Raw genomic sequence first — 70,742 nt, forward strand, 5'->3', positions numbered from 1 at the left:
CTAGATTTCCTCTTGTAGAGGCAATGTAGCAGCCATGCACATTAGGAAAACAAGAGAACATGGGGTTCTAGGAAAAAAAAGCAATCATGAGGAAAACAGTGATTGATGTCTTGGAGTTTGGATTCTCTATTAACACAACTCACTTCTTTTCCCCCTTTTAAAAAATGGATTTAGTGCTTGGGAAAGATGCCAGACTGACAGGTCTCGATACCAAAATGCTCTAGTCAGCCACAGAAAAGAGGGCAGCACAGGCATTGCCTTGTTACCTCACCAACACGCCTGAGCCCTGACCTGGAAGGTGAGAGAATGACTTTTCTCAGTGCCCATTCAATCTTTGGCTTTTGAATGGAGACAGCAGACAGATAGACAGAAAGACAGAAACCAGTCAATGCTAACTGACTGAGACAACCAATTTTCCCCCCACAAAGGTTTCTGAACAACCAGCACATGGTAAAAAGTGTTCAGTGTAGGGAACTGAGTTGGAAGCCAGGGACTCGAGTTCAGTTTTCAACTACGCCTTGCTCCATAGTCCCCAGGAAGTTCCTTAATATCTCTAGGGAAGATTTTCAAACGCATAAAAGGGCAACTAGGTATCTAACTCCCTTTGAAAATCCCAACTTCTATACCACCATTTTCCTGATCTACAAAACTGTTAAATTCTGTGTTGCTCTTTAAAAATATTAAGACTATGAGGAAACCACAGAAACACAGTTGGGCTCCAAATAACCATTTTTACTAACTTTATATACACATCCAAAGCCTAGCTACATATATACACTGCTGCTGTCCTGGGATTCTAGTGGCTTCTGAAATAGAAGACCCAGAGACCCAATAGAAGGCTGGCAAACTATTTAAAGGGTTACTATCCTATTCCTATACTCTAGAATTAATATTACAATAGCAGCTAAAGAACCAAACTGAGATCAGGCGCCCTGTTAGGATTGCCAGGCGTCCAGTTTTCTACTAGAATGCCTGGTTGAAAAGGGACTCTGGCAGCTCTGGTCGGTACCACCGACCGGGCTATTAAAAGTCCAGTCAGCAGCACAGCAGAGGCCCCGAGCTAAGGCAGGCTCCCTGCCTGCCCTAGCTCCACACAGCTCCCGGAAGCAGCCACCATGTCCTTGCAACCCCTAGGTGCACAGGCAGCCAGAGAGGCTCTGCGCGCTGTCCCCACCCCTAATACCGGCTCCGCAACTCCCATTGGCTGGGAACCGTGCCCAATGGGGGTTGTGTGAAGCACATGTTTAAGCATTTGCGGGATTGGGAGCCATTAAGATATTTAGCTATGAGCGTAAAATGTCTCCTTTCATGACTATTCAATACATTTTGCATTCATTTCAAAGATCTGGGATAGGAAAATATTTCATCTTTTAAACTGGGCCTAGTTATCAGTGGTTCACAGTCAAGCTGGAAGGGCATATCAAGTGGGCTTCCCCAGGGATCAGTTCTGCATCTGATTCTGTTCAATAGCTTCATCAATTATTTAGATATTGGCATAGAGGTACACTTATAAAGTTTGTGGATGATACCAACCAGGGAGAGGTTGCAAGTGTTTTGGAGAATTGAGTTAAAATTCAAAATTATTTGGACAAACTGGAGAAATGGTCTGAAGCAAATAGGATGAAATTCAACAAATACAAATGCAAAGTACTCCACTTAGTAAGGAACAATCGGTTGCACACATACAAGATGGGAAGCCTAGGAAGGATTGTTGCAGAAAGCAATCTGGGGGCCATAGTGGATCACAAGCCAAATATGAGTTTTGAATCAACAGTATAACACTGTTGCAAAAAAAGCAAACAACTTTCTGGCATGTATTAGTAGGAGTGTTGTAAGCAAGACACAAGAAGTAATTCTTCCACTCTACTCTGTGCTGATACAGCCTCAACTGGAGTATTGTGTCCAGTTCTGGACACCACATTTCAGGAAAGATGTGGACAAATTGGAGAAAGTCCAGAGAAGAGCAACAAAAATGATTAAAGGTCTAGAAAACATGATCTCTGAGGGAAGATAGAAAAAGAATGGGTTTGCTTAGTCTAGGAAGAGGGAGAAAAATTGTTCTCCCTAGCCTCTGAGGTTAGGAGAAGAAGCAATGGCTTAAACTGCAGCAAGGGCAGATTAGGTTGGATTAGGAAAAACTTCCTAACTGTTAAGCACTAGAATTAATTCCCTGGGGAGGTTGTGGAATCTCCATAATTGGAGATTTTTAAGAGCAAGTTAGACAAACACCTATCAGGGGATTGGACTAGATGACCTTTCGAGGTCCCCTCCAGTCCTACGATTCTATAATAAATATTGTCTGGGAGTTCCCTCGGGGATCCTGCAAGGTGCTGAGTACCTTACATTCCTCTTGATTTCAGTGGAAGTTAGAGGTGTCCAACCCCTTTCAGGAGGCAAAAAGCACCTCAAAGGATCTTAAAATGCAGGCTCTAGCCCCTTCTCCATTTGCAAATGATTTAATACAGTCAGCCACTCTGATATCTGTGTATCTATCTTCAATTGGTCATTATATGGTCATTATATGCTTTCTGCAAAGCCACTGCATGTGATAATCAGATACTACAGCTGGATTCATACTATATGCTGATTTTCATTTTTAAAAAATTAATCTTTATTAAGGGCAGTGTTTCCTGTATGTGTGCTTGTCATTGTAAGAAGACTAGACTGCTTTTTGCTGACACAAACTCTTTAGATAAAATGTAGAGAGACAAAGTTTAGATCCAAACTTCCAGGAACACTAAAAAAACCCAAAGTTTTCTTTGGAAAAGGTGAAGACACATTAAAAGACTGTATTTGCACACACAATTTATGACTGTCATAAATATAAAGGGAAGGGTAAACACCTTTAAAATCCCTCCTGGCCAGAGGAAAAACCCTTTCACCTGTAAAGGGTTAAGAAGCTAGGATAACCTCACTGGCACCTGACCAAAATGACCAATGAGGAGACAAGATATTTTCAAAGCTGGAGGGTGGGAGAAACAAAGGCTCTCTCTGTCTGTGTGATGCTTTTGCCGGGAACAGAAAAGGAATGGAGTCTTAGAACTTAGTAAGTAATCTAGCTAGATATGTGTTAGATTCTGTTTTGTTTAAATGGCTGATAAAATAGCTGTGCTGAATGGAATGTATATTCCTGTTTTTTGTGTCTTTTTGTAACTTAAGGTTTTGCCTAGAGGGATTCTCTATGTTTTGAATCTGATTACCCGGTAAGGTATTTACCATCCTGATTTTACAGAAGTGATTCTTTTACTTTTTTTTCTTCAATTAAAATTCTTCTTTTAAGAACCTGATTGCTTTTTCATTGTTCTTAAGATCCAAGGGTTTGGGTCTGTGTTCACCTATGCAAATTGGTGAGGATTTTTATCAAGCCTTCCCCAGAAAAGGGGGTGTAGGGTTTGGGGAGGATTTTTGGGGGAAAGATATTTCCAAGCGGGCTCTTTCCCTGTTATATATCTGTTAGATGCTTGGTGGTGGCAGCAATAAAGTCCGAGGGCAAAAGGTAAAATAGTTTGTACCTTGGGGAAGTTTTAACCTAAGCTGGTAAAAATAAGCTTAGGGGGTTTTCGTGCAGGTCCCCACATCTGTACCCTAGAGTTCAGAGTGGGGAAGGAACCTTGACAATGACTAACACTTCCTAATGCACATTTTAGTTCCTTTGTAGTGAAGGAAAACAATTTATCAGTTTATGATCCACTATGACTCCCAGATCCTTTTCTGCAGTATTCCTTCTTAAGCAGTCATTTCACATTTTGTATATGTGCAATTGATTATTCCTTCCTAAATTAGTACTTTATATTTGTCCTTATTGAATTTCATCCTGTTTATTTCAGACCATTTCTCCAGTTTGTCAAGATAATTTTGAATTCTAATCCTCTCCTCCAAAGCGCTTTCAACCCCTCCCATCTTGGTATCATCCACAAACTTTATACATGTATGTTCTATGCCATTATCCAAATCATTTATGAAGCATATTTATTAGCATAACGCATATTGGGCCAATTCTGCAGCTCTCAATTGTATAAAATTTCTGTTGAAGTCAATAGGAGTTTTACACAATTAGGAACTTCAAAATTTGGTCCATAGTTTGTAAAATAATTTGGGGGTCCTTCAATATGATAGGCCCATAGTGGAACAGTGCCATAAATGTACATGAGTCTAAGAATTATATCTAGGGGAATAGAGGGACTGCAGGAGCCATACAGACAGCTCACTGGACAAAAAGAAGGTGAGGATTAGGAGAAGGATGTGGTCTAATACAGACTTTTAAATAGAACAACATCACAGATGGGGCATGGATACCTATCAAAAATTATATGATTAGAAGAATTGTTACAACTGCCCTGTATAAATGAAAAATATTGTTATTAGTGAAAGGAAGTCATAAGTAACATAAACTGGAATCAACTTGGTTTCTGTTCCAATGTTGTTACTGTTAGTAATAATAAATAATAATAATTTGCACTTATAGTGTTTGTTACCAAAAGATATCAAAATACTTCTCAACAAATTAATCAATCTAAATAACAGATAAATATTATTAAACCACTAAGAAACATTGTACACAAAAGTAATGTTTGCCAAATATAAAAGAACAATCTGTAGGAAGAGACATTTTGTTTTCTAGGGCAGTTTTACAAACAATGGACATTAAAGCAAATACACTACAAAAATATCGCTGCCAGTTTTCTTTTGAAGGAGAAGGTCAGCAGGGGATTGTTTGTCATTTGTTTATATTGCATGTGAGTTGGTTTGTCTGCTGTGTGTCTAACAGCAAGTTGTACTCACTTTTTAAATATTCTGAAAGGCAGTGTGTAAACACTGGTTAACAAATGAAATACATGGAATAAATCCTGAAGGTTATAACTTCACTATGGAACCTCTTTTCATGGTAGATCAATCTGTTTGCCAAACAGCTTTAACTGTGTCTTAGGGCAGAGTTGGGACATAAAAATTTCTGTCATTATAAATACTTGCTTTCAAAATGATATTGCACTATATGTACTTTGCAGTTTACAAGTCCATAATTTGCAACTGTAATGACCTAGTGTGGTAAGAACTTTCAGTGACAGCTGCTTGAATGACAGTTAAATAATTATCTAAAATTAAGTGTTGTAATATATGTAAGCAGAGTCAGGATGAGCTCCACCCTGACATCTGGTGGTGAGGTGTGGCAAGTTGTGGAAAAGAAATTCAGGGGCTGATCTCATTTGCATAAGCACATCCACCCCGCCTAGAATGAGGCCATAACTGCCCAAATGGTCACTTTGGCTGTTGTGGGATCCCCAGTGTCTCTGTATTGGGGCAGGAAGAATAAATTGTTATTACCCTGATTATGAGGACTGTGCTTCGAACTGTACTTGGCCTTTAGTTATGATGGAGAGACTCACCATCAACTAAGTAGCACTCGCTAGGCAAGGGACATGGGTTCCAAAACTCTGTGAATGGAGAGAGGCTTGAGACAGGTATTAGTACCAGGTAGTGTGGGCCCCTTTGTGAGGGCCTGAAACACCAATTGCACCTCTGTCTCTCTACACTATGGAATGTCAGAGCTAATTTTGGGTCTATTAAGAGTCTTGATACAGGTACTGTGCTGAATTCACTTTGGCCTTATAGTGCACCAGCACTAAGGCTCCTACTACTATGAGCTGAAATCACTGAGCACTGTGTCAAGTAGTAGGGAGCCAGAAGATCTAGAGTGCAGTGGTGCTGTTCATGGATAGGCTGGCAGAGTGTTCATGAGATGGCGAGGTGAGCTGTGCAGAGCGGAGCCGTTTGTGAGACAGAGGAGCGTTCATGAGACGGCGAGCAGAGCAGAGCAGAGCTGTTCGTGAGACGGCGGAGTGGAGCGTTCGTGAGACGGCGAGCTGTGCAGAGCGGAGCCAGTCGTGGTGGAGCGGAGTGGAGCAGAGTCCTGTGGGGCAGTCAGCTTCAGGACACGTAAGGTGCCCCTTACCTCTTTCCCCCCCCCACAGGCACATTTTAGCCAGACTGGGGAGTAACACTATGCAGATGAACTTTTGAACTCTGGGGCTGGACTTTTTGGACTTTGGGTGATTTGTGGATTGCTGGACTCAAGAGACGTTTAGGTTCTGGGACTCAAGAACCCGAAGGAAAGGATGTGGCCCAATTTGCTGGGGTGGGTCTTTGCTCATGGTTTGATTAATGAACACTAGTTGTGGTGTTTCCCCAATTTAATGCTGATGTCTGTTAGGATATAGATATTCAGGCCTGTCTGTAAAGGCCTGTACTTTAAGAATTTAGGGGTATTCTTATCACTTGGCTAGTTCTAGAGGTATAAAAGAAAGAATCAAAATCACTGTCTGCTGGTGTAAGGGCCTTCTCTTACTGTGACAGTTTGAGGCCCTGTTCTTAGGCTAAGGCCTTTGGCTAAACAGCAGAGGCAGCCATAAGCCAGGAAGCGAACAGTCACATCCTCACATTCCAAACTAGTCACATTGAAAGAAGGTGCTATTGGGCTGTTAGGAATACAATCCTGTCCTGATAATTCCTATCACCTCCAGAGAAAGGGAAGTGCCTAGAAAATGTAAAAGGAAACTTAGTTTGATAGCATCCTGTCTGGCAAGAACTCACTTATCAATAGCTGGGATGTGAAATCCTCACTTCTGTATTGTTTTGTCATTAGAGTTCCCACTTTGCTATTGTTTGTCTGTATAATCTCTGTCTGGTTCTGTGATTGTTTCTGTCTGCTGTATAATTAATTTTGCTGGGTGTAATCTAATTAAGGTGGTGGGATATAATTGGTTAGCTAATCATGTTACAATATGTTAGGATTGGTTAGTTAAATTTCAGTAGAATGATTGGTTAAGGTATAGCTAAGAATATTACTATATAAATTAGGGGCAAACAGGAAGTAAGTTGGGATTCGAAAATAAGGAAAAGGAACTTGTATTTAAGCTTGCTGGAAGTTCACCCCAATAAATATCGAATTGTTTGCACCTTCGGACTTCGGGTATTGTTGCTCTCTGTTCATGCGAGAAGGACCAGGGAAGTGGGAGAGTGAAGGAATAAGCTCTCTAACAATGTCGTTTACCTCATGTTATTAAAGATTCTCTGCTACACCGAGACTCTGTGCTTGCGAGAGGGGAAGTATTGCCGCTTTGAGGTGCCCAGGGGGTGTGTAAGATTTTCCCAGGTCACTGGGTGGGGGCTCGAGCCAGTTTTGCATTTGCTTTGATGAGAGGGAACCCCTGTGTACTGAACCCGGCCCTTGCTGCTATCAACTTGGCCTGGCAGAAGGGTTACATATAAATAACATTTGGCCCTGGGGTGAATAGGTTTCTGAATTCACTCTATTTCAGCTGTCACTTATAAACCTGTTCACAGGGGGTTGTACTTGTATACTCTTCAGTATAACTGGTAAGGAAAGATCACTGAATGAATTAACAGATATCTTTGTGACCTTTTTTTCCTCGTGCAGGTAACTTTAAAAGGGTTCAGCAGTGAAACTTCAAATGAGAAACGTGTTTGTTTATTCCTGCAAAGTTTTCCAACAAAGGAAATTTCAGTGGTGCTACTTGTTCTCCAGCACATGTAGATAGTCTCATTGAACAGGTGTGAGCCTTAGGGACTATGCAACCCACCTGTGGGATAGACCAGTGTTTCCCAAACTTGGGACACCACTTGTTCAGGAAAAGCCCCTGGCGGGCCAGGCCGGTTTGTTTACCTGCCGTGTCCACAGGTTCGGCTGATCGCGGCTCCCACTGGCCGCGGTTCACCGCTCCAGGCCAATGGGGGCTGCGGGAAGCAGTGGCCGATACGTCCCTTGGCCCGCCCCTCTTCCCGCAGCCCCCATTGGCCTGCAGCGGCGAACAAGCGGTGTCCCAAGTTTGGGAAACACTGACCTAGGCTATTGCTAAATTAAACGTATACCTAAAACCTTTGTTAAAATGAAATATAAATCATTTCTTACCTATGTGAAAAAACCTGAATACAGTAAATAATAGAGCTGGTGGGATCTAATAAATACAGTTGGGAACATATGGTTGCAGCATTCAGTTTTAAGATATTGTTATGGATAAAAGTGTTAATAATTATATCAATGCTTATAATGTTTTGTAAAATATAGTTTATATTAAAAGTCTGGCAAAAAAGGCAGGAAAGAAACACGCCACCATACTCCACCATGTAAAGTAAGTGACACCTTCAAAAATATTGTATTTCCAAGAGTGTCAAAGGAAGGAGTGCTAGGGAATAATGAAACACCAAGGCCCTAAACTGAATAAACACCTCAAAATTCAATAGGCAAAATTGCTGACAGAGCTTTTTATGATTTACAAGCATGGTGTGAAAGCTTGAGCAAAACTAACTTGAAAATCCATGTTTGGAAAAGATAAGAATGCACAGGCATTAGGACATGTTGTTCTGCATAACTTTGCTACTCAAATAAGAAAAATAAAAGTTATGTTAATGAATAATTTAGGAAGATACACATGCACTGAACTATTATATTAAAATATTACAAAAATTACTGACTGGTTAGTTTAATGTTAAGACTTTATGACAAGGTGTGTTGAATGGTAAAAGGATAGCTGATGTAAAGTTAACGTTAATACAGTAATTAATAATAACAGAACGGAGAATGAAAAACCAGTTATGAAAGTCTGAGTAAATAAATAACTGGGTATGTGTAATGTTAGATGGCATAGAAGGACAAAATAATGTATAAAAAAACAAGTGAACACAGGCCAAAGTTAGAGAACAGTGGTCCAGAGACTGAGACTACCATCATGAAGTGGAGATCTTCCTGGTACCTCAGAATTTGATAACTTGGTCCCGTACCAGTTCTGTCTTATCTGTCTATTATATGTATATGATCAAAAACTATACATCAGCGGTGGCCAACCTGTGGCTCCGGAGCCACATGCGGCTCTTAGAAGTTAATATGCGGCTCCTGGTATAGGCACTGACTCCGGGGATAGAGCTACAAGCACCAACTTTCCAATGTGCCAGGGGTGCTCACTGCTCAACCCCTGGCTCTGCTACAGGCCCTGCCCCCAGTCCACCCTTCCCACCCTCTCCCCTGAGCCTGTCGTGCCTTCGCTCCTCTCCCCTTCCCCCACAGAGCCTCCTGCACCCCATGAAACAGCTAATCAGAAGGTACAGGGGGGGAGGTGCTGATCAGTGGGGCTGCCAGTGGGTGGGAGGTACTGGGAGTGGGGGCGGGGAGCTGATGCGGGGTTGCTGACACATTACTGTTGCTCTTTGACAATGTACGTTGGTAAATTCTGGCTCCTTTGCAGGCTCAGATGGGCCACCCCGCTATACATGATTGCCAATGACTCTGTCTGAAAAATGGATTAATCCTAAATTGGGTGGATTTGTGCCTAAGTGTCTGACTTTACATATAAGTAAGGCCTCCTAGCATAAATAATGGTTATAGGATTGAACCCTTGGCATGCTCGTTTCTCAGAATGTTAAAAGGCAAAAGCTTGGTTTTATTTCCTCTTAGCCTGGACCTTTCTACCCTGTGCCTAGGCCTCCAATTTTTCCTCCCCAGCCTTACTTCTTTTTTGATCCACAATTGTTGGATCAAAAATGTGATTCAACTTTCAGCTCTTGGGCCTTTTATCCCAGAATGACCTGTGGCTCCCAGAGCTCAGGAAAATGGCCATATATGCCTAGAGCAGTGGTTCTCAACTCTGGTCCACTGCTTGTTCAGGGAAAGCCCCTGGCGCGCTGGGTTGGTTTGTTTACCTGCCACGTCTGCAGGTTCAGCCGATCGCGGCTCCCACTGGCCCCGGTTCGCTGCTCCAGGCCAATGGGGGCTGCAGGAAGGGTGGCCAACTCCCTCGGCCCGCGCCGCTTTCTGCAGCCCCCATTGGCCTGGAGCGGCGAACCGTGGCCAGTGGGAGCTGCGATCGGCCGAACCTGCGGACGCGTCAGGTAAACAAACCAACCCAGGGTGCCTGGGGCTTTCTCTGAACAAGCAGTGGACCGGAGTTGAGAACCACTGGCCTAGAGAGTGAATCCCCACTCCCTAAGTCACTTTCAGATCTCCTGGCTGGAGACTGTATCCTCAGGCATTTAAGCCTGCTGCAATTTGATTTGTAAGAGTTTTTGAGGTCAATTCCCTTCTCCTTTGTCCTTGATGATACTCCAGGAAGGACACGAATGGTAAACTGGTGGCAAGCAGGCACCAACTGCATCCTTGTGGCTCAGTTTAGATAAAGGCCTGCTCTCTGCTGTCCCTTTATTGTTCCTCATGCTCCGACTACACTCACTGTTTGTGCCCCTTGGATGTTGGGGAACCAAACCTGGAGGTGGTGATTGGGCTCCTGCCCCAGACTGGGTCTGGGGACAGAGAGACTGGATAGGTCCAGTTAACCCTTTGACCCTTTTTCTAGTTGCATATTCTGTTTGTATGTTCCTGGGGTCTAGCTTGGTGCAAGTGCAAACCCACTGCTTTTCTCATTACATGCAGTAAAGTCCATATGTAAGGGCAGGTGCATATGTCTATGTGCAAAGACAGGCATGCACTTTTTTTTTTAATTAGGTCTTTGCTGTATCATTTTTTACAGTCCCTGAAAGTATATAATGGATTTAAAGTTTTTCACGATTACGAAATACTCTTTTTCTACAAGCAACATCTCCGATAAAGAGGCTGTCAACCACCACCTTCCATCTTTTGCAGTCTCGACTGTGTTGTAAAACTTCCATTCTTCTTTGGATACCAGCCCATCTGGTGATATTTCTGACATAGCTGGCTTTCTTTCTTCCCCTTCCTGGTTTGCCTGCAATCTTGGCTGATATAGTCTGAGTACTGGAATTGAGTCACTCTGTGATCAGCAAGCAATGTGTCCGCAGAAAGATGTTGTTCTCTTACCAAGGGTCTCATGTAATTGTGATCTTTTTAAACTTACCCTTCTCATCACCTCATTGTTCATAGTTTTGGTTATCCAGCAAATTTTTAATTTTCTTCCATAACACCAAAATTCCACTTCCTGGAGTCATCTCTCGGTGTCTTTTTTAAGTGCCCAGCTCTCATATCCATACAAGAGTGTTGATCATTTGTTGCACTTCAGCAATCTAGTGCAGATGTGTAGTTTTCACTTTTGACAACACAGAAGTCCTTGAAAATTGTTGAATGTATCTTTTGCAAGCTGTATCCTTCCGATTTTTTTGTTCTATCCTCCATCTGATGTTATTAGACACCCTAAAAGGGGAAACTACTCACCACTTGACCATCAAGATAAAGGTGTTACCTACCTTGTCCATTGCTAAATTTACTTATTTTTATCCTTTCTGTCCTCCTGACATTAATTGTCATTCCATATTTCTTGCAGTCAGCAAACCCCTCTACCTCCCAACCGTCAAGTTACTTTTATATTTCAAAAGAGGGATAAAATGCACCATCGTGTAGGTGTATGCTGATGTGTATCAAGATGTGAAATTGTTAACAGCCTTTGGGGTAGGGTTCAGCATTTCTTCTAAAGCTCTGATCATTTATTTTTAGCCTCTATTAGGCCTTTTATAAACACATGGGTAGATCTAGCAAAGGTCTGCCATCTTTTTCATCTTTGACCTTCTGGAACATCTATCCTGGTTGTGACTCAATTTATCAAAAAAGGTATTACATGATGATGCTTTCTTAGCCCTAAAAATATTTAGATACCAAGAAAATTGATAAGGCTGGACCAAAGCACCTTGTGGTGATAGTGGCTCTTAATCACAGTTGGAGCAGGTCACCTAATACCACAGTGATAGGTAAGTGAACATTATAGACTAGTGGTGGTACAACAATTGAACAAAGTTGAGTTTTGATGTGATGGCACTTTGATACTACCAGGCCAAGTCACCTGATGAAGAGGTGGCATTTGGATATGGTTGGACGAGGTTGCCTCTTGGATGGTGGTGCTTTAGAATGACTAAGTGAGGTTGTCTCCTAACACGATAGCATTTGGACAAAGTCAGCCCAGGTTGCCTCAGTACTCTCAGTCCCAAGCATTCAACAAGCATGAGTTAGGCCCTCAAAAGTCATAAAATTGGTTTAAAATTCATGAGATTTAATAAATAAATGTAGGGTCCTTTTATCAGACTTCTGTATTTTGACCCTTTGGGGTACACACAAACATTGCTTTGCAAACCTGGGGGTTATAAACTTGTTTTTTGTTTTTGTGACAACTGAGATTTTCAAACATTCACATTATTCTAGGAACTAGGGCTTTAAAAATACAGCCAAATAGCATGAGACTTGTGGTAAAACTGTGAGAGTAAGCGATACTATATGCCTCCAGTCATGAAAGTGGTAGGACATGGCTGGGTGATGCACCTTGTAACATAGTGCTATTTGGACATAGCCTGGCCAAGCTGCTTCATAGCTAGGCTTGGAAGAATTAGATCTTTGTTGATAAATGTTGGTAAACATTGATTGTACCATATGCACACAAACCAATGAAAAAAATTTCCATTGATAATAACAGAAATGTACAGATAGATAAAGTAAGAAAAATGCAGCTTGAGAATTTATAAGAGTCAAAATCAAGTGATTTAGACTTTCAGATTAGGCTTGTTACCAATGAACTCGCAAATAAATAGTAAAAATAGGTATGATTTGTTGATTTAACGATATTTACTTTGTATATTTTGATATTGACAATTTGTGTTTTAATGGTCTATAAAGCTTTAACTTTTGAATCTCAGTGTCTGTCATTAAATAACTGTCTGATCCCTCCCATAATTTTCCATAACTGTGAAAATTTAAATAGATAAAAATAGAAAACAATGCTTAAAACACCCATGATTTTGCACAAATATGAAAATTTAAATAGATAAAAATCTAAAAAAGTTTTAAAATAAATCAGCATTATCCTTTTAAATTATTTTTTAAAATGTATTCTGCCAAGCCTACTCATAATACAATATTGCTTAGATGTAGCCAGGCGAGCTTGCTGTGTTGCCCACATTCGTGATTTCAGCCTGAATCTCTCATTATTTGATGTTTTTTTCCTAAAGTCCCAGCTCCCAGAGCTATATAATTAGGTGAGAAACTCAGCTTTCATTAAAAGATAAAGCTTCAACTCAGATGTTATTTCTACCTTGACATACAGATGTGCAAGCTGGAAATCCACCAAAGTTATAGACAGATGTCTAAATGCCTTCAAAAGCAAATACCTGAGGAAAATAAATTTAAAACAAAATAGTGTGAGTTCAACAATTTAACTCTGAAGTTTTCTAGAAGAGAAGCGGGAAACATCAGGACCCTACAAGATGAATGAAGCCAGAGCATCAGCTGTTGGGTAGCTGGAGAAACATGTAAAAGGTGCCAGCCGAAAGAATCCCTCTGTCAAATGGTATCCAGATTGGGGAAAGCTTATGGGACTTAAAAACACACAAAGAGGAGCCAGCAGACTTATTTGGTGGTGCTGGAAAGATTCAGATTCTAGCCCTCCAGGGCTCATGATGGCTTGTGGGCCATTTGACCCATGGCACAGGCCGAGCAGAAAAGCGCCCAGAAGCCAGGGACTTTGGGTGGGAGGGAAGCAAGGTGCCCTTGGCGACTTCCATCAGCTGCTTCCAGGCATCAGTCTGACATTTCCATGGTGCTAGGAGCTGCCTCTGCCCCCTACAGACCAAGCCAGGCGGCGCTAAGGATCATTGACTCCTCCCCTACCCGACCTCCGAGGCTTCTTCAGAGGCCGGTAAACTCCAGCCTCGCCCGTCCTCTCAGTCAGCGTTTTGATTGGCCGACTGGCTGGTGGATCAGCCCCTGAAGCAGCCAACCGGAGGCGAGTAGGGGCGGGACTCGTCCTCCCCTCCTTACATAAGGGCTGGGGCCGGAGGGTGGTAGGGGCAGGCGCCGCCGCAGTGGGGTCTCGGGCCGGCTCTGTGTGGCGTCGCGCGATTATTTATTTTTAACCACTCTGGGGTTTTAAGTAACGTTTTATAAGTAGTTATCCGTGAGGTGCCCGCCCCCATCACACGGTAAGGGGTCGGCGGGGGAATATCGGGTGCGGGTTTGGCTGCGGGGATCGATCGTTTCCGGGTGTGGGCTGGGGGAGGTGGGAGGATCCAGTCTTGGGCAGGTCGCGTGGGGGTTTGGGGGACCAGGGGCTCCAGGCTGGGCGGTCGGTTCTCTGCCCCATGACCCAGCCGGTCTGTGGTGGTACAGCTTGGGGCTACAATTGCTGGGAGGGGGAGGACTTGAAGCCCCGCCCGCACTCAGATCACGTCTCGGGGTCTATAAGCCCGAGTCCCCTTTCTCCCCAGCGGGGCGGACAAGCCCAGGCATGTCCCTGTGGAGGGGGAGGTGCCGAGTGACTGGAGGGGCTCGCGCAGCTGACGTGTGTGCAGTGTGTCTGTGCTCTTCAGTCAGCGCTCCAGCTCAGCTGTCTGCAAAGTGCTGACATCTCTCTCTCGGCGGAATGCTTCTGAACTTGAGTTTGGGTTCCTTGCATACATAAAATGCCAGCCCAGATTCCTGTATAATGTGGGCGTTTCAGGGTGTAACCTAAAGGGGAAGGCTGCTTGCTGGCCATCACACAAGGCCACCCAAATCCAGAAATAATAAAATCTTCTGTAAAATGTGTACTGTTAAAATCAAAAGTCTACGTTCAGAAATATAACGTATTTCTGAAAATGTCAGTCCAGAACAATGGAGAGAGTCTCTATAAAGCTAAGTAGAGATAGCTAACGTTGAAGAGCTTTTGTGTAATTGAAAGAGCATCTTTGCCACTGATTGATGTTGGGGCAAATCTGTAACTCCCCAGCATACCATAAAGACATTTTGGGACTTTTCTTAGTAGCGTCTTGCATTGAGTATTTTTCTCTCATTACAGATGATTGAAATGCTTGTAACAACTGAAGCTCAGGAATTGCTATACCAGCTCAATACTCTGTTGGAACAAGAGTTAAGATATCAGCCAAAGGCTTCTGGCCTGAGACTAATTGAAACTGCTCATGACAATGGCCTCCGAATGACTGCAAGGTTGCGAGACTTTGAAGTAAAAGATCTCCTCAGCTTAACTCAATTCTTTGGCTTCAATACAGAAACATTTTCTTTAGCTGTGAATTTCTTAGACCGGTTTCTGTCAAAAATGAAGGTATGCTTTGGAAACATAAGCTCTAATGCACTAACTTTCTATGGCCTTGCCTTCACTTAAGGAAAAAAAATGTTAGCTAGGCTTCATAGCCTTTAAAGTAACCACCTATGTGAAAACTACATAGTCTTGTCTTCAATAAGATTTTTAACTCTGGTTAAGAACACCTTTATTCCAAGTGAAGACACAGCCTGTGGGCTTGTCTACATCAGGGTTTGGTCAGTTTAACTATGGTGTTTTTTGGTGGGGGGGGGGGGGGATTTTTCACACCCCTTAGTGATGTAGTTAAGCCTACTTAATTTTCGGGTGTAGATGAGGCCTATGTCTCAATTTGTGCAGTTTCACATCTCTGGTTAGTCTTAAACAATAAACTACTCTTGCTCTTTTGTACACAGGCTTTCTTACTCCTTTCAATATAAGATGTACATTCCTGTAAGCTATTTTTTATCTTACTACTCTAGATCTGTAAGGTTCTTGTCCAAAATGCCAGGTGCTCAACAGACTTCAGATGTAGGTTGGCACTGAGTGTTTCAATAGTTTTGGGGACTGAAGAGTACTCCTATAATTGCAGACTGACCAGAGGATCTCATTATGCCATTGAGTATGCTATCAGCAATAGAAGTATTCAAAGATACTTGTATAATAATCAAAAGTAAGCGATTTAAAATGTTCCAACTCAGTCTTAAGGCAATTTAAGCATACCACAGTCGGAGATCATGCATATTCCAACCCCATCAGATTAAAAAAGGACTAAGCACACTCGCTTCTGAGCACATGCCAGTTTCTTTCAGTGTTTTGAAAGAAATGTGCACTAAAGTTAGATTATTCATTAATTCTCTTCCAAGGCAGAGTGATAAGTAATTTTGGGCATCTGATATCATGGTGTGTGGATGCGGATTGCTACCTGCAGAAGTTGTCTTAAAAAGAGCCTAACATCTAATTTAGCTGAATACATGTTTGTTTTTTCTGACTTACTATAAAATGCTTTCATTATAATAAGAAACTTGACCTCTCTTCTAGGTGCAGCCTAAACACTTAGGCTGTGTTGGACTAAGCTGCTTCTACCTGGCTGTGAAAGCAACAGAAGAAGAAGAAAGAAACATTCCCTTAGCCACTGACTTAATTCGAATAAGCCAGTATAGGTTCACTGTATCTGATATGATGAGAATGGAGAAAATTGTGTTAGAGAAGCTATACTGGAGAATCAAAGCTACAACTGCCTGTCAGTTTCTACAACTCTATCACTTGCTCATCCATGAGAATTTACCTTGTGAAAGGTAAAACAACTATTTCACCATGACTTTGAAGCTTCACTGGCCACTGGATAGGGCTGGTGGGGAAAATCGCTCAAGTAATCTATTTTCATGTATACAATTTAAATCAAAAGTGAGAATGCAAACAGTTACGAACAGGTAAAAAGTGGCTGATATGAATTCCTGTGGATTGATACTGTGCTCTGATGAACAGAGCTTTTTCCAACTTCAGTGACAACGTTGTTTACAGCTAGAATAAAAATGACCCGGAGCATAGTTTTAGATCAGGGAAACAGCCTTGCTGAACAGGTGCAGGTTAATGCATTGCTGATCAAGCAGCAGTAGTGTCTGGCCGATAGTCTTTCAAAACGTCTTCTCTGAAAAGAGAACTGGTTCATGAATGTCCTTAGTTACTTCAAGATCAAAACTTGCTTGGTCAACAAATATTGTAAGCACATCAAACCTGTAATACCCCTTAGCTGGGTCAAAACTGCTTTAACTTTACCATGTTGCCAGTCTTGCAAATGTATATAGAAAAATATCTATGCATAAAACAAAGAAATAGCACATTAAGCTGTAACACTTAATTTTATAGTACAAAAACTGAGTCCTAGGGCAGTCTACACTGGGAACTTACATTGGCATACCTACATCTCTCAGGTGTGAAAACTCTACACCCTGAATGTAGCTATGCCAACCTAACCCCTGGTGTAGACAGTATAGGTTGACAGCAGAAGGAGGGAGGTGGATCACCTACGCTGACAGGAGAACCCCTGCGACTGGCATAGGTTACTGTATACACTGAATTGCAGCAGCAGCACTGCTGTAGTGGTTTAAGTGTAGACATACCTAACACCACTGAATTTAAAAGAAGCCTGTCATTCTTCTTTCACAAACACTTCTGGAACTGATGGAGCCTTTTAAACTGTATCCAAGAGAATGTCTGAGTAATTTTGTATTTAAACACTCAGCAAATTTCTAAGGCTGTTGCAGTCTTGATCTGACTTTATATACCGAAAAAGAAAATTACATGCTCTCTACAACTATCTAAACTCTTAATACCATTCTCTTACAGGAGAAAGCATCTTAATTTTGAGAGACTTGAAGCCCAGCTTAAGGCATGTCACTGCAGAATCATGTTCTCTAAAGCCAAAGTAAGTGGTTTCTAATACCATAAGTGCACTGAGTTTACTGAAGCTTAACAGGCTTGGCTGTCAGTATTAACATTTACTTTCTGTTCCCCTTAGCCTTCTGTTTTGGCATTATCTATATTGGCACTAGAGATCGAAGAAAAGAAACTGCTAGAATTGAAGGAGGCAATAGAATGCCTTCAAATACATTCCAAGGTAGGTCGTGGGGAGGAAATGACCCTAACAACAACTAAGTGTAGAGCCTCTGAACGAGTTTAACATTAGGTTGTTGAACATAATTCTGCTTGTCTTGAAGGCTCCTCCAAAGAAAGGATTCTGGTTTGCTACTGTTAAAAATGGAGTAATTCTTTACTTGAACTGATAAATTGGAGTTGACTTTTTTTTTTCCCCCTGATGGAGAGTTTTGAAAAACTTGCTTGTAACTTTTATGCAGCATTCATCCCCTATGAGCCAGTCACATGAAAGGGCACAACAGTCACCGTATCCATAATGTAAATAAACAGTGAAGGAAGACTGACAAATCAGGTTTCTGCTCAACTTGACTATTACTGTAATCCACAACTTATATGGTGTCATTCTGTGGAACTATTGTGAAACTTTTTCACAAGGGGAAAAACTAGTCCTTTCTGTTGGAGGTGCACAGTAAATCACAAAAGTAATGTGAAGTATTTTGTCCAAGCTCGTGTAGTTTTTTTTATTTATTTATTTATTTATTTTTATATTTTTTTTAAAAAGAGCAATGTTTCAACTTAAACAGTTGCAGAGGCTGCAATAGCATAGGAAATGGAGGCTGGTTCTGGTTGACCCTTGATTGAGGATAAAAAAAAAAAACCTCATATGTGCTGGGGTACACTGATACTAGTCTCCAGGTCAGGGGTAGTGTGGGGGGAGCAGCAAGGCTCCTTCAGTGGAAGTCGGGGGAACCTTTTAAGAAGTAAGGGCCTTTGGGAGTCCATTGGTGCCCACGCTTGTCCCCTTCATACCTCCCCCAATTGGCATGTGGTACAAGGCCTTTCTTAATTTAGCACGCTTGTAGGTGGTGAGGGTGGATTACAACTGGGAAATGGGTGCCTAATTCTAGCTTCAACCTTTCTTCATTCAGACAAATAGCAGAGACCTAACTTTCTGGAAGGAGCTGGTATTAAAGTGCCTTGCAGAATACTCGTCAAGCAAGTGTTCAAAACCAAACGTTCAGAAGCTGAAGTGGATTGTGTCAGGACGTACAGCACGGCAGCTGAAGCATAGCTACTACAGAATCTCACACCTCCCCACAATCCCAGAGACTGGCTCGTAACAGGTAACTTTCTTTCGCTGCTTTCAACTTAGATTTGTGCACAAACAGGAATCCTTAAACCACTAAAACTTTCTTCATGCTTACTAGACTGGAGGAGGTTTCTTCAGCCCCCTAGGCACAGCCTAGATATTCAACTTAGTTCTCAAACAAAGCAACTCTTCAAGAATTGACAGGCCACTTGGAATGTTTTGATTAAATTGGACACATTCTGCTGACCTTTAGGTGCATCAACACTAATGCCTGAGTCTGAAAATACAAACTGGCAACCCTCCTAATGTCTCCTGTAAGCAGAGTACCAGTTCTTTCCCATACTGTGGTGTCTGCCACTTGAATCTCACTCACTGAAGTCTGGAGCACAGCTAGGTGAGTAGAGCAAGTGGTGGGATGTGACACAGATGCCAGGTTGTTAATCTGCTTCACATTCTGATGCTTAAAAGGAAAAAAGGAAAGGAAGAAGAATGTCTATACTTGAGCAGCAGGTCCAATGTATCAATCAGTGCACCAAAAATTAAAGTGAAGGTTGGTTAGCTCGTCCTCCAGACACCAAGTTACTGAAATTGGCTTGCCTGTAACAAGTTTCTGGTTGTCCTGAAGTCCTAGGACAATGTTCCTAACATGCATACAGGCCATGCAATACAGATTCTGAGATACTCGTCATAGAAGTCTACAAAGCTGATGTCAAACAATGATTTTTCCAACAAAAATACATACTACTTCAGTTGATCGGGTATTTGATGTGTTAAGACATTGGTTCCCCTCACACTTCCAAAGGCTCTACAGTAGAAATTCAGTTACAAACACCAGAGTTACAAACTGACCGGTCAACCCCACACTTCATTTGGACCTGAAAATATGCAGTCAGGCAGCAGAGATTGGGGGGAAAAAATCAAATATTGTACAGTACAGAATTGTGTTAAATGTAAACTGCTAAAAATAAATCAAGGCAGTGTATTAAAAAAACAGATTTGACTAGGTAAGGAAACTGTTTCTGTGCTTGTTTCACTTAATTTAAGATAGTTAAAAGCAGCATTTTTCTTCTGCATAAAGTTTCAAAGCTGTAAGTTAATGTTCAGTCGTGAACTTTTGAAAGGACAACCATAACGTTTTGTTCAGAGTTACAAACGCTTCAGAGTTATGAACAGCCTCCATTCCTGAGGTCATAACTCTGAGGTTCTACTGTATCTACATTAAGCTTAACCATGTTTAAACTATCTGGCAAAACTAGCCTCTAACTTTGTCCTGTGCATTGATTTAAACAAGCTGTTTTAAAACATTTTATTGGAACACTGCCTGTATCTAACCAATGTATGGTAAATTAGTCTTGCTGAAACAAACTTTAAAGGCCTGAAATTTCTGGGGTGGGGAGTCTAAGCAGGACACTAATTATTGTTTTCGCCTATTACCCAACTAACTTTCATTACTGAGTTGCTGTGTCTCTTTTTTTTTTTTTTTTTTTTGGGGGGGGGGGGGGGGGTGAGCCATTAACTGTCTCTTCCCCAGAATATCCTTTTTTCCCCCCTACCCCATCCTCTTTCTACTTTCAGGGGCAGAAATTGTCTTACTGTACTATATTTGTACAGCACGTAGCCATTTGTAGTAACAGCTGTTTAGTTAACTTAATGTCTCTTATACTGTCTGCACAGGAATCTTAAAATGGAAAAGTGATTGTCCTGAAGGCTGGTTTACAGAATTCGGCTGTGGAATTGAAAACTGAAGCCTAAAACATAGCAGCTGTTCTAGCATCTGAAGTTCAACTCTTGGAAAACTGAAACATCCAGAAGGTTTCTTTAATAGACCTTTCCAGCAAATGCAGTTGTATTGGTGCTGACTACAGGAGTAATAAGTAGTAAACAATTCCTGAAGGATGAATGAAATATACATATGTATAACAGTGAAGTATCATGCTGTTTTATAGTAGTGAATAGCCTCAGACAACTTGGTAGTTAACTGATAGAACAGCTAGTGTAGTTTAACTTTGGCTTACTGCAGCTGTTTAGTTGGATTACTTCATGCAATTTGATTCTCCACCTCCTAAAACTTGTACGTGGAACATAGGAGGCATAATGTGCTTCAGGACTGCTGAGGCTACCAAATTGTCTCAGACAAATCTCCCTGATACTGCACTGAATAGTGTCTGGGATGCAGTTACCTAAGTCAAATGTTTTGTATTGTCATGTTTTGAGTTGCCATGTTCTCCTGCACAAGGCATTGGTCCTTTGATGCAGTGCAGTCCATTTATTTCACCTCCAGTGCAGAGTTAACAACTCTGGCTAAGATGATAAAATACAAATCAGACAAATGCTGAGAGAGCCTGCAGTTGTTACTCTGCATCATTATTGAACTTGGCCATCCTTCTACCCTCATTTTGTGAAAAGTATAATTTTGTGAACTTTGAATGGTGGAGATTGAAAGCATGGCTTAACAAGCAAACTGCACCCTATATCAGTTTGCAATGTCAGTAAAACTGCTACTTTGCTATTTCTGTCTAAAGTCAGTTGCAGAGCCTGACAAGAGCTTTTTCCCTAGGGTCCCTTATAGACAAGGGGACAAATTCTGATTATTACACAGGTGCAGTTTGCATGCCCTCAACAGAAATTGTGCAAGTACCACCATAATGTAAGATGACCATCAGCTTTTGTTGCCCAAATAGGAAACTACATCTATACCTCTAATTTTGAGTTCTGAATTGGCTCTGCTACTTCATTCCTGGTTTGTCCCTGAAAGACCTAAACCTTATGTGTCAATGCTAGCTCTTCATCAGTAGAGGAAGGTCAAACATGAGGTAGTACCCTCTAAAGATGTTCAGAAAGGGGATGCCTAAGAGCAAGTAAAGCTGCAGTGTCGTAGTTCATGAAATGAATGGCTGAAGTTGGGATGTAGGCAGTGACCTCTGAATGCTCTGCATTGCATTGCATGGAAACCTCTTATTGGTCAATCACTAAGAACTCCTGCATGCACTCTTAACTAATTTGGGCAGTGGGAGAAAAGAACTGTGAATAATTAAATGTGGGGCTGGTACACAAACATCTCTTTTCCAAAGGCCAACATTGATTTGGGGGGGATATTCCACACCCTCCTTCTAATGTAGTAAAAGCATAGTCAAACTTCCTACAGAGCACTTTAAACTACTGCTAAGTAGTGAACAACTTAAGGGGGAAAAAATTCTACTATGAACTTATAGATGAATGTTACTAGCCTTGACCATGCAGATAGGTATGCTGTATGTAATTACCACTGCTAATTGGTGAAAGGTAAGCAAAGGATAGGACATGCTATGCACGTTGAATGCAACTGCTGAAGATGCACTGTGCCATTCTTAGAAGTAACAATGTCTCAGTATTCATTAAAGAATGTACCTTTCAATAAAATGTATTGAAATGCAGGTATGCGTAATTGTCCTTTTGACCCTCTTCCCAATACCTGTTACAAAACTCTATCAGAGTTTCTTCACTACTGTTCACAGAACAGTAATTAAACTTCCAAATGTTCTTAAAGTAAACTTAGCACCAACAGTTTAAGAGTTATTGTAGAGATCACATTGTCATTTATCTTAAAGCAGCTGTCAACTTACTGTCTAAGGAAAATTTTTTTACATGTGACACGTAAGACTCAAACCTAGCAAGATTTACTGTATGTACAGACGATGATGATGATGATGATAGGGTGGTTTTCATTTCCCCTTTCTAGTTAGACTTTAAATGTCAAAGCAGGAGACATAGCTGAAATAGGATAGCCTGACTTTTTCTAAAGCGTATGGTAAAGTACATAGTGGCTGCAGCACTAACACTGCACTATTTACTAGTAGGCTACATGTTCCTATGTGCTTTATTGTTTTAATTACAAAAATAAACCTTAGGTACCATCTACTGAGAGACTCCAGTTTTGAATATGACAACCACCTAAAAGAAGCAGTGAGAAATAAAAAGGTATCTTTTAAAAAGTGGAAGTCAGATCATAGAATATCAGGGTTAGAAGGGACCTCAGGAGGTCATCTAGTCCAACCCCCTCCTCAAAGCAGGACCAATTCCCAACTAAATCATCCCAGCCAGGGCTTTGTCAAGCCTGACCTTAAAAACTTCTAAGGAAGGAGATTCCACCACCTCCCTAGGTAACCCACTCCAGTGTTTCACCACCCTCCTAGTGAAAAAGTTTTCCCTAATATCCAACCTAAACCTCCCCCACTGCAACTTGAGACCATTACTCTTCATTCTGTCATCTGCTACCACTGAGAACAGTCTATATCCATCCTCTTTGGTACCCCCTTTCAGGTAGCTGAAAGCAGCTATCAAATCCCCCCTCATTCTTCTCTTCTGCAGACTAAACAGTCCCAGTTCCCTCAACCTCTCCTCATAAGTCATGTGTTCCAGTCCCCTAATCATTTTTGTTGCCCTCTGCTGGATGTTTTCCAATTTTTCCACATCCTTCTTGTAGTGCGGGGCCCAAAACTGGACACAGTACTCCAGATGAGGCCACACCAATGTCAAATAGAGGGGAACGATCACATCCCTCCATCTGCTGGCAATGCCCCTACTTATACAACCCAAAATACCATTGACCTTCTTGGCAACAACAGCTTCTCATCCATTGTAACCCCTAGGTTCTTTTCTGCAGAACTGCTGCCGACCCATTCGGTCCCTGGTCTGTAGCAGTGCATGGGGTTCTTCTGTCCTAAGTGGACTCTGCACTTGTCCTTGTTGAACCTCATCAGATTTCTTCTGGCCCAATCCTCTAATTTGTCTAGGTCCCTCTGTATCCTATCCCTACCCTCCAGCGTATCTACTTCTCCTCCCAGTTTAGTGTCATCTGCAAACTTGCTGAGGGGGCAGTTCACATCATTCTCCAGACCATTAATGAAGATATTGAACAAAACCGGACCGAGGACTGAGCCTTGGGGCACTCCACTTGATACCAGATGCCAACTAGACTAGATTCTAGTGAGGTAAATAGAAAGGAACATAAACACTACCAAATTAAATACAGTAAAAAAAGCCAAAAAGAAGTTTGAAGAACAGCTAGCCAAAAAACTCAAAAGGTAATAAAATGTTTAAGTACATCAGAAGCAGAAAGTCTGCTAAACAACCAATGGGGCCCCTGGATGATCAAGATACAAAAGGAGCACTTAAAGACAAAGTCATTGCAGAGATATTAAATGAATTCTTTGCTTCGGTCTTTATGGCAGAGGATATTAGGGAGATTCCCAAACCTGAGCCATCTTTCGTAGGTGACAAATCTGAGGAATTGTCACAGATTGAAGTGTCACTAGAGGAGGTTTTGGAATTAATTGATAAACTTAACAGTAACAAGTCACTGGGACCAGCTGGCATTCACCCAAGAGTTCTGAAAGAACTCAAATGTGAAATTGCAAAACTGTAAACTATGGTTTGTAACCTGCCCTTTAAATCAGCTTCTGTATCCAATGGCTAGAAGACAGCTAATGTAACACCAATATTTAAAAAGGGTTCTAGTGGTGATCCTGGTAATTAGACTGGTAAGTCTAAAGTCAGTACCGGGCAAATTAATTGAAACAACAGTAAAGAATAAAATTGTCAGACACATAGCAGAACATAAATTGTTACACAAAAGTCAACATGGTTTCTGTAAAGGGAGATCATGTCTTACTAATCTATTAGAGTTCTTTGAAGGGGTCAACAAACATGTAGGCATAGTGTACTCAGATTTCCAGAAGACCTTTGACAAGGTCATTCACCAAAGGCTCTTAGGTAAATTAAGGAGTCATGGGATAAGAGGGAAGATCCTTTCATGGATTGAGAACTATTTAAAAGACAGGGACAAAGGGTGAGTCCTAGGACCAATCCTATTCAGTTTACTCATAAATGATCTGGAGAAAGGGGGTAAACAGTGAAGTGGCAAAGTTTGCAGATGATACTAAGCTGCTCAAGATAGTTAAGACCAAAACAGACTGTGAAGAACTTCAAAAAGATTTCACAAAAGTAAGTGATTGGGCAACAAAATGGCAAATGAAATTTAATGTGGATAAATGTAAAGTAATGCACATTGGAAAAAATAACCCCAACTATACATACAATATAATGGGGGCTAATTTAGCTACAGCTAATCAGGAAAGAGATCTTGGAGTCATTGTGGATAGGTCTCTGAAGACATCCATACAGTGTGCAGTGGCAGTCAAAAAAGCAAACAGGATGTTAGGAATCATTAAAAAAGGGATAGAGAATAAAACAAAAGTTAAAAACAAAGAGTTAAACAAAAAATTGTGCTGATTCAGCACTTGCTAGCTAACAAACTCTATTCCCACAGCTCTGCTGAATTACTAATGCTAGTACACAAAGATGGTACTGGGAAACAAGTTTAGCATGAAATCTATTCAAAATAAAGGAGGAATTATTTGCCCAGTAAGTTTACTCTTCTTTGTCTTCCAAACAAAGTTTTGACTGTATGTTCTGTATAAACGTACTGAAGGAGACTTATTTTGAAAAATAAACTTTAAATACAGATATGTAATCATTCAGAGAGAGACTGCCATATTCAGGTCCTCTTTCAAGGCTCAATTCTCCTGCTGTTGGGTATTTACAACTTTTACTGAAATCAAATGGTAGCTCTCACGTTGAAACAGTTCTTTAAATTCTAAAACAGAGGTGGGCAAACTACAGCCTGTTTGGGGAGGCCCTTGAGCTCCTGGCTGGGAAAGCTAGCCCCCAGGCCCTCCCCTGCTGTCCATCCCCCCCCGCCCTGCAGCCTCAACTCACCATCCCGCCAGTGCTCTGGGAGGCGAGGCTGCAAGCTCCTGCCAGGTAGTGTGGCTGCGAAAGCCACCGGCCTGTCCAGGTGCACTAGACTGCACAGTGGCATGGCTGGCTCCAGCCAGGCAGCGCAGCTGCCAGTCCTGGTGCTCTGAGCAGCATGGTAAGGGGGTAGGGAGGTTAGATAAGGGGCAGTCAGGTTCCAGGGGGCAGTCAGAGGACAAGGGGCAGTTGGATAGGCGTGGGAGTCCTGGGGGGCCTGTCAGGGGTGTGGATAGGGGTCAGGGTACAGGGGGTCCCAGGAGGGGGCAGTCAGGGGACAAGGAGTGGGGGCAGGAGGTTGGATGGGTCAGGGGTTCTGAGGGGGGCAGGAAGTGGGAGGGGGTGGTAAGGGGTGAGGGCCAGGCTGTTTGGGGAGGCACAGCCTTCCCTACCCTCCATATAATTTTGGAACCCTGATGTGGCCTTCAGGCCAAAAAGTTTGCCCACCCCTCTGCTAAAAGAAGAGTTTTGGGTTCTAAGTACACAGAATTGCATCCTACAAGCAAAGTATTCCACCCTTTCAGAAATCAAACCCTCTTCTCCTTCCACTAAGTATATTAAGTTACTATACTGTAAGTAGACCTGCAAGTACTGGAGCCCAGGCTTCAACCTAAACCTTTTCACTTTCTGCTGCCACAGTTTGTCCTTCAGCAACATTTGGCACAACACTAAAATGTCAAACCTTATTTTCTGCACTTAAGAGTAATATTCTTGTTTCTGCCACTGCGGTTTTAAAACTGAATTTACTAACACACATCAGAGGGCTGCTAACCAAGTGAGAGCTACAAAAGTACATTTTTAAAATTTAGAAAATACAATTCTTTCAAAGTTAAGGATAATGGTAGGTGGCTTGCCTGTAGGATTAATTCTCCACAAGAGGATGAGTGCTGATATTTATGTAGCATTCTATAACTGTGCCTCTATGTCACTTCACTGTGGAATATTTCCACAAAGAAAATACTGCTTAAAAACAGTCATGACACCTTTAAAGTACATTTATCATGTATGCATATTTTCCATTAATATTAAAGTTAGCACACATTTAAAAATGACCCTCTATAACTTTGCTGTTTGTCTTGATCCTACTGAAAGGAATTCCCCTGTAATTATCCACGGAGACAGTATTTGATGACATTCATTCTGTAGACAGGTGAAGTCTTTAGCAAAGACATATTTCACTCCTTCAGTTTAACATATTATTTCTCTCTGGTTCTTTGGAACACCGCTGAAAGAAGTTTATTTCTCAAGTTCGGAAAAGTCTGGTCCCCCTTTGCTGTAGTTCCCAGAAATTTCTGCCCCACTGAAGTCAAAGCCAGGATTCTGTACAGAGATAAAAGAAAAATTCATATAAAGGTTAATACTCAAAATATCACTGTATAAATCAAAGTTTGTTAACACTCTCCCAAACTGATAAAAGCACACAACCTTCTGCTTCTTGTGTTCCTGGGAACTGGCACAGCTGAAATTCTCTAGGGAGAGTGAAAAATTTTTGCACACACGCATCAGCAATTACACACAAAGGGAGACTGGTGGCTTTCCCAGCTGCAGAAGTGAGTTTGCAGTCTGTTGCCATCCCAAGTTTAGGAGGCAGCAAGCTTTCCATATCAAGAAAATCTTTAAAATGTTTTTAGGGAGTGGGATTAAATAGTACAGCTGTTGACTTTTACAGTGTCCCTTTAAATGGTTATCTGAAAGGGGAAGTTCCTGCAGTACTGGACAGCTAGTTTTTATAAAAATGCTGCTGGTTTTTGTTAAAGAAAAAATTGTGCTGATTCAGCACTTGCTAGCTAATAAGCATTATTCCCATAGCTCTGCTGAATTACTAATGCTAGTACACAAAGATGGTGAAGTGCTAGAAGTAGTAGTCACAGCACTGGCAAACAAGTTAGCATGAAATCTATTCAAAATAAAGGAGGAATTATTTGCCCAGTGAGTTTACTCTTCTTTGTCTTCCAAACAAAGTTTTGACTGTATGTTCTGTATAAACGAACTGAAGGAGACTTGATTTTGAAAAATAAACTTTAAATACAGATATGTAATCATTCAGAGAGAGACTGCCATATTCAGGTCCTCTTTCAAGGCTCAATTCTCCTGCTGTTGGGTACTTGCAACTTTTACTGAAGTCAAATGTCAAGATTCTGAATGAACTATGCATTACTTTCCAAAACTAATGCCTTTTTAAATTCTGAAAGAAGAGTTTTAGGTTCTCTCAAAGTACCGAATGGCATCCTATAGGCAAAGTTCAGTATCCTAATGAAGATTCAACCCACTGAGTGACAAATCAACCAGAATGCGTTCAAATAAAATAGTAAAAATGGGTTAACTTTGTGTATTTCTGATGAATGTAAAAGAATTTTTCTGTTTCATGGTCATAACCTGTGCAGAATATGTATAAATAAGACACAAACAGTAATTAGTGTCCTCTGACTTGCCTCTCTTTGGAATCTCTCCAGTGTAAGTTTCCTCTGCATCTGGTCCTGTACCCAAGGATCAGCAGCATAGTCATTTTCTAACAGAGAGGTCCAACAATTTCCAGCATCTCGATTGGTTTTCATTAGAACAATACGTATCAATTTTCTGTCCTCTTCATAAGAAAAACAGAAATAACCATTGGACTTCTTAAGCGCTATACTCTTTTTCAGCCAAATTCAACATTAATAATTCAGTGAATTTTCTGGTGAAACCTTCTTCTTAAAGCCTATGCAAAAAGATAATTCATTCACTGAAAATGAAGACAAACTCAGAAGTCCAGACCAATGTGTAACAAGAAAACTTTAAGGGAAAAAAGATCCCTTTATTCATATATTTAAAACATGGTACATACATATTTCCTCCCTCCAAACTAAGTGGAACCTTTCTAGAGGGACTGACTGATGAGAAAAAATTAATAATATTAATACAGTAACTCCTCACTTAAGGTCCTACCGGTTTTGTTGTTACAGCGCTGTTCTATTAGAGAACATGCTCATTTAATGTTGTGCAATTTGGCCGCCTGCTTTGTCCACACCTTGCAGGATTCTCTGGAAGAGCAGCCCGTCCTCGTGGGGGCTTGGAACCAGGGTGGGTCAGCAACCCCCCTATCAGCTCCCCTGCACCCCCCCACCCCACCCCCCTTCCTCCCTCCCTGTACCTCTTGCCCACTGCAATCAGCTGTTTTGCGGTGTTCAGGAGGCTGGAGGGCGGGGAGGAGTGAGGATGCAGCATGCTCAGGGGAGGGCATGGAGCAGGAAGAGGTGGGGTGGGGCCTTGGGGGAAGGGGTGTAGTGGGGGCAGGCCTCGGGCGGAGCACCCCCCAGCAAAGTTGGCAGCTGTGCTTGTACCTGAGTCTCAATGGGGGAATCTGCTGCTGCTGCTACTCAGCCTTCTTCAGCCTACTCAGGAGCCTACTCAGCCACCTTCAGCCTCCTTGCCCGCCTTATTGTCTGCAGCGGGCTGTGCCTGTGTGGGGTAAGGCAGGGGCACCTCCCAACTACTGTATGTTTGTAAACACACTCCAGGTGCAGGCTACCCCCCCGATTCATCATCACTTTGCCATTCATTTCAATGCCAGCTTTATCTCTCTGCCCCTGCATGCACACAGCAGGGAGGAGTGCAGCCCTGCAGCAAATCTTATTTTCCTCCTCTGACAACAGTTACAGCTACATTGGCTGCAGTGCTGCCTCAGTGCTGAGCGTGTGGTTACTATGGGAGGTACAGCAGGGCCAGTTTTTCCAGGGCACCCTGGAAGACAGGCCTTTGGTCCTCCAGCAGGGCTCCTGTGAAAGTAAGAACCTGCAAGCGAAACTGACTCCATAACTAGTCCTAGCCTAAACCCACAGGGCTTCCAATAGGGGAGCAGATTACCATAGAGAATGGCATGGGTTTTCCAAGTTCTTTCCCTTTCAATAGTTGATTGATGCTGCATGACCCCAACCACTCAAGGCTGAAGGGAGCGAAGAGTAGTACATGCATGCGCCGTCCAGAGGAGTATCACCCAGCATCATGAGTCAAAAACGTCTAGCAAGTGATAGTCGAGCGCTTAGCAGTACCACGAGCAGTAAGAAAACCAGGAAAACCATTGGTTTGGGTACTAAATTAGACATTTTAAGGTATTTTGATGCAGGCGAACGTGCGGTAGACGCTGGCATCACTCTAGGTCTTACCCCGACGACTGTGAGAACAATTCAGAGTAATGCCAACAAGAGCAGGGCTCGTGCTCGGTGTGTAACACCGCTTAGTGCTCCTACAATAAGTCAATCAAGAAGTAGTTTGCTGGAAAACATGGCACATCTTCTTTCAGTGTGGATAGAGGACCAAAACTAAATTTGCGAGTGATACAAACTTTTTGCCTTAGCTTGTATGACAATTTGAAGAGAGACCAAGGTGAAGGATCACAGACAGAGATGTTCACCGCAAGTTGGGGATGGTTTGATCGGTTCAAGAGGCGCTTCCACCTGCATAACATCAAGATGTCCGGTGAGGTGGCTAGTGCCAATACGGCAGCAGCTAAAAAATTCCCTGACTATCTCAAGAAAATAATTGAGTAAGGTGACTATTCCCCTAAGCATGTCTTCAATGTCAATGAAACGGGCCTCTACTGGAAGATGATGTCTAAGCGGACTTACATTTCCCGAGAGAAAAAGACAGCGCCCAGATTTGAAGTAGCTAAAGACCGCCTAACCTTGCTTCTAGGTGGTAATACTGCCAGAGACATGAAGATGAAACCTCTGATAGTATACCAATTGGAAACACCACAAGCTCTCAAGGGATTTTCAAAAAAACACCTTCCAGTCATTTGAAGATCAGGAGCTATTTTTTCAGAATGACTGACTCTCTATGCTGTCCCTGCATGGAAGGAATACTGTGCCAAGGAAAATCTTGATTTCAAGATTTTATTGCTTATTGATAATGCACCGGCTCATCCAATCAACCTGGACGACCTGTGCAAAAACGTCAAAGTTGTCTTTCTGCCACCTCACACCACATCACGCATCCAACTCATGGACCAAGGAGCCATCGGTGCATTTAAAGCTTATTACTTACGCTGTACTTTCGACCAGCTCATCAGAGGCAAACCTACGATTCAGCAATTTTGGCATGACTACAACATCCTGAAGTGCATCAATAACATTGGTGAGTCCTGGGCTGAAGTTACTCAGGCATGCATGAATGGTATGTGGGGAAAGTTGTGCCCTGAAAGTGTCAATGACTTAAAATAATTTAAAGATGTTGACCTCGCTGTGAAGAAAGATATCCTCTGCTTGGCAAAGAAAAGCAGGTTTTGATGAGGTGGAAGAAGCCAATGTTACACAACTTCTGCAATCACACGGAGAAGAGCTAACCAATGAAGATCTGATGCAACTAGAAGTGATGAGAGCAATGGAAGAGGGCCAAGTAAAAGAACCACCAATCCATCAAAATTTGACTGCCAAACATCTTCTGAAGCTTTCCAAATTATTGAAGCTGGCTTGCAAATCCTTAGTGATGACGATCCTGACAGGGAACGCAGCTCCAAAGTGCTTAGGGGAGTTGGCCATGTAATGACTTGCTATAAAGAAATTTACCAAAAGCGGTGGGGGGGAAAGGAAAGCAAAACAATCTCTAAATGTGTTTTTTTTTTTAGTTATTCAGCAAGAACAGCAAGAGGAGCAGCCAGACGATCCACCCTCTTACTCGACCACCTCAACCGAGCTTCACAGTCATCAATTCTGAGTATAGTATTAAATTGCTTGTTTAAAATGGTTTAAAATGTATACTGTATGTATATAGAATGTCTTGTATCTGACAAAAAGAATGTACCTGGAACCTCCCCCCCACTATTTACGTTAATTCTTACAGGGAAATTGGATTTCCTTAAATATCACATTTTTCAGGAACATAACTACAATGTTAAGTGAGGAGTTACTGTATGTGTATCTTGGCTAAGGGAAAACAATGAAGCTGAGGTCATGGTAACAACTTTCAAAATGGTCAACACTAAAGAGGGCAAGGAATTACTTTGGACAGCATACTGAGATATAACAAAGTAATGGGATGAAATTAAGAAAAGGAAAATTTAGGCTGAATGTCAAGGGGGAAAAAAACCTGGACAGCAGTCTCTCAATGAGGTTTGATTGCTCATGACATTTATAACTAGATGAATGGAACCAGCACTCCAAAGTATACTAATGGGAACAATCCTGCATTGGTAGGAAATGGACTAGATGACTTAATATTTTCCTTTCATCTCTAATTTCTATGATTCTCACTAAAAAAACAAAGACGTCATTAGGCTGTTTTTGTATTGTGATCCAAGAACTGTATGTTTGTGTCATGATCTGCTTTCTTCAATTATAGTACACTCTGGTTCTTAAAAAGAAATAAACTCTAATGTGGAGAAAGATTTGAACACACAGAAATTTAACTTTCAAAATTTCATTTAAAAGAAGCAGATAGTTACCTAACGTCCATGTCCCTTCATCAGCTATTGTGCAGTCAAAGAGTCTACCCTGAAAAAGACATTTACAAGGTTAAGTAAAATGGAAGTTTATCAGTATCTGATTGATATTAGCAAAAAGAAAAGGAGTACTTGTGGCACCTTAGAGACTAACCAATTTATTTGAGCATAAGCTTTCGTGAGCTACAGCTCACTTCATCGGATTACTCCCAGTTTATACAGAAGTTTGAAAATTTCCTACAGTTTAAAAAGGGACAACCTGGCACTGAAAAGTTATTATTATACATAAGAAAGTAAAATTAATTATGAAAAATAATTGCTTAATACAATAAAAATACCTGTCACTGTTTCAGTATCTCAATGAAAGGGACTGTCTTGGGGGGGGGGGGGGGGGGGGGAGGATTTCCCATTTTAATGTGACTTCCCATCAAGGTTCCAGTATGTCTGTAAAGTGCCATGCACACCTATGGCACAATATAAATAAATTATAATGATGCAAAGAATTGCTAATTACCAGCGCCAATGAGAAAGCAAATGGGCTTTCCAATGAGAAAGGAAAGAAAGTCAGAACATTTTGAAGTACTAAGATAAATCCTACAGTGTACAGTCTCTCTTAACAACTGTTGAAACAAAAACTTTTAGACATATACCATAGAATTTACACTGCAACAACTTTGAAAAATTTCTCATTTCTAATTTTTTTTAAAATTAGAAAGTTGATTCTTTCATTCCCATGGATATTCTACAATGCATCATCATTAAATGTGTTTTACTGTTTGCTAATGAAATACGTTGAAGACAAACTTTGTAATGTACTGTTTGTAAGTAGATACAGTAACTTAAAAATATTTAAGGGACAGTGCCAAGACAAATACAAATTTTGTAAAGTATCAGGGGGTAGCCATGTTAGTCTGTATCCACAGAAACAACAAGGAGTCCGGTGGCACCTTAAAGACTAACAGATTTATTTGGGCATAAGCTTTAAGAAGTGTTTTTTTATCCACAAAAGCTTATGCCCAAATAAATCTGTTAGTCTTTAAGGTGCCACCGGACTCCTTATAAATTTTGTAGAAGTCATTACCTATGTTACCAATACACTATTTTTATTATTTATTTGTACAGCACTTTGTACTGAAGGGGAAATGCAAGATCTCCATCTTCAAATGCTTAAATCAAATGAAATCAATTATGCTAATTTGAGGAGTGAACCAGTGGACCCCTATGCTTGTATTTCTACTCAGTTTCACTTAGGTTCTCATGTACTAGTAGAATACTACAGTTTGCATTTCAAGCACTGCAAGAAAGTATTTTAATTCCCTCAAACCTGTTTTAACTGTTTTGGGTTTTTTTAGAAACTGCAAAACCAAACAAGAAAGGTGTACTACCAGGTTTCATAAAAAAGAAAAAAAAATTAAGACCCTGGGCATAAAGTTACTTAACTGTCTCTCTCCCAAATGGAAAATAATCAACCTCAAGGATTGAGAAATGAGACAATATTCTGAATTGTTTACAGTGTTGCTGTGGCCGTGTCAGTCCCACAATATTAGAGAAACAAGGAGGGTGAGGTAATATATTTTAAGGGACCAACTTCTGCTGATGAAAAGACAAACTTGGGAGTTTAGACCAGCCTAGACCAGAAGAGCTGTGCAAACTCGAAAGCTTTCTATATATTGCCTGACCCACCTTATCAGTCTAGTATTCTCAGTGTTAAACAGCCTACTCCCATTTACCTTATGTATGGCCTTTCGCAGGTTTCCATTGAATTTTACAACAAACATAGTTTTTTAAATCTGAATTCCAAACTCTTTGCTGACACGGGTCGAAAATGTTCAGAGCTCCCTGCACGAGCTGCACCTCAACCACCAGACGCCCTATAGCCAAAGGAGATACTACTCAGAGGGCCATGTCACCGACACATGGGCCCCCAGCCCCCCAGTCTAATACCACGGTGCCGGAAGCAGCGTCTCCCGCAAGGCTCCCCAGCAGTGCGAGCAAGGGCACGAAGAGGTTACACGTTCCCCAGGGCAGCAAGGACCAGGTGTCAGCGAACCAGCACCGGAGCAAGCGCACCCCGCCGCTCTTGACTGCCTGCAACAACTGCTGGGGCCTCCCCCGCAGCTCTGCGGCCCAGGCCAGGCCCTGCCCCACTGGCAGCCTAGTCGGCCAGCCTCCCCCTTCCCGGCGCTACCTTGAGCACGTCCTGCCCGCGCACGGCCAGCGCCAGGTGCCGGCTCTGCAGGCTGCACTGGATGTCCTTAGCCCGGGTGCCCGGCGGGACCTGCACCTCGATGAACACCTCCTCCAGGGTCTGGTACCAGCAGCCCCATGGAGTCGCGCAGGACACCACCCCGCTCCGCTCCTCAAAGGGGCCCGACATTGGACTCACGGGCCCCACCGCGCTCAACTAACTGCGCGCTTTTCCCGTCCTCTCCGAAAACAGCGCGACACGCATGCGCCGTCGCGGGCTAGGCAGGTTTTGCGCACTTTTCCGCTCGCGAGCCGACATCACTGGTTTCCCGTTGGATCTGGTGCGCATGCTCCAGCCAGAGGCGGTGATTGGCTGGGTGTCTCTACAGGCTTGCAGGCGGTGTTCTGTGATTGGCTGTCGGGGGCGAGTTAAGAAGGCGGTTGGCAGTTTGAATCTGAAGCAGAGAGTGGTCTTTGGGAGTGTGAGTGGCTGTAGCGGCGTGTGCAGCCATGGCCTTCCTCAAGGCTCCTCTCAAGCGCTTTAACGAGGCCGCTGGTGAGCGTGCGTGGGGCCCGCGCTCCGGGCCTGGTGGCGCCCTGGGCAGCTTGAGGGTGGACCTGGCAGTGCGGTGTGCAGTCGCTAGCCCCGGGTAGCCGGGGCGTTCAGCGCCTCTTCCGCGGAGGCTGCACCAGCCCCAGTAGGAGGGTTAAGGGTGCTCTGTGGCCTTGCAGGGGAGGCGATTGAGCGGTGGGGCGGCTGGGCTTGATGGTGTCTCTGAGGCCTCCCCCTGCTCCGGGGGGCTGAGTGATGCTGAGTTAAGGTTTCTCTCATCCCTGAGGCGCTGGTAGGCTCCCAGGCTTGCCTGCCTTTGTGCCTTGATTAACTACCCAATTAACTCCTGAAGGCCGGCGTTGGTGTAGTGCCGGAGGAAATGGGGTGCTAAGCCCCCTGAGTGCTAGCATCCAGGGGGGCAGCTGTCCCAGGCCTACAGCCCTTGTTCTGGCTGCGTGCGATGCTAAAACGTCTGCTTGAAGGGGTCTCAGGTCAACAATGCTATTCTTGGATTTTTGTGACCACTGATACTGTCAGCAGATTTATTTCAGTAAGGTAGCAAGGTTGTGCTTATGGATTAAGGTGCACCTCCTTATCCACATCTTCTGGACTGTGAGCCATGAAATTGCATGCATTAGGACTTGGCCTAACTGTGCAACTTCTTCCTAGGGCTGCTCTGTTGTCTTCACTGGAATGTAAATGGCCCTATTTATGCCTTGTATAGGGAACTCAGTGTAGCATGTGGGTATGTCACAAGTGTACTTGACAAGGATTCCTGTAGTTACACTGCAAATATCTGCAAAAAGAACAGGAGTACTTGTGGCACCTTAGAGATTAACAAATGTATTTGAGCATAAGCTTTCGTGAGCTACAGCTCGCTTTGTCCGATGAAGCGAGCTGTAGCTCACGAAAGCTTATGCTCAAATACATTTGTTAATCTCTAAGGTGCCACAAGTACTCCTGTTCTTTTTGCAGATAGACTAACACAGCTGCTACTCTGAAACCTGAGAAGATTATGCTTCTTCTATTGAGCTTTGCTTGAGATCTTTCTAAAAATATATGCTTTAATCCAGTTGCTTGGATAAATTCCGTTGTCTGTATGCTGGGGAGGTCTTAGTGGTCCCTTCTTGGCCTTGAAATCTGAATCTACAAATCCCACTTTTCATCCACTTCAAGGAGAGAACAGGATTTCCTCCCTTGTCCTCAGTAGGTTCCTAACACTTGCAGCTCTACTAATCAACACTCATACTTCGGCTAGTTGCCTGCGGGGATCTGGAGAGAATTTTTCCCTACTGTATAACTGGCACAGCTGCTCTTCTTCCCATTCTCTTTTCCCCCAACCCCTCCTCCCCCCGCCCCCGAAGCCATCAATTTGTCCTGTCACTATCTGTGGCCAGAGTGAACTGGTACTCCGAGACAGTACAAAGAATTATTTCTTAGATGCCTGGCTGGTATGTTTTGGTCATATGCTCAGGGTCTAACTGATCAGGAGATCAGTTAAGAAAGACAGGAATATTTTGGTCTCGAGGTTTTCCTCTGCACTTTGGGGCATGGTTTGGCAGCTAGGATCATCTGGGCATGTCTCACCTAATCAATTTCCAGGCATTGGTGGTATCTCTCTCTCGTTCTCTTCCTCTGGCACATAACTGTTTCGTCTCCTGAGGACAAAATTGCTTTGGTCTAAAGTCATTAGTCTCAATATAGGGGTATGTGAAATGTTATGTCTTGAGATAAACAAGAGGTTAGACAGATGATCTGTGGTCCTTTCTGGCCTTAATCTCTGTGAAACAGACTAATAAATCCTAAACTTTAGGACATAAATAACCTGAGTGTTCCTCTAATTGGCTGATACAACTAGCCTTGTGGGTAGGATTCCTAGAGTTTTACAGTGGCACGAGTGTCTTGTGAAAACCATTCTGATTTTTCCACCAATTCCATTGCATTCCTTTTCAATATCGAGATACTCCACGTGTACTTAACGTATGTGTGTGGTTCCCAAACAATGTTCCTTGAATCAGCTGGCAAGTCACATGGTGGTGGCTTTTAAAAAAAAAAAAAAAAAAAAGAAAAGTTGCTAAAATGCTCTTCCATCTCCTGTAGGCAGCTGTTACAGTTGCCACAAATGTTATAACGTGGGAGAGGAGGTGGTCTAAACTATGGAAATAATTTAAGAACTTTGTTTTGTAGATCATGGCCATCCAAGGATAGCAGTTCTTCCATCTCTACTTTTTGGCTTCTTAGTGCTTGTCATGAAGCAGAGGCACTTGCAGTAATGTGTCATTAGCACTGAATATTACTGACTACACTTTTTCCAGTCAACCAAAGGTCACTGTAACTGTCCAATCCTCCTTTTAGAGTGGAATCTAATTTCTTCTTGAAATGGAACTACAGATACAGGCCACTCACTAATAAAAGGGCACCAAGTTAGATGTGGTTTTGTTTGTTTTTTGTTGTTGTTGTTGTTGTTTAGGGTTTTTTTTAAAGCCTTAATACAAGATATAAAAAAGCAAAGATTATCCCCACAAAATCCTAACCGGTGAGTTTAATACAGAGCTTTAAGACATTCACTAAGAACTTCCTTTCACAATAGATATTTATCAGGGACTGCAGCTGTATGCAGTCCCACCAACATATATTTGGAGAGATCAGAGGGTGGTAATTCATATCCATTCAATCCCTGACCTCTGTGCCAGTAAATCAGTCTTGGAAACTGAAACAAGTTGACAGACTTGCTTAAATTAGCTTGGTCATACCCTAAATCACCAAGGTCAGGTAAGTGTAAGAGCAATGATGAATCCATGCCAGTGTGTTCTCCTATCTTTCCTGTTTCCCTTCAAAGACACTTTTTTTGCAAGCAGTTTTTTAAAATTACACACTTGGCAGCATCTTAAAATGGTGGAGTTCAAAATGAGCCTCCCTATTAAAGTGGAAGGACTGCCTTTTAAAAGTTTGTGCCAATAAAAGTGCTGAAATGTTGATCCAGTCTTAAAGGAACAAGATTGCCTTCTAATTGCTCATGTGTTTCCAATAACTACTTGAATAGACTTTAATGAACTAATTTTAAATCTTTCTGCAGTATTGAGAACACACCACAAATCTAGTTTATGGTGGTGGTTCATGCACAAACAGGGAAGAATGCTTTGCTATGGACATAACTCTACTGCTGATATGATCTGCAGTAGAGTTTACTTGGACAAATGACATCCATCTTCTGCTCTCTTATTTGGATATCTCTTGTGCAGATTAAAAACTGGGAGATATAGGTCTGAACTGCTTGATGGCAATCAATCCATAAATATAACTGTCTTCTTCCAGATTCTCATAACTAGTGTAATCTCCTGTGCTGAACATCTCATTCCCTCATTTCTAGCTTATGCCCCATCACCAGGGTTCTATGAGCTCAAATCTTCAGAGGCATTGAAGGGACCTGTGTCCTTTGACAAATCCCAACGCTTTAGAAAGCAGAAATCTCGACAGTTGAGAAAGCAGAAAGGTAAGTAGTCCTACAAATTAAAAAGGTTCAAAGAACTTGCAGTGCTGAAACTATCACCTAGTCTATACTTAAAAAATAGATCAACCTAGTTACATTGTTCAGGGCTGCTGGAAAAATGTTGCATCCTAACCATCATAGTAGGGTCAGCCTAACCCTGTGTAGACCCAAAAGAAGTCTTCTGTTGACCTAGCTTCCACCTCCTTGAAGAGGTGGATTAACTACATACACGGAAAAACTTCTTCCATCAGCACAGCTGTAGCCCTTTTGCCGCTGTAGTGTAAACATGGCTTTGGTGCTGATATTGTGCTGCTTCAGTTTGCTTTCTCAGTGCTTGAGATTATGGTCTGTGCTTTGCTTTTGCTTCTGCTTCACATTGGTTCATTGACTACCTGCTTCTATTTTAAAAGGCTGCCAGCAATTTGAAAAGTATGCTTATCTGAATTTCCCTCCTCCCAGTAATACTGCATTATTTTCATTGAAACATTAGGGACTCTTTTTTTTTTTTCTTCTTCCCCATTTACTTCATGCATTCCATCCACCTCCCTACGTAGTCGGTTTCTCCTTCACACTGCAATTGAGGAGATACCATAACCTATAAAGTGGCAATATTTCACTTCCTGAGTATATGTCTCAGGACCGGTGGTAAGTTCAATGGAAACTGAATAGACTATGAATTGATGGTGTCCACCTAACTCTTGTACAGTGCCAGGTATAGAAGATAGTGTGTGTTGGGTTTTTTATCAAACCTTGGGATTTGAGGTTGGCGTTCTAACAAAGATCAAAGACTCTATTAAATGTAGTCTTTCCACAAAAACAGTCAATCTTGACCCATTAGTATGGTGAAATTTTGTCTCCACAGGGGAAATGGAAAGTCAACCAAATTTGAATAGTGAAACGAATGACTGCTTGCCCAAAACTGCAAGAAGACTTAAATCTCTGGGATCAACAGTAAGACTCTTTTGTCTCTGGTATAGCTATATCCATACTGTTAATTCTGAGCAAACCTATAATTTTAGTCTACTCTGAACTTGGGTATTTAAAACAATGCATTCTCTAAATTTTGAACCATTCAATAGGACAATTGGGTTTATTTCAAGGCCCATTCTTGTGCTCAGGTCCTATAGGGACTAAGAAGGAAGTCCTTTTTTCCCCTTTTTAAATGAAATGTAACTTAGTCAGACCTGGAATAATCCACTTGCTCAGGATGAATAGAAACTCTGCCTGTGACTGGAGAGGTGACAGCTTTTTCCTGAGAAGGGAGAGGTAGGGAATAGACCGTTCAAGTGCTACTCTTTCTGTTTAGAGTGTGGAGAGAGAGGAGTGAGGAATTCAGTAGCTATTGAGCCTCTGCTACCTTCCCCGTAGAATAAAGTGAAAAGCAGAAAGCTCAGATATGGGAACGTAAGAGGTTGAGGGTCCCAAATGCCAAGGATGTTTGGGTAGGGAGAGACCCCCTCAGTGATGTCCTGTGAAGAGTAGGGGTAGAACCACTTAGTGTGTGTGAAAGTCAATTTAAATATTGTAGTTTTGAGGGAGGAGGGGATTCAATGCAGGGTTGTGGGGGGGGGCGGTTTGTTTAAAACAATACCATGGGCTAGTAAATGAAGTGCTTGTGAAGTGTTAGGAAGTCTTGCTAACACAACTTCAATGTCATGTTTTCAGTATTTGTATGATAATCATAAGGAATTTTATATTGATTTACATAAGTTCAAATAGCCCAATATCATGCATCTTAGTGGCAGTTTATTTTAATCTGTAATTTTCAAGAAACCCTGCAATGGAATAACCAACTTTAACTGAATACCTGTTAGTACTTAGTTTTTGTGCTCTTAGGTATGAAAATGTGTAACCCTTACATGATTTTTTCCTAACTAAAGGATACAACCATCATGAAAGAACTGAAAAAACAAAAGATACTTGAGAAAGAGGTATGAACAGATTTCTTTTTGGATTTTTTTTAAATAATGTGACCACTACTGGCTTCACATGTTAGCTAGTAATTTTAATTCCTTACAAAATATGTAACCTGACATGTCAAAGAAGCTTATGAATAGGTCTGTATAATGACCAAAGCAAAATTTTATCAAAATAACCATGTCCTAACTACTGGGTTTGTCAGTATACAAAACCATGACATTTTAATTTAAGTGTTGCCTATTCTGTATAGGTTCTTATAACATGCTCATATCTTAGCTCATTCCATTAATGCAGTCACCTGAATCTTCTAGGCTGGCAATCAACTCTGGGGAAAATATCTCAGAATGAATATGAGAAAACTGAATCCTGCTTTTAGATACTGTTTTTTTTTTTTTTTTTTTCCCCTAGTCAAATGGTGGGGTATTGTTCTACATAATAATAACCTGCTGAAGTTGTAGTTTTGGAATTAAGATACAAACTTCAAGTTTGGGGATGTTAAACTTCTCCCTTTCACCACCAAAACTATATTTTGGCTTCATGTAAAAATCTCTCAGATGTTAAGGGTGTGGTGTTGACATAAGTGTCTTTCCACCCCTCAGTCCAGAGGGCCAGCTTTGCCCACATGGCAAATTAGAGAAGACATGAGATTACTGACTTACACCCCAGTTGAAATAAACTGAGTAGGGTAAAGTAGCCAGATGATATGCTAAGGATACAAAATCCACTAAGCTTAATGGCAGGTAAAGATTTTCTGTAGTAACTCACATGTCCTTTCCAACAGTTGAAAGTTGTTATAACTAAGGATAATCTGTCTTCACAGGAGAACAATGGGCATCACTCAAACTGAACTTGACAGGGGGTGGCTGTATGGTGTTTTTTTTTTTTTTTTTTTTTTTTTTTTAGAAATTAGAGAAGTGTAATAAATATTCAAACAACTTGTTTCCTCTAGATTCGTGCATTAGTGAGAGAACGTGGAGAGCAAGATAAAAGACTCCAGGCTCTAGAGGAGGATTTCATGAAGTCTGAAGCAAAACTAACTGCAGCAGTCAGGGAGAAAACCTCTCTCTCAGCAAATGTTGCTTCCTTGGAAAAACAGCTTCTTGAATTAACAAGAACTAATGAATTTCTAAAATCAAAGGTATTTGTCGGGAACTGGATCCCCTTAATCAAGTTAGCAGAGACTTGCTATGGTTTTTGTCATTTTCTGTGCAGGTAACATCTGCAAGCTTGTTCACAAGCAACGAAGTTAATGTTTTGGGGTTTTTTGAGTACAATTAAAGACTGGACCTGATCCGTTAGATTGGGGCTGGTAGGTTGACCAGTAGGGCTAATGCTCAGGCTTGTGTGAATGGAGTACTAGGCTGTATTTGTAAATTTATATGGCAATTTAAACTTTAATTGCACTGTTGTCTTTCACACTTTCTCGCTGTAATGTGGAACAAATTGTTATAACAAAGTTGAAGTAATACTACTGGGTAGACAGGGATGCTTGGTGTTACTGTCTGCAAAATGTCCTCTCATCTTGTGCCTGTGTGGGTTGTACCAATGTAGTGCATAAGAGAGGAAAGGTAAATTTTCCTGCTAAACTAGCAACCAAGATGCTGTGCAAGGAAAGTTTTGTGGTTTTTGTGTGTTTGTTTGTTGCTTTGGAGGACACCGACATAGGTGAAATGTCCACAACCTTCATAGGTGGAAGAAGGTTAAAGATAATGGGTGAAATTCTGTCCCCATTGAAGTCTATGGAAACTTTGCCACTGACTTCAGTAGGGCCAGGATTTTACCTACTAGCTTTAATTACCTTGACATAAGCAACTGAGGCATATCCTATCCTCCAACTAAAGTCATATATTAAGTGTGTACTTGTGTGGCTGAGTTCTTTTGATCAAACTGGTTAGACTTGACAGGTGACAAGTTCAATTCTGCTGTTGATCCTAAGATGCAACTAGAATTTATGCATAGGCAAATGGTAAACTTTCAGTGGAAATTATTAGTGGCTTGTGTAGAAACATTTGGGTATAGTAGGTTTTTAGGGCTCTAACTTCAACCCTTCAGGTTCCTGCCCTCACCAGCAATGGGACCTATTATACTATGTTAAATTCATAACTCTGATTCGGTTAAATAGAGTGAAACTTTTTACAACACTTCTCTTGTGCTACATTGCAACACTTCAATAGTAGATACTGTAGAACAGGAGTCGGCAACCTGCAGCATGTGCGCCAAAGGCAGCACGCAAGCTGATTTTTAGTGGCACTCTGCTGCCAGCCTGGGTCCTGGCCGCTGACCCCGCTCATCCCACTGCTGGCCTGGATGGACAGAACCCTGGGCCAGCAACAGGCTGAGCGGGGCCAGCGGCCAGGACCCCAGCTGGCAGATGGAACCCCAGACTGGCAGCGGGCTGAGCGGCTCAGTGCATTGCCAATCTGGGGTCCTGGCCATCCAGGCCTACAGCAGGCTGAGCGGGGCCAGCAGCCAGGACCCCAGATCAACAGCACGGGCACCAGACGGAACACCAGACTGGCAGCAGGCTGAGCAGCTCAGCCTGCTGCCAGTCTGGGGTTCCGTCTGGCACCCGCGCTGCCAGTCCGGGACCCCACTGCCAGTCTGGGGCTCTGTCAGGAGGCCCCTGTAAAATTTATTACTGGCATGTGAAATCTTAAAGTAATGAAGACTTGGCATGCTACTTCTCAAAGGTTACCAACCCCTGCTGTAAAACTTCATAATTTAAGAATCTAAAGCCACAAATATGCCTTTTTAATGTACATTTGCCTTGGCTTGTGCACTTTGCAATTTAAGCAAAGTCAATTTACAAGTGCTTCCCCTAAGTCTGGTAAGAAATGCAGATATCATCTTTTGGAGGCAGGATTAAGTGGGGGGGAGATTAAGTGTCAGGGAAGGCCCTTATTAAATGAATGTGAATTGCTCTTCTGTGTAAGGCTAATTCTGTTAGCCCTACACAGTGTTAACACTTTCTGGTTCTTTCTCCAAGTTTTCTGAAGATGGCACACAGAAAAAAATGAGCAGTCTATGCATGGAGTTAATGAAGCTCAGGAACAAGATGGAGGCAAAGAATAAGGTAAATTACTATACTGAAATTGCTCATAAGACAGGAACTTGGATCTCTTCCAGAATTAGAAGCAGGGTACTAGCATTTCTATATTGTAACTTACAATTGAAATGCCTTTAATTACAAATCAACTTGCAAATAATGGGTTCTTCCAACTCCAGTGTCAGAAGTAGCTATTCTTCCCATTTAACAGAATGGTGGAGTGAGCCAAAGGATTCAAATGACTTCAAGTTTGCACTGCAAGTCTACAGCAAAGACAAGAGTAGAACCCAGATAATGAAGCTTCTAGAAATCCTTTGATGTCACAACATCAATGTGCCTGGGATGGACCACACTGAGAATGCCACACTTGGGGCAGACTGCAAGAGACAGGGTAGACATTCCCCAAAAGTGTAGTGGTTTATCCTTTAATTAGATTCACCAAATCCCTATCAAAAGAGCTTCTGTAGCACCACACTGACTACCAAAAAGCCAAACACAATCCCTCTTAATTATTCCATCCATTGGTTCCCATCCAGACAAACCAGTCTAGTACAGTGAGAGGTTACTGGAAAAACCCAATTCATTATATGCAAGGTTCTATTAATCCTGAAGGATCAGACAGCCCTGGTCAATATATAAGTATCTCAGATCTTACCCAGATATCACACTGTCAGCTTGCTAAGGATTGGCTAACTATAAAAAAATCTTATTAAGAAAAGTTATTGAATGGCTAAAGAATCATATACATACCAGTGATTTGATTTTTTTTTTTTTTCCAGTGGTTGTAGATCAGGATCATAGCAGTGATGGAATAGACTGCTGGCTTGCAAAAGTCTGTCTGGTAACTTCCAAAAGATTGGAAGATCCTCAGTCCATAGTTAAAAATACTCATTTTAGTTGTAAACCCATAGTCCAGAGAACTGGAGCAGGAATGAGGCAAAATGGAGATGGCTCTGGCAGTGTTCTCTCTAATTTTTCTCACATGTGCAGAATGAATTTTACGTGCACCAATATGGAGGAGATGTGTGACACATCACCTCCATATTGGTGCACATAACAAAATTCATGTGACCAGGGTGGGACCAAGGGGTTTGGAGTGTGGGGGGGAGGAGAGGGTTGGTGGGGCTGGAGATGAGGGGCTCAGGACTGGGGCAGAGGGTTGTGGTGCAGGGGGGTGAGGGCTCCGTCTGAGGGTGTGGGCTGTAGGGTGGGGCCAGGGATGAGGGGTTGGGGGTGCAGGTTGCCCCAGGCTACAGGGGTGTGGGAGGACTCCTCGAGAGGGGGCCCCCCCCCAGCTTGCTCTCGCCACAGCAGCACCTGGGCTGGGTGGGACAGTGAAGCGGGGGGGAGGAGCCTCTCCCTGCTGTAGCAACTCTGGGGTTGGGGGCGAGGCACCTCTTCATCACATGTCCTTACATGGTTTGCAAAATCACAGGGGTGGCCATTGGCTCCTGGCTGTCTGAGGCATCCACACAGGGGTTGGCAAACTACAGCCTGCAGGCCATTTTAATCCTGCTCTCAAGCTCCCACTAAGGAGCAGGGTCTGGGGCTTGCCCTGCTCTAGTGCTTCAGCTTTGGAGCAGGATCAGGGGCCGCTCCACATGGCTCCCAGAAGCAGTGGTATGGCCCCCCTCTGGCTCCTATGTCTAGTGGCAGCCAGGGGGCTTGGCCCCGCATGCTGCCCCAAGCGCCACCCCCACCACTCCCATTGGCTGTGATTCCCGGCCAATGGGAGCTGCAGGGGCAGTGCCTGCAAAAGGGGCAGAGTGCAGAGCTGCCTGGCCATGCATCTGTATAGGAGCCGGAGAAGGGACATGTCGCTGCTTCCAGGAGCCGCTTGATGTAACCGCTGCCTGGAGCCTGCACCCGTGAGCCTCCCCACATGCCCCAATCCCCTGCCCCAGCCCTGATTCCCCTCCCACCCTCTGAATCCCTCTGTCGCAAAGCACCCTCCTGCAGACCAAACCCCTCATTCCCAGAGTCCAGCCCAGAGCCCCCTCTGCATCCAAACCCCGATTTTGTGAGTATTCATGGCCTCCCATACAATTTCTATTCCAAAATGTGGCCCTCGGGCCACAAAGTTTGCCCACCCCTGCAGCCACAGGAAAGGCCCATTCAATGGCCCATTGTGAGCCATTGAAGAGGCAGGCCTTAATGGGCCACCAACACATAGTTGGCTAGCCCTGATATAAATCTAGCTTGGAGGTGTCACCCAGGCATACAATACATGTTTGAGATACAAATATTGAATATAGATCTGTAACTTCAGATACAGTGATGCATGGATTTAACCAGAATAATCATTCTTGACAAGTTGTAACTTTTCCATTGACAGCTTACATGATACACTTTGTATAAGATTTGTTGCAATTGTATAACAGCAATACAAATGGTTATCTTCAATCATACAGGATCACAATCCAATTATGTGTTTAGATTCCACTGCCTCCAGAAAGCAAACAAAATAGTGTCATTTAATTCTGTAAAAATCGCTGCCATTAATATACCTTCCTGATACACATTCTCACTTCATATTCATCTTGAATTCCAAAGTCATAATCTGACTCCAACTGCACTGGGCTGTACCAATAGTAAATGCTGATTTAGGGTAGCAAACTACCCTGGATAAATAAGCCTGCCACGATGCATCGTAGGAATATAACTTGCTGGCTGTATTTTATGCTTAGTTAATAGCTATAGCAGTTTCACAAGGACACTTTTTTTTTTTCTCTTCAAAGAATGTCCTTGCTAAACAAGAAGACATGGAAATGAAGCTGCAGGCAGTCCAGAGGAATCTAGTGCATTCCAAAGGAAAAGTAGCACAGCTGGAAGAAAAACTGTAAGTAACAGAGGAATTACCTCTGGTATAAATTACCAACTCTTTCATTGTTGCTTATACTTAACTGTAAGGGTATAACATATGGCAAATTTAAATGAGTGCCAGCAGATGCTAAGGAGAAGGGAAGTACTGAAAACAGGGAGTTGACAGGAGCTTGCCAGTGGATTGGAATCTGGTGTAGGAGGAAACTAGTAAAGTCACCCTGCAAATCTGGTTTAGGCTCTCTTGTATAGGGGTTGTAAGAGGTGCCTAGTATATGACACTTCCCCTTAGCATCTATTTGTAGCAGACAAAATAGCTCCTCTAGTATTCCAGTTGTGACTGGAATTAAAATCAGTCAACCTTGGGTGACTTCCATTCCATAGCAAAAAGAAGGGATTGCATCCTGCAAGATTTTAATTTTTTGTATCAACTTGAGCTATTGGTGTACTGTAGGTAACCAGTTGCCCAACACTCAGGTGAACTAGCATGTATAATATGGTAAGAAGGATAGTTTAGAGGATAAGGCACTGGACTAGGACTCAAGCTATCTGGATTCTGTTCCTGGCCCAGCTGTAGACTCTTCAGTGAAACTTATGCCTCCATTCTCCAACTACAAAATGGGGAACAACACTTCTCTCCCTCACAAGGGTGTTGTGAGAATTTCGGACCTGAAGGTCCAGCTATTTCCCCTCCAACTTGTTGTAATACCCACTGTGGAGAATGCCTTTCTATGTAAGAAAAGACTTCTATGTAAGAAAAGAAAAGACTTGGCTTCTAAAGACTGCAAATCAAGTGCCTCAAGTTGAGGCAGTGTATCACAAGGGCAGAGAGGCAGGCCCCAGCCATCACCTCAAATTCTACCCTGAAGCCAATCGACAACCAGTGTACTTCACCTCACTGTGCAGGCTACTGCTTTTCTATATCCGTGCACATTTCAAAATGAATCTCAAGTGTGACCCATACCACCCTGAGCTCAAGCATTATACTAAATATGGTTTGTACACTTTTTTCAATGTCTCAGCTCAGTCATTTGACTACTAACATTGCACTTTGAGTTTGATAATAAAAGTAAAATTCATGAAACTGGTGGTGATGATTCTACTGGTAAACTTAGAGCTAATAGTTCCTGAGGAATGCAACTAGTCATGAGAGACCTCAGTATGTTGACTTGTTAATGTGGCCAGGACGTGAGAGAGGCTTCAGCCTTTTGAAGAAGGCTACCTGGTTGTCATACAACTGGTTCCCTAATCACGAAGATCACAGATGGGCAGAAAAATCTACTTGATTTTTCAGATCCCTAATACCATTTTCTCACTTCTACCAGAAGCAGCAGTCACTGACTGGGCAGGACCTCGGCATCTCCTGCCACCTCCTTCCCAGACTGTAGGACAGAGAGCCCCTAGGCTGGGTATGGAAGAAATTGAATTAACTTATTCTGTGAGTTAGCATTAGCTCTTCTTAAAGTTTGTTCCTTCCCACATATGTGAATGGCTGAACATTCGTATTTGAAATTGACAATGCAAAATTTACTGAAATGCAACTCTAATTTCATATTGTGTAGTACTGAATTACTTGTCGTCTAGGTGTCTTCTGGTGCATGATTAGATGCCTTAATACTAGCAATCCACAGATGAATGCAGAATGTCTGTTAGTTGTCTGCAGGCAGCTACTTATTAACCTCTAGCTCTGTGCTGCTCTTCTTGAGTATTTGGTTTTGGAACTGTCATGTTAAGTGCAGCATCTAAATGTCTTATTTTTAGAACTGCTACTGAGAGAGACAAGGTTGAAGAAAAGTCTGACACTGAGAAACTCTTGGAATATATTACAGAACTCAGGTAACAAGCCTCTATTTTAGATTTGACAAATCAAGTGTCACTTAGTCTTTAGTGGTAGGGGCTTGATCAAGCCTTTAGTGGTATTTCTAATTTGAATTGTACCAACATCAGTATTATGACTCTTACCTTTATATAGGTGAGGGGAAATCTCTAGTCCATTTCTTAAATTTAAAACCTTCACATTAGCTTGACTCTTGGAAGTTTGAGCAAGGTTTCACCTCTCTATGGAAGTAGCTTTCTATGCTACTATGTACAAACTGTCTGGTCAACACTATCTATGCAGAGTGTGGTGGTGTGTGTTTGGTTTTTTTCGTTTTTTTTTTTTATGCTGGATTTTCCCTCTTACGCCTGGTCTACGCTGCCACTTACAGTGCCAAAGCTTTCTTCGCTCAGCGGTGTGAAAAAACAACCCCCGGAGCGATGCAAGTGTCAGTGCTGTAAAGTGGCAGTGTAGACAGTGCTACAGCGCTGGGAGCTGTTCCTCTCGTGGAAGGTGTGTTTTGGTTTTTTGCAGCCCTGGCAGTCAGTGCTGTAATAAAACTACTTCCACGAGGGAAAGTTTCAGCACTACACAGCCACAGCAGCTCTTTAACATCAGTTGTGTAGACATACCTTCAATACAGATGTCTTCCAAGATCAATGGGACAGCTAAGTGTATTGCAGATTGCAATATAGAGAAGGCATATGTACAATTAGTGTGGAATTGGGCTGCAGTAAATTCTGTAGCACTTTCTTTGTTGGAAATCCACCCTGCCCCTTAAAGTGGCGCAAGGAGATACAAAGATGCACTGTTGGGGGGAGAGAGGGAGGGGCGCTTAAGCAGAGCCTTGTATCTTCATGCAGTGAGTCGGACATTGTGACTTGCTTGGATCTGTGCGGTTCCTGCATAAATCTGAGACTGGTTTCCACTTCTCTCTGGAGAAGGGCAAACCCCCAACCAGTCCAAGTGGCTGGGGTTGCGGGGCACTCAGAGAATTTCATAGGAGTCTTCATGAATATTTTTGCATAGGAGGAATGATCTGAGTCTTTTAGTTAACTCTCTCAAAGTGGAAGCTGCATTAAAGGTGAACTATAAAGATCTGATCTCCATCATTGCCCATTAATATAGATCCTGTCCTGAGCTCTACCATCTAGAAAGGAATCTTTCTGAAGTCCTGTTTAGATACTTGGGACCTCAATGTTACATGGGGATTATATTGGTGAAAATTGTGACAAAACAAATATAAAATTAAGCAAAATGTAATTCTGACATATATCTGGATTTTTTTTTTTTTTCTTAGTGGAGTTGCAGAACAAATAGAGAAGTACAAACTAGATCTTCTCCATATGGAGCAGATACTGGCACAAAAGGACCAGGACATTGTGGCCTTGAAAGATTGTTTTACAACAAAAGAAGAAGAGCTATCTAAACTAATCAAAGAGCTTAATGAAAGGTGTCAGTTGCTTGAACAAGAAAAAGGTAATTGTTATAGCCTATGGGCTGAGTCTCTGGGCCCATGTCCAAACTGATTTCATTTAGACCTTTATATAACATGATTCTGTTGAAATGTCAGCTAGAGTGTCCCAAGTCAAAACGGTGGTATGTAGTTACACTGATCTGCTTCTTTACCTATTATCCCAGATTCTAGTCAGAAGTATTGTTACTAACAAATACTAAAAACTTCACCTAGCAGCAGATGGGGGTGGGGTGGGAATGGGGAGTTGTCTGAATCAGTTAGTTTACACTCTGGAAATTCCAGGGTAAATATGATTCCACTTGAAAAATCACTTTGGTTCTAGTTCCATATTCTGTTATGGTGGCTAATGGGGTGTAAGCCATTCTCCAGGCAGCAGTGCAGCATTGCATTGTCACAATTCACTGCTGCATACCGTGGTATCTTCTGGCTCTTGATTCCACTAAGTGACTCTCATCTCTGCACACCCCTCTCTAATCCCAGTAGCTGTTCTGGGAGAGGGTTATGCTTCTTCCTGCCCCACTTCCTTTGATGCTAAGGGAGGTAAAGTCTTAATGGTTCCTCTTGTCACCTAGGATGGAAGAATGTTCATATGAACAAACTCAGCAGCTCACCAAGTTGTGGGAAAGGTGTGTGTGTGTGGCTTTTTTTAAAGTGAAGATGGAGCACCACAGTGTACTGTAGAAAGAAAAGGAGTACTTGTGGCACCTTAGACTAGCCATTTTATTTGAGCATAAGCTTTCGTGAGCTACAGCTCACTTCATCGGATGCATTCAGTGGAAAATAGAGTGTGGAGATTTATATACATAGAGGACATGAAACAATGGGTGTTACCATACACACTGTAACCAGAGTGATCACTTAAGATGAGCTATTACTAGCAGGAGAGCCTGGGGGGGGGGCACCTTTTGTAGTGATCAAGGTGGGCCATTTCCAGCAGTTGAGAAGAATGTATGAGGAACAGTGGGGGGAGGAATAAACCAAGGGGAAATAGCTTTACTTTGTGTAATGGCCCATCCGCTCCTAGTCTCTATTCAAGCCTAAGTTAATTGTATCCAGTTTGCAAATTAATTCCAATTCAGCAGTCTCTTTTTGGAGTCCATTTTTGAAGTTTGTTTTGTTTTTGAAGAATTGAAACTTTTAGGTCTGTAAGCAAGTGACCAAAGAGACTGAAGTGTTCTCTGACTGGTTTTTGAATGTTATAATTCTTGACGTCTGATTGTGTCCATTTATTCTTTTATGTAGAGACTGTCTAGTTTGACCAATGTACATGGCAGAGGGGCATTGCTGGCACATGATGGCATATATCACATTGGTAGATGTGCAGGTGAACGAGCCTCTGATAGTGTGGCTGATGTGATTAGGCCCTATGATGGTGTCCCCTGAATAGATATGTGGACATGGTTGGCAATGGGCTTTGTTGCAAGGATAGGTTCCTGGGTTAGTGGTTCTGTTGTATGGTTGCTGGTGAGTATTTGCTTCAGGTTGGGAGGCTGCCTGTAAGCAAGGACTGGCCTGTCTCCCAAGATCTGTGAGAGTGATGGGTCGTCCTTCAGGATAGGTTGTAGATCCTTGACGATGCGTGGGAGAGGTTTTAGTTGGGGGCTGAAAGTGATGGCTACTGGCATTCTGTTATTTTCTTTGTTGGACCTATCCTGTAGTAGGTGACTTCTGGATACTCTTCTGGCTCTGTCAATCTGTTTCTTCACTTCAGCAGGTGGGTATTGTAGTTGTAAGAATGCTTGATAGAGATCTTGTAGGTGTTTCTCTGTCTGAGGAGTTGGAGCAAATGCGGTTGTATCGTAGAGCTTGGCTGTAGACAATGGATCGTGTGGTGTGGCCTGGATGAGAGCTGGAGGCATGTAGGTAGGAATAGCAGTCAGTAGGTTTCCAGTATAGGGTGGTGTTTACGTGACCATCGTTTATTAGCACCATAGTGTACTGTAGGGCACAGATCTTAATTGTTCTGTCCTCAAAGCTTTTTTTATATTGGCAACTTTCTCTTCTATAGAGAAACTCTTAATGGAGAACAGAGAAAAAGAGCAAAGTATGAATGCTGAAATAGAAAGCTTGAAAAAGAGGCTCCTCCTAGAGGAGCAAGAACACCAAAAACTTCAGCAGAAACAGGAGGAGATCTGTTCTCAGCTGCAACAAGAGAAGGTAAACGAAATACAGACTTGATCTACTCCCATAGCAAATGCTATTGAATTCTTGCTCTGGTTTAGATTAAACCCATTGTGAATGTATTGATGAGTAAGGGCTTGTTTACACAGAGGAAACGGACTGGCGTAGCTATAGTAGAATAGCTGTTAGCTAGTCAACCTCATGTACACAAGCCCTTACTCTTGTTCATGAAAACTAAGATCACTGTGTAAACTTAAACAAAACTCCTTTGTACTAATAGCTACGTATTTGTGCTGTTTGTGCCTGCAGGAACTTTCCACTTCCATGTATCAAAAGCTGCTAGAGTTTCAAGAAGAGATGAAAAATGAGAGGCTCCTTTTGGAGGAAGAACTGGAAGAAGCTATGGATGAGTTGGATAAACTGCATATTAAGGAAGAAAAGGCTGATAAGCTGGTAAAGCACTTGGAACAAGAGAACAAGTCCCGAGCTGAAGAGCTAGCACAGATGGAAGCAAAGCTGAAAGGGTTTGTGAAAAGAGTAGCTCTAACTGTTGCTTGTAATGAATTTGGAAATACAAATGCCAATCCCAGGTTTAGTTTAAAAAAAAAAAAAAAAAAAAATTCTCACTAGAATACACAGGACTAAATTGACCTGTGGCCACCAGCTCATTTTTCTATAGCAATTGGATCTAATGCAGTATTTTCAAAAAGCAGCTCTTAAATTTTAGCAACTCAATCGTATCTGTTTATAAGGCCCTACCAAATCTACAGCCATGAAAAATGTGTCAGACTGTGAAATCTGGTCCTTTTTTTGTGTGCTTTTACCCTATACTATACAGATTCAGGGGGTACCAACGTTTCTCAAATGGGGGGGGGGGGGGTACTGACCCAAAAGGGAGTTGCAGGAGGGCAGGCGCAAGGTCATTTTAGGGGGCAATTGTGGTATTGCCACCCTTACTTCTGTGCTGCCTTCAGAGCTGGACAGCCAGAGAGTGGCAGTTCATAGAATCATAGACTATCAGGGTTGGAAGGGACCTCAGGAGGTCATCTAGTCCAACCCCCTGCTCAAAGCAGGACCAATCCCCAATTTTTGCCCCAGATCCCTAAGTGGCCCCCTCAAGGATTGAACTCACAACCCTGGGTTTAGCAGGCCAATGCTCAAAACACTGAGCTATCCCTCCTCCCCATGGCAGTTGTGCTGCTGGCAGCGACTGAGCCTTGAGAGCTGGGCTCCCAACCAGCAGCCACTACTTTCCATTTGCCCATCTCTGAAGGCAGCACCACTGCCTATAGCAGTATCGCATCCCACCTGCAATAACCTTGTGACCCCCATCCCCTCCCCCATAACTCCCTTTTTGGGTCAGGACCCCTACAATTACAACACTGAAATTTTCAGTAAAATGTCATGATTCAGCTATTAAATCTATTTGTAAAATCCTATGATTGTGAAATTGACCAAAATGGGCCATGAATTTGATAGGGCCTTAGTTATAAGGACACCAAGTTGCTCAGCATCTTAAGGACTGAAGTGTTAGGTTAAAAACACTGGTTGAACAGCAGCTAACTCTGTAGCAAAGGTGTTAAATCAATTACTATTTTTATTTTTTCTATCCAACATTAGGGTGTCTAATCTCAGAATTAGATGTAATTTATGAACTGCTAGACAGTTTACTGATTCAGAATCATGAAAAAGTACATAAAGCAAGGTGTTGTGCACAAATGTACTCTATTTAAGCTCTTATTAGACCTGCTAGCTCTAAAAAGCTATTTCTGTTCCATATGAAGATTAAAATCTAGAATACTCTAGCCCAACTGGATAACATTGACTTTAGGGTTCTGGAGAAATTAAACTATCCCAAGGAGACATGCTGTGAGGATCAGGGAAGAAAAACAGTTTTGTTTTAATCTCAGAGTTGAGATTAATTGGGCTAAGCACCTTACATGCAGCTCTTCTTCCTCCTACTTCCATGGTAAAAATCCAAACCTACAGACCCAACTGAAATTAAAGCACTGGGGAAAGGAAATTTTGTAAAATCAAACCCGCTAGGCAGTGTAATGTTTAACTCTTGAAAGTGGTGTTGAGGAAAAAAATATACTGGTTTGGATCAGAGGTAACAGGAAGCACAACCACTATTGTTTGTCCTAGACCAATACCAAGATTTGGACTCAAGAATAGAATATTAAAATCTATTTTCAGGAAGAATGCTGAGTTGGAGAGAACCAATGAAACACACAGTAAAGCTATTCTTCAGATGCAAGAAGAGCACAGCAACACGCTGCGTAAACTTGGAGAAAGTGTCACTGAATTTGAAAGGTATGCAAATTTACTCTAGATGCTGGAGGGAGATATAGGTAAGTGCGCTTTCACAGGCTCAGACTTTCACTTTTTCCAGGTAGGTGCTCCACCCGCTCTGCCTGGTGCCAAACAGGTGACCAGAGAGTGCTGAGCATCTGTCCCCCCCCATGGATGTTCTAGCCCTGGAGCACCCATGGAGTCAGCACCTATGTGGGCTTTAAATCTTTCACTCAACTTCTTGTGTACATGACACACGCCATACACTTGTAACCCAACACTATTAATGTTAGTGGGACACTTTCCAAATGATATTCCCATTCCTGAAACCAAAACTACAGTAGGACTATTTGGATTGGCAAGTGCAGCTTAACTTTCTGTTAAGATCCAGCTGAATATTATAGCTAAATTTCTGATCACAAGCTGTTCTCCAATAAGGGATACTGTTTTAATCCTTGGAAACTACACATGATGTTGCAAAGTATTTTAAAATTAAACTGGTAATCTTGTACTTTTAAACTCTTAAAACTGGCAGTGGATACAGAAATAGCAAAAACACTTTGCTTGTCTGCCAGTACTTTCCTAACTTTTAAAACAATGAGTAACTGTTTGCTATACAAAAGGGCATTCAGAGAGTTATGTCTAACCCATTGGTGACTTCTGACAGAAATGGAGAGGGGTTTTTTTGTATTTGGTCATCTGTACTAATTGAATTGAATCTTGAAGTTTTGGTACAATTTCAACAGGATTGCAGACTCTGCTTATAATTTGGGCACTCCAGTAGGTATCTGTAAACCTATATTTGATGTGCCATTAATGACTTGGAGTATGGTTCTAAAACTTACAGATGGCACCACGCTGGGAGGGTTGCAAACACTTTGGAGGGCAGGATTAGAATTCAAAACAACCTTGACAAATTGAGAATTGGTCAGAATTCAACAAGATGCAATTCAATAAAGATTGGTGCAAAGTACTACACTTGGAAAGGAAAAATCAATCCCCAACAAAGAGATGGGGGAAACTAGCTAGGCAGTAATACTGTAGAAAAAGATTTGGGGCTATAATGGATCACAAATGAAATAAGAGTCAACAATGTGATGCTGTTGCAAAAATGGGTCATGTCCTTCTGGGATGTATTCACAATCTTATATGTAAGACATGGGAGATAACTGTCCCACTCTACTCGGAGCTGATGAGACCTTAGCTGGAGTCTTTCCAATTCTGTGCACCCCACATTAGGAAATATGTGGACAAATGATAAGATTTAAAACTCCCTGACCTATTAGGAAAGGTATAGCTTTTTTTTTTCCTTTAAATACTCTTTAGTCTAGAAGAGAAGGTTGAGGGAGAACCTGATAAATCATCTCATATGTTAAGGGCTGTCATAAAGAAGTAAGTGGTTTGTTCTCTAATCCACTGACATTAGGACAAGAAGCAATCGGCTTAATCTGTAGGAAGGGAGACTTAAGGTTAGATAATAGGAAAAAGTTCTAACTGTATAAGGATAGTTAAGCACTGAAACAGGAGGTTGTCAAGTCCCTGTCATTGGAGGTCTCTAACAGATTAGACACATCTTTTCACAGATGGTCTTGAAATACTTCATCCACATGCTGAGGCAGAATTGATTAGATGACCACTGGAAGCACCTGGCTCTACACTTCTATGCTTCTGTGATGGGGATCTCAAATACAACTTGCATCAAACTTACGGTGTATTGTTACTGTCTTCAAAAGGACTGAACACTGCAAAATGAAGTTTATCATTTAAGTAACAGATTCTAAAACTTTTTCCTTCTAGTTACAAGGGATCTATGACTGAAGAAATGGCATGTCTCCAACTGGACAATTCTTCTCTACAGGAGAAACTAGTTGAGCTGAGAAAAGCAGGTCAGGATACACAACAGCAACTCCAGGAGCTGGAACATGCTAAAGACAAGGCAAAAGAGGAATATGCAAGGTAATGGACCATCTGATTATTCCTTAAAGTGGTTGGGGGGGCATCTCTGACATGCCTATGGCCAGACCATATGGAATATTTCTCCAGTACAACTAGTGTTATGAACTGTTACTTGTTGTTGGATGAATAGACCTTCAGCTGCAGGGCATTGAAAGGTTGCTGTGCAAAATCCACTAGTATATGCACTGCAGGGTGGGAGGTGACTCAATTTAGTTGGATAGCTAAGGACAATACCTGGTCCCCCAGTGACACACTTAAAATCCCTCATCATAACTTGGTTAATGGACTGTCAATCTATTCCATTGTATGTAAATGCTTGTCACCCAAAATCTTCTTGCTGTTGGCTACACTGAAAAGGGAACTTCCAGTCTTCTCTCTTCCTACCCCTACTTCTCCAAATGCCTTCTATGACCTAAATCTCACAGCTCTAATTCTGCAATTCTGGGGTTCGTCCCTCAAGATGCCTGCCTTAAAGTCCATCCAGGTCAAACATTTGTGACTAATCTGTGCTACCCAACTTTCTCTTGCTCTTTAATCTAGGACCTCAAGATACACTACACTGGTATTTAACTGTCTTGAAAGCTGTCACAAGTTCACTTTATTTAACCTTTTATCTCCAGTATTTAAGAGTACAACAGGATATGTCTAGTAAACCACAGGATTACCAGTGAATGAAGTAGCATTTTAAAAGTCTTTGGTAAGATTATAAAAGAGCAGTTGGCCTCTTGACATCCAACTGATTTTTTTTTTTTTTTTTTTTTTTTCTTCTGTGTACAGTGAAGTTTGTAGCTTGGATAAATAGCGACTTACAGAAGTCACTAACTCTTCAGTTTAGAATCTTACAAATAGCTTCATTAAAACACTTTCAAGTTCACACCACCTTGAAATGCTTAAAGAGACAAAAGTGAACAATTCCTGCTGGATTTACTTAAGGGCTCTTCTTCAGAGTCTAAGCTTCTGCTTATATTAACTGTTCAATCACACCTGTTTAGTTTAGCTTTGCAGGTCTGTTGGCATGAGACGTAGCTTGAATGGGTAATCCATTAATAGACACACCCAAAGTTGTGTCCAACTGTTTTTGTGTTGGACAACTACTGGAATAAGACATAAATACCTTGAATTAATTTAATGTGCCAAAACAGTCCTCACTGGACAGATCAACAGTAGGTTTTACAGAAGCTTTCCTTGCACAGAAAGGGATACTGTCTGAACTACTGAAACGTTACAAATATTGTAGGCTGAATCTGATGATAGCCCCTTACAATCTCTCTGTTGGCTGCCTTATGCAACATTGCCAGTGAAAACCTTGCTGTTTCAGTCTAACCATTCTTTCTGTAAGTATAGTAGCTGAAATGCCGCAAGCTTTGCTTACTGCTGATTAAATCTGAAACTCTCCAAATATTTCATGAAGAAATAACATCTGTTAATTTTTCCCTTCCCTAGGATGCTTCTAGATGCCCAAACAAAGCTAGCACTAAAAGAAGCAGAAATAAGGAGAACCAAGGAATCCTGCATTGCACAGATAACTAAACTTCAGGCAAAACTGGAAGAGCAAACTGAAGACTTCAAGAAACAGCTTGAAGTTGAAAGATCAAGGTGACTTCAGATCTCTGACAAGCATAGTAATGGGAATACATCTAAGACTAGACTGAGTGGTTTTTAAAAGCTTCCTTTGCAAACGCATGGTGTTTAAAAATCTTAAATATAAAGAAACTGTGTGCTTGTATTTCTGTTCAGGAAAACTGTAGATGAAAAGGTGGCTGCTGGCTTCAAAGAAGAGATACAAACCTGGCGCACTCTCTATGAAGACTTGCACAACAAAACTAAGCCTTTTCAGGTTAGTCTCTGTGCTAAACACTTTTTTTTTTATTATTATTATTATTATTTATTATTAAAAGCAGCATCTCGAAATTTAAGATTCATCACTGGGTCAACACTCAACTATTAAGAGTTGGCGTTAACTTGGAAGATATTACAATGCCACTGAAAGATCTACTCAAACTCTCTTTCAGCAACAACTGGATGCATTTGAGGCAGAGAAGAATGCTCTCATGAATGAACATGGTGTAGCCCAAGAAGAGCTGAACAAATTAAGTGATGCATATGCTAAGCTACTGGGTCATCAGAATCAGAGGCAGAAAATCAAACATGTTATGAAGCTGAAAGATGAGAATGCCCAGCTCAAACAGGTTTGTCAACTGACATGTCTAATGCATGTATTATGTCCAGCCACTAAGCAACATCACCTTAGTTTAAGAAACTATATGCTGACACTAAACATCCGAAATGTATTCGGAGTTTAACACTGAAATCATCTGGGACGATTCTCTCTAGCCTCGAGTTGGACTGAGCTGCTTCAGCTCTAGGCATCAACATCTGGGCTAGTGTTTAATGTTTACAAACCAGGTAATTGTGAGAGGACAAATCTCTCAGCTTTTCCTCTTGCTAGACCTAATAGAAATGGATCCCAAGATCCATATTGCCACACTGGCTAGAGCCTTGCAAAGAAAGCAGGGGAGGTTGATTGGTGCTATGAGACGCTAATAGACTTGAGGGCTTCAAGAATGCCATGCTCTTGAGTCAGATGTAAGTAATAGATTTTGGATGGCTGGAAACTTTAACTTTCAGTTTACAGACTTCTCTTGGCTAGTGTTCTTTAACATATTTTAACATAACTGTCTCATACCTGCTTCCTTCATAATGTGGTGACCTCAGACTTATACTAAAGTGTTGATGGTTTCCTACTTCAGGAGGTTTCAAAACTGCGTGCTCAGGTAGCTAAGGAAAAACAAGCACAGAGAGAGCTTCAGGAGCAACTGCATGAAATTCAGGGCATCAGGCGCTTTGATTCTTCTAAAGCTTTCCAACATGATAGCAAGGAAAATGTTGCTCCCAAAACTCCTTTAAAAGAAGGTAAGTTGGGGTGTGTGTTCAGGTCAGTGATCCTCAAATTGAGGCTTCCAGCACATATTAAAACACTGATTTAATTGTTAACCAATTGTGGTTGAAAAAATAATACTGAGTCACTCATTTTGCTGTGAGAAAAAAATATATATATAAAAAGTAGCAAATGAAACCATGAATTCACACTATTGTGGCTTCTTTGGGTAACATTGATCGCTAATTCGGCTCCTGAATCACTGAGGTCTGAGTATCAATGGTTCAGATCATGGGTAAGTGTCCACACTTGCCTGCAATTATCCCTCCAATATAGTCAAAACAAGACTTCACATTATATAAACTACCCATTCCATATTGGGGAAATGCAGAACTGGAACTTAGTTGCAGGAATTAATAATGTCTTAGGTAATATGTGACCTTCTTGAGTTACTGTTTATCTACAGTCGTAGAAGCATTTACAAGAAGTTCACAGCAGCTTTTCTATTGCAGGCAACAGGAACAAGTGCTGACCTGCTCTTGGTTTCAAGAGGAGCCTGTTAACTTGCTGGGAAAAGCGAAGTGCTGCTTAGAAGATTCAAGGGACCATATGTACATTACAAAATCAAGGATCAAGGTTGCACAATGATGGGTCTAGTAAGAGCCCTTAAGGGAAAGGCTTTCTTTCGTATTTTTAAAGAACAATGCTAGGTTTATAACCTATTACCCAGCAGGCAATGGATGACTGTGCACTGTAAAGGTTCTCTGGTCAAAGCCTGCTTCACACTGGGACCCAGGGAAATATTTGGCATGTCACTTACTAGTGTATCTAAACTGTCTCAATTGAAGAGAACAAAATACCAAAAGCAGACTTAAAAATCTGTCCATGTCTATGGTCATTTAGTACAACGGGTAACAAGTTCAACAAAGTAACAAGTATTTAATTTTAATTCAAGAAATAAAGTTTTTTATTTAGGTTAACTGCACATGATTCTTGTACATTAAGCTAAACTTTTTCACTATTTGTTCACGTGTGCTTACTGATGGAGTGTTTTGTGAGATCAGTCAGTCATTTGTCTGGTTTCACATGTGACTCCCTACACCACAGAATATATGTGAAATCCAGGTTGCAAAGTTGATTTCCTAGCTGGGTCCATGCCCCCTTAAACCACAGTTGACATTCTAACTGACAGTCTTAGAGGTTAGTGACTAAAACATATTGCTGTAGAAGTCTCTGGTCAGGATTGGCACAGACAGACTGAGAATTTTGTTTGTGACTGCCTGTGCTCCTACATCCTGATGGGCTTCCATATCCAGGTATGTCAGTGACCTTTAACGAATGCTAAACTCACTGGGCTCTTATGCAGTTAACACTTCACTTTTTTATCTAGCTCTTTGCACAAACTCAACACATGGAAAAACAAGGCAGCCGGTCTTCATTGGATGGAAGATGTTCACTGCATAAGTAGGGGTTTCATTATATAAGGTTTAGACACTGGCAGTATAGAAAGACAATACACGTGCTTTGTTAAAATGTTATACTGGTAAATATGTATAAGGTTTTTTGGTTTGAATAAAAATGGTTTTAATGAATTGGTCTGAAGTCTTAAATCTTAGCCCTGGTCAACACTTGGGGGGTGGGGGGGATCAAACTAAGTTAAGCAACTTCAGCTATGTGAATAACGTGGCTGAAGTCGATGTACTTAGACCTACTCACCACAGTGTCTTTACTATGGTGAGTTGACTGCTGCCACTCCCCAGTCAACTCCACCTGTGCCTCTTGCAGTAGTGGAGTACAGGAGTCGATGGGAAAGTGCTCGGGGTGGGGGTCAATTTATCACATATAGACTAGATGCGATAAATTGACCCCGTTGGATCAATCACTGCCCACCATTCCAGCCAGTAGTGTAGACATACCCTTAGTCTTGTTGTCCACTTCTTCTCTAAGACTGGTGCCATTAACATTTATTTTGTCACACACAGAAATCTAACTTTTTTTTCTGACGACTTCTGGGCTGGGTGGGGCAGTCTCTCTCTTCCCTTTGCTGCCCCCCCCCCCCCACCCCTTCTTAAGCTGTGCCCTCTTTTACTGACTGTACCTGTATGACTGTACGGGTTATTGGAGAGTATAATGCTAAGTTACATACTCAATTCAATATGAGGTGAAATGTTCCACAAGGGACTTGTGGGGGCCAGCAGCGGTAAACTTATCTTTTCTATACAAATTTCACCTCGTCAAAAACTTGCCTGACAGCACAATCTCATATCGAAATTTTATGATCTGGGAGAAGCTCAGGGAAAGATTATAACTTTCTGTACAGTCCACCCTAAAGCAAAGAAGCACTGTTTGTTGTGTGAGCAATGTCTGTTTGGGTTTTTTTTTTTTTTTTGGGGGGGGGGGGGGGAGGGGGTGTCTAATGCAGAGTCTTGCCCCAAATGCACAAATCTAGTGTGGGAGCAAATGCACCCTTTCTGAACCAGACTGTTGCCTTCTTACAAGTCATTGCAGTCTCAAACATTAGCAGGTACAATTTCAGCTGGAAATGGCTAGGGTATCTTAGCTTTCAGGCTGCAAATTACATAGCTGCCCATGAGCTGTGATAATGTGTCACGTGTTCTACATGTATTATCTTCTATGTACACTGTCCTTGAGGTTATTACTACAAAGTTTATGGATAGTCATGTACATGATTGAGGGGTGGAGGGGGAAGTCTGAAACCACCTACCTTTTTATCAGATGTGTGTATGGTTCATTCTATCTAGCGATACTATTTGTCCAGGTAGCACCATAAAGACACCTAATACTTGCTGTCCCAGTTGAGAAAGTAAAACTGAAACTTGGCTCTTACGTACCCCAAGACAGAACCTGTCAGTTATAACAGCGGATAGGATTTCAAATAACTGAAGGTACTGCACAAATGGATGAAACCAAGGATTTATTTGGTTTTTTTGTGTACCCATTTATGTTGACTCTGAGCTTAATGGTAGATGAAGGGGTGGGAATCCCCTTCACAATGAGATTGTATGTTGAAAAGGGTGACTTGTGAAGAGGTGAGAGCTTTTGAAGCATGTCATGTTGTGGATATGTGGGAGTATTCATAGACCCTTGAATTAAGAGATGTATATATCTTTTTTGTGTTTCTGGCTTGCTGTAGATACTCAGCCCCCTGAAGCGTTGTAGCTATCCTTCCCCTTCCCCCCCCCCCCCGCCCCCAAAAAAGGGGGGCAGTGATTTGTTTACTATTTTCAGGAGGCCTGAGGAAGAAAGGCTGACTAATACAGATTCAGAGCCTAAGCTCTTTCAGAACAAAGATCTGACAAACTTTGAACAGACCTACCAGAGTCTTCATGTAGAAGATGACAGGTTTCAGAGTAACAGCCGTGTTAGTCTGTATTCACAAAAAGAAAAGGAGTACTTGTGGCACCTTAGAGACTAACCAATTTATTCTGTATTTTCCACAGTATGCATCCAATGAAGTGAGCTGTAGCTCACGAAAGCTTATGCTCAAATAAATTGGTTAGTCTCTAAGGTGCCACAAGTACTCCTTTTCTTCATGTAGAAGATATGACATCTGGTAAGGTTGGGGGTGAGGGGGCAGGGTTTGTGTGTAGACTGTCTTCATTCTTCCTAATACTTTTGTCTTAAATACATTTATTTCAGTTTGAAGTCTGGCTGGTTACTGGTTAAACCCTATTAGCTCTTGGGCAATAACAGGACCATATGTGTCAGTCCCATCACACTTCCTAAGGCAGTGGTTCTCAAACTTCTGTACTGGTGACCCCTTTCACATAGCAAGCCTCAGAGTGAGACTTCCCCCTTATAAATTAAACACTACTTTTTTTTTTTTTTGGTGTGTATTTAACACCATTATAAATGCTGGAAGCAAAGCAGGGTTTGAGGTGGAGGCTGACAGCTCGTGACACCCTCCTCCCCCATGTAATAACCTTGCAACCCCCTGAGGGGTCCCCACCCCCAGTTTGAGAACCGCTGTCCTAAAGTGATCGCACTTGGGGGAGGGGGAATTGCAGCCTAAATGCTTGGTATGAAGGGAGAGGGAGGCAAGCTCTTGCTCTGAGAGGTGACTGTAGAGGTCTGAGAACGGGTTGGGGGTGTTTCTGAGACCCACAGTGGATAAAAAATGAATAAGCCCTTTTTTATTGTAACAAGCAATTCAGTGTGGCCTGGAGTTGTGTTAAGTTATGGTTGGCAACTCCCATTGTAACAATCACCATTAAATCATATAGTTAAGCATTTTATAGTAAAGACTTTGCTGTAACAGGTTTCAGAGCAGCAGCCATGTTAGTCTGCAAAAAGAACGGGAGTACCTATGGCACCTTATGCTCAAATAAATTTGTTAGTCTAAGCTTTTGTGGGCTACAGCTCACTTCATCTGATGCATGCAGTGAAAAATACAGTAGGAAGATTTTATATACACAGAACATGAAACAATGGGTGTTCTCATTCTCACTATAATGAGAGAACTCACCTTAACTGATCAGTTACCGGCAGGGGGAACCTTTTTGTAGTGATAATCAAGATGGGCCATTTCCAGCAGTTGACAAGAACATGTTGGGGGGCGGAAGTGAACATGGGGAAATAGTTTTACTTTGTGTAGTGACACATCCACTCCCAGTCTTTATTCAAGCCTAAGTTAATGGTGTCTAGTTTGCAAATTATGAATGATTTAACAGTATTCCTTATTGCCTGTAACTAGAGGTTTTTAGAAGAGCTGTTTGACATTAACTCTACTTTCTGAGAAGAAGGAGTGTGTGTATTCACACTCTAAAGGGAGCAAAGGAACAGCAAAGATGGAAAATACAGCTTGTCTGGTGCTGACTTTTTTTTTTGATTTTTCTTTCTCCCACAAGTATCCTCATGGCTGGAGAAATAGGTACAGTATCTTCTCAGCTACTTCAAGGCCTGGGAAACTTTTTTCACCAGACAAGACATTATATATGTCTACAGACTAAGTTTTAAACAATTTAATACTGTACACAGCAATGATGATTGTGAAGCTTGGTTGAGGTGAAGGAAGAGGGTGGGCTATTTCCCACTCAATACCTTACAGCTAAATGATGAACTAGCACTCAGCTGAGCCCTCAGTGGTTAACACATTGTTAATGTAGCCTCACTCTACAAGGAAGCAGGAATGGAGGGAGGAGAGATAAATATACACCTTGTGTGAGAGAGACAAACTGTATGTGTGTGACAGACACATTGCCCCTTTAAGTACACTGACCCCACTCTAAGCCCACTGCCTTTTAAAGTAGGGGACGGACAACAGACATCCTGACATCCGATGAAGTGAGCTGTAGCTCACGAAAGCTTATGCTCAAATAAATTGGTTAGTCTCTAAGGTACCACAAGTACTCCTTTTCTTTTTGCATCCTGACATTAGCACCTCTCTTTCTCTTCTTCCCCCCTCCCCAAAAAAAAGCAAGCAGGAGCCTCCTGGGGGCAGCTCTAAAGCAGAGGGCAGGAGCAGCACATGGCAGTAGGGGAGGGACAGCTGGACTACCTGGCAATTGATAGCCTGCTGGGCAGCTGCTGCACAGGGAACTTAGGGGAGCTGATGGGGGCGGGGGGGTTGCCAGTCCACCCTGGTTCCAAGCTCCCACCAGCTAGCTCCTGCGGGCTGCTCTTTCTGCAAGCAGTGGACAAAGCAAGCAGCTGCCAAATAATATAAGGGAGCACTGCGCAACTTTAAAAGAGCATGTTCTCTAATTGATCAATGTAACAATGTTAACTGGGACAAAGTTAAGTGAAGACTTACTGTATTGGGCTGTGCAGGGCATTACTTTTTTGGGTTGAGAGTAGGAACCCAGGTCTCACATTCTCGGTGGGGTTCAGGATTTAGCTGAAAGTGGTGCCAGTGCTGCTGTTGTCCATTCTCTAGCCTGATAGCTTCAGGATGTTGCCCCGAAGGTATCCTGGTGGATAGCAGGGTCCCAGGAGCCAATGGGTGTGGCAGCCATGATAAAGCTCACTCTTTTCGTGTTACCCATCACCTTGCACCCACTAAGTGTCTAGGAAGGGGCAGCAGCCTCATCCCACTAACCAATCAACACACTGGTGACTTCAACTAAAAATGTTTCCTCCCACTTTTAGAATTTCAGCTTGCTAGATCAACTAGTGGCTCTACCAAGCCTGGAAGACCCCTTATCCCTGTTCTCATAAGCAATCAGATATGTACCAGTCTACTTGTTCTTGATTCTTACAAACAATTTTAGATAAAAGGTTAATTTGGACAGTTTAGATTCGAGGCCCCTGCATGACATTGTCTAGTTATGAACTAAATTTGTGTAATAGTTCTGATGTTGGTTCATAAATTACAAATATAAAACATTTTCTTTTACCATAAAACAACAAAGTACTTTGTATTTTAAGGTCTGCAGATTGTTTCCCAAAATTGGAATTTACCTTATTTGATTAGATGTCATAAAACTTGTTAGCTCTTTTCAATATTAAAGCTTAAAAATGTATTGTATTTGCAGTAAACACAAACACTAACCTAGTGGTGGCAGTCTGTTCATAGATGCATAAAAACATGGCAGGGCTAATCACTTTTTTTTTTTTGGTCTGTGTGTCCAGAATGGGTAGAGATGGGGGAAGAGAGTGGGAAATAACACCCCTTCCCTTTTTTAAGCTTGTACAGTTAAAGCTGCATACTTACACAAACTGAAAATTCTATGCAGAAATGGTTAAACTTTGTTAAACGCTAAACATTTCTCCATTTTCTTTTACCCAAGTATAGCGTTTCAAAAGAAGCAACAAATTCATGATTTTTGAAGCCATTTTTTGCATTCATCAGCCACTTGCAAAACCAGGGGCAGTAAAAATAGGCAGGCATTTTTATTTCATGGCGGGATGTTCACCTGTTTTACCCCCAGCATCTGTGTGAGGACATCATGGCAATTTAGCCCATCTAAGGAATCTTAACCTGCAATACTAGGCTGACTTACATGCATAAAATAAGTGCTTAATCAACCACAACAAAAAGTTTGGTGCTGCACTAGCCTTTAGTTCAGGTGCTTTGACTGCAAACAGAATCTCAGTGTGGTAGCAGCAGATCTGAATCAAGATGGCATTCTGTTAACAGGAGTTACTTTTGGTGTTAATTTCGTATGGGTGGTTTTTTTAGCAATGTAGGTTTTACTGCTTTAAAGGGGGGGGGGGGGGCAGAAAGAAAAGCCTATCCTTTACATGAATGTTGCAATCAGAAAACTTACAAACCTGAAAATATATGAAAGAAAAATACAAAACATTTGCTAAGAGTAAAATTATAAAACAATGCTAAACCCTTATTTCATGATTTAAAAAAAAAAAACAAAAACCCTTTTGTTTTGCATGCTTAGTCCAAACATGCTCAATGTGTTCAAGAATTTTAAAACCAGCTTTTGTGTGAAGTGGATAATGGTGACAATTTACAATAAAGGTTTCCAGTTTTTATACTGCTGATCCTTTTAATGCTGCATGTGAATTATGCTGTGTACACCTAGAAAGATTTTTGGATCTACAATTTTTGGTTTACAAGGGTGGATGTAAAGCCCACAATTTTTGGCTTAGGGAGCAAATACTGAGCCCTGCCCATGGATGCCATGTGGGAAGGGCTCACTATTTGAAAAAGGGGTGTCTTGGACCCAATAGGAGGCTAATAAAACCCCAGACCACACTTAACATTTCAGTTTTGCATGTCAATTTGACTGTCAACTCCCATTATAACAAGCACTATTTTAATTTTGTTAACTTTTTATTAAAGTTTATTTAAAGACAGGAAAAATAGTTAAAGCAGCTGAAATGTAAAATATTTGTGACAAATGCACCCCTGTATTCACAGCCAACATGCCACTGTAATAATCTTTGTACAAAATATGCTTGTAAGGTCTCACTTGAAAACTAACTCACTAGCCTATGATACCATGGTGAAATGTTTGTGTCAACATTATATGTAAAGTTACAAATTCCCCCTATATGATGTTGGGAGCACATGTTCAAACCCATGTCGCCCTGATTAGGCACGAGTGGTTAAGCAGATCTATCTTAAACAAAGGAATGTGTTTACCTCAGTTTACATACAAATAGTAAATGAGGTCCTTGAGACAGCAAAATGGAGACAGGGCAAATCTGCATTTCACCAGACACAGGGAAGAAGAGAGCCTGGGGCCACTTTCATCCCCAGACTCCACATTGAATAAATACTGTTTGAATGAACTTTGCCTTGAGGGGTAATCCTCTGAGGAATCCACTTTAAACGGGGACTGGACTAAAAAGTGAGAGGCAAAAACAGCTCAGGTATCTCGCTTCTAGCTCTCAAACTTTCACCTAAGAAGGCAAAGGAAGCAGCCCTTTGGGGACAGATGCTGATTTGAGCATTTGGCCAGCTATATTGTTGGGAGCATGTTGTAAGGATTTTTACCTTGAAACAAGTCTAGTATATGTCTTGGTTACAAGATAAACATTTTGTAGTAACTATTTCTGACTTCAATGGCTTATACTTGTACTCAAAATCTCTTATTTAAATAACTTTTTATTCTTTAATCAAAACTCATCCAGCATTCTGTTTAAACTGATTTGTTTAACTCCAGTTAAAGTAGCAAACTGTTGTACACTGACCCCTTACAGGAGCAACAGACCTCTAATATCGACTGTCCAGGAACGGGCTGGACAGTGCAGAACACATTTTGGGGAAATTCTAGACTGGGATTGTTCTGGGGGTCGCTCTGCAAGTAATAACCAAGGCTGCTGGAAGCCAGTGTGTGACTGTTTTGTGAGTGGCCCAGGTTTGGGAGCTAGAGCAGCAAAGCATTGTGAGGTATCTAAGGTTACAGGGCAGATGGTGACACAACTCCTCACTAGTCTGATTGCACCCTGGAATGCAATAACATTTAATTAAGACAAGGACAGTGAGGTAATATATTTTATTGGACCAACTTCTGTTGGTCACTGTAGCAGCCCCCATATGCTACAGGTTTTGCATCTGTTGTTCTGGTAGTACTACTGTGAGTCAATGTATCCCAATCTGTGGGGAGCTTGCTTCTGATGATGAACTTAGTGAGTCTGGGAAATTGTTTGAAGGCCAGAAGACAGGATTCAGGAACATTTATTTCCGGATGGGATCCCCATCAAGCAGGGGTTGTAACTGTTGATACTCTGTATGGGTTCCAGTGTGGCCCTGTATACAAGGACTGAGGTCAGCTATGAAGTGTTTGTTTTGCAAAGTGAGGAGTTCATGCAGAAGTGAAAGGGTGTTTGTTTTTTCTCATCATTTTTTGCATGTGAGTTCATTCAAAACCAAAGGGATTGTATGGCTTCACCCACATAGTAGTCGTTGGGGCATTTTTATACCCGTATGGTATACCGCATTCTGTGCTATCTCTGGGTATGTGGTCAGTGGATATTTTCTGTATTGAACAGGTCCTCTCAGGATATGAAGATGTTAAGCAGCACCAGACTTTGCCATAACAAAGATGCAAAAATCTGTGGCCAATGATCAATAACCTTCACAACACAGCCATGTGTAGGAACCATGAATCCTGAAAGCTTCCCAAGGAAACCTGCATGACCCCTTCAAAGGATAGGCTTCAAAGTTTAAATTTATAATTCTGCTAGACACCAAAAATCATGGACTCAGTAGAAATACTAGTTTTATATCTCATTACAGAAATCTGCAACCCACTAACTGTCCTGACTGCTAAGGTGTTAATTGCCCACTTAATTTTGAATGGTTTCAGAGTAGCAGCCCTGTTAGTCTGTATCCGTCTCTATGGTGCCACAAGTACTCCTTTTCTATTTACGAACAAATTTATTAGAGCACAAGCTTTCGTGAGCTACAGCTCGCTTCATTGGATGCATACTGATGACGTGAGCTGTAGCTCTCGAAAGCTTATGCTCTAATAAATTTGTTAGTCTCTAAGGTGCCACAAGTATTCCTTTTCATTTTGAATGGTTTCTTGCAACATGTAGTTAATGCCTTTATGATTAACAATCTGATCCACCTTGTATTTAGCTGTGACGTTCTGATTACTTTCCCCACTAATCTCCAGCCCTGAAGAACAGCTTTATTGAGCTCAAAAGCTGGTCTCTGACCAGTTTTTGTTGGTGAAATAAAAGCTATTACCTCAACCTTCATGTGTCTCATATCCTTGGACCAACACAGCTACAACAACATTGCAAACAAGTATTAAGTAAGGCTTTTATTTTAACAATATTCCTTATTCCATTTAGCTATATGGAGTTTTTTTTTAATGGGGAAAACACTTTTTAGCCATTCTGAGACCTGACAAACTTGTACCAGAGGTGGGCTGGGTGAGGCATTGCCTTTAGCTGCCTCACTGGTTACAGACTCACTTTTCTGTTACAAAAGTCTCAGTTGACACAGCTGGCTAAGCCAGGCTCTGAGACAGAGGCAATTGGGACATAGGGGAAAGGAAAAAGGGAAACCCTCCCTTGTGTAAGAGAAGGAACCCAAACCTCACATTCCAAGTATTGTTCAGGATTTAGCAGAAGTACCTGGAGTGCCAATGTCATCTGTTCCTTCGGCCCTAGTTGGATAAGGACACCTTCCAGGATCAGACCAGCGAAGGCCCAGTTGTATCACTGGGGATCCTGGGGTTCCAGGACACCAGGGGAGTGACAGCCATGATCCTAAATCTCACTCCTGGTCCACCCATCCTCCTGTTTCCATGGAGCGATGCTCAGACAAACCATGCCCAGGAAGAGGCTGCCTCATTCTGTTAAAATTAATCAACACACATTGCAGTGATGTCAAGACTAAGCCTTTGTTCCCATTTTTAGGATCTTTCAGCTCATCATATTAAGCTGTGACTCTGTTAGGAGGAGCCTGGAAGAACCCTTATCCCAGTTCTTTTAACCTAGACAATCCAGTAATGGTCTTTTTGTTTTTTTGAATGCTCCTGACTTTTATCAACAATTGTAGGTAACAGGCTGAGTTGGGCTTTGGTTAGCTTGGACAGCTTAGACTACAGGCCTCTGCATCACACTACCCTCTCCAGGGATTCATACACCAGGTTCTTTGCTCCTTTCCACAAGATTCACAGAACTCCCAAAGGGGCGTGTTTTACCCTGGAAGACAACAGTAGTGGGGCAGAGTAGAGAGCCTGCTCACACTACCTACCACATGCCTCCTCCTACCACGTATAAATACTGCCCTTGCCCTCGGCCCCTTAATGTGAGGTGAATAAACAGACTATATAAAAAAAAACCTCTTATTAGTACTCTAGGCAGTGACCTTATACAAAAACTGCAACGAGCAGCAAATGTTATCTTGAGAAATCTATTTAGGAGTCTTACTTCTGGAGAGAAAGAAACTATGCAAATAGTATCTTTAGATAATGGCTCTCTCTTACTCAACTATTAGCCTTTTTCGGCTGAGCTGAAGAGATCCTCTTGTGAAATTCTTTATCCAGCCTACCACCCCTCAAATAGATTTTGATGTATCTTTTTCTCTTGTGCTTGGCTTAGAAGTTTAGAGGCAGCACATGTCTATCTAATGCGCAGCACCCAGAACTGGCTTTTTCCTAGAGTTTTGTTCCCCCCATTCATTCAGAGGAATAATCATTGAAACATGAGGAGGGAGAAAATACTATATGGACCATGAGTGGTATGCACTATGCAATAGAAGACTTAGACCACCTCATGGGTCAAAACCTTAAGCTGGGGGGAGTTTTGCCTGTTTGGTGCCAAGCAGCAAAGACCAGCCGTGAGCATCATTCAAAGTGAGTAACTTTCCCTTTTTCCCCCACACTACCTCCAAAATAGCAGACAGAAATCTCTGAAAGATTAAACTACCACAGACTACCAAGCAGTTGTACGCGACTTATTTCATGAGGAATTTATAATCAAGGGCTTTGTTATACTGACACACATAACATGGATAAGTGTGTAACGCATTTATATAAACCACATGATCTTCCAAATCCTACCCCACTGCAATATATTGGCATCCAAGAACAGCCTTAGAGGCCTAGAACAATTTAAAGGTATATCTTGTTTCCTAGAGTCAGAATCTATTTAAAACTGTAATGCTATTTTAAAAATCTTTTTATAAAAAGCACCTTTTTTCCTCTCTCTCCTCCCTCCATCAGAGCCTGAAAGTGAAACTATGAACAAGTGGAAAAAGGATTAGTTTTAATTTTCTTTGAAATGCTGCACAAAAACTGTTAGAAAAGTAAATGACAGGTTTCAGAGTAGCAGCCGTGTTAGTCTGTATTCGCAAAAAGAAGAGGAGTACTTGTGGCAC

General features: G+C 41.9%; 3 protein-coding genes across 7 annotated transcripts; 2 read left to right on the plus strand and 1 right to left on the minus strand.

The window, feature by feature from the left end:
• The first annotated feature begins 2,967 nt into the window (after nucleotides 1-2,967).
• Nucleotides 2,968-22,133, plus strand: CCNG1 (cyclin G1). 3 transcript variants are annotated; one of them, XR_005226542.2, is made up of 8 exons: nucleotides 13,754-13,938; nucleotides 14,793-15,056; nucleotides 16,074-16,330; nucleotides 17,382-17,460; nucleotides 17,554-17,652; nucleotides 18,560-18,754; nucleotides 18,974-19,114; nucleotides 20,395-22,133. XR_005226542.2 is itself a non-coding variant. In XM_043552810.1 (7 exons), the coding sequence occupies exons 2-6, from the start codon at nucleotides 14,793-14,795 to the stop codon at nucleotides 18,749-18,751; spliced, it is 891 nt and encodes a 296-aa protein (XP_043408745.1). In that variant the 5' UTR covers nucleotides 2,968-3,046; the 3' UTR covers nucleotides 18,752-18,754; nucleotides 20,395-22,133. The 3 variants fall into 3 exon arrangements, 2 of the variants coding, with proteins under 2 accessions (XP_043408745.1, XP_007071508.2); XM_043552810.1 differs by lacking the exons at nucleotides 13,754-13,938; nucleotides 18,974-19,114 and adding an exon at nucleotides 2,968-3,046; XM_007071446.4 differs by lacking the exon at nucleotides 18,974-19,114 and having other exon boundaries at nucleotides 13,750-13,938.
• A 4,359-nt stretch (nucleotides 22,134-26,492) lies between these two features.
• On the minus strand, nucleotides 26,493-34,304 carry NUDCD2 (NudC domain containing 2). Its single transcript, XM_007071447.4, has 4 exons — nucleotides 34,116-34,304; nucleotides 31,931-31,979; nucleotides 27,945-28,096; nucleotides 26,493-26,832 (listed from the first exon to the last, which is right to left on the minus strand). The coding sequence occupies exons 1-4, from the start codon at nucleotides 34,302-34,304 to the stop codon at nucleotides 26,749-26,751; spliced, it is 474 nt and encodes a 157-aa protein (XP_007071509.2). The 3' UTR covers nucleotides 26,493-26,748.
• Nucleotides 34,305-34,525: 221 nt separating this feature from the next.
• On the plus strand, nucleotides 34,526-60,075 carry HMMR (hyaluronan mediated motility receptor). Of its 3 annotated transcripts, none has more exons than XM_027833609.3 (18): nucleotides 34,526-34,670; nucleotides 38,038-38,160; nucleotides 39,020-39,108; nucleotides 40,038-40,088; nucleotides 41,027-41,215; nucleotides 43,064-43,150; nucleotides 45,862-45,962; nucleotides 47,705-47,779; nucleotides 49,060-49,238; nucleotides 51,245-51,393; nucleotides 51,667-51,881; nucleotides 53,554-53,670; nucleotides 55,447-55,605; nucleotides 57,049-57,201; nucleotides 57,343-57,442; nucleotides 57,618-57,794; nucleotides 58,356-58,518; nucleotides 58,996-60,075. In XM_027833609.3, exons 1-18 carry the CDS (start codon nucleotides 34,625-34,627, stop codon nucleotides 59,013-59,015), a joined length of 2,193 nt encoding a protein of 730 aa, XP_027689410.2. In that variant the 5' UTR covers nucleotides 34,526-34,624; the 3' UTR covers nucleotides 59,016-60,075. The 3 variants fall into 3 exon arrangements, with proteins under 3 accessions (XP_027689410.2, XP_007071510.2, XP_043408744.1); XM_043552809.1 differs by having other exon boundaries at nucleotides 34,534-34,670; nucleotides 38,056-38,160; XM_007071448.4 differs by lacking the exon at nucleotides 38,038-38,160 and having other exon boundaries at nucleotides 34,530-34,670.
• Nucleotides 60,076-70,742: the final 10,667 nt, after the last annotated feature.

This window comes from Chelonia mydas, chromosome 8 (assembly GCF_015237465.2).
Source record: "Chelonia mydas isolate rCheMyd1 chromosome 8, rCheMyd1.pri.v2, whole genome shotgun sequence".
In the NCBI taxonomy this organism is placed as follows: domain Eukaryota; kingdom Metazoa; phylum Chordata; order Testudines; family Cheloniidae; genus Chelonia; species Chelonia mydas.

Excerpts from the sequence above, each read along its gene's own strand:
- CCNG1 (XM_043552810.1), top strand. The coding sequence starts at position 14,793 with ATGATTGAAATGCTTGTAACAACTGAAGCTCAGGAATTGCTATACCAG. Across the intron at positions 16,331-17,381 it reads GAGAATTTACCTTGTGAAAG|GAGAAAGCATCTTAATTTTG; the intron begins GTAAAACAACTA and ends ATTCTCTTACAG. Across the intron at positions 17,653-18,559 it reads GCCTTCAAATACATTCCAAG|ACAAATAGCAGAGACCTAAC; the intron begins GTAGGTCGTGGG and ends TTCTTCATTCAG.
- HMMR (XM_027833609.3), top strand. The coding sequence starts at position 34,625 with ATGGCCTTCCTCAAGGCTCCTCTCAAGCGCTTTAACGAGGCCGCTG. Across the intron at positions 43,151-45,861 it reads AGATGGAGGCAAAGAATAAG|AATGTCCTTGCTAAACAAGA; the intron begins GTAAATTACTAT and ends TTCTCTTCAAAG. Across the intron at positions 57,795-58,355 it reads AGAATGCCCAGCTCAAACAG|GAGGTTTCAAAACTGCGTGC; the intron begins GTTTGTCAACTG and ends TTCCTACTTCAG.
- NUDCD2 (XM_007071447.4), bottom strand. The coding sequence starts at position 34,304 with ATGTCGGGCCCCTTTGAGGAGCGGAGCGGGGTGGTGTCCTGCGCGACT. Across the intron at positions 31,980-34,115 it reads GCGGGCAGGACGTGCTCAAG|GGTAGACTCTTTGACTGCAC; the intron begins GTAGCGCCGGGA and ends TGTCTTTTTCAG. Across the intron at positions 28,097-31,930 it reads TGAAGGGACATGGACGTTAG|AGGACAGAAAATTGATACGT; the intron begins GTAACTATCTGC and ends TTTCTTATGAAG.